The sequence below is a fragment of the Suncus etruscus genome, chromosome 14, assembly GCF_024139225.1.
Source record: "Suncus etruscus isolate mSunEtr1 chromosome 14, mSunEtr1.pri.cur, whole genome shotgun sequence".
In the NCBI taxonomy this organism is placed as follows: domain Eukaryota; kingdom Metazoa; phylum Chordata; class Mammalia; order Eulipotyphla; family Soricidae; genus Suncus; species Suncus etruscus.
This window is the reverse complement of record NC_064861.1, coordinates 55,187,959-55,260,047: the sequence shown is the minus strand read 5'-3', so window position 1 is coordinate 55,260,047 and position 72,089 is coordinate 55,187,959.

Below are 72,089 nucleotides of genomic sequence, written 5' to 3'. Positions count from 1 at the left end.
CAAAGTGTCCACTTCAACAGAATTCTGACCCCAGTTTTTTTTTTAAAAGAAAACCTCTTTATGTTCAGTTTGTGATTTCACACTGCCTATGAATTTTAAGCACCTTTTTCCATTTGGCTTGAAAGTCCCTTACCCTTACATATATCTTCACTGATCTTATTTTGGTTTCAGAAAGTTTCCCCCTGTTTTTGTTTTCAACATTCAGAGATTGTTTCTATCTCAAATTTCAGCTTTAAAATTATACTTTTGGGGCTGGAGCGGTGGCACAAGTGGTAAGGTGTCTGCCTTGAGTGAGCCAAACTAGTACATATCACAGTTTGATCCCCTGGCATTCTATATAGTCCCCAAGTAGGAGCGATTTCTGAGCACATGGCCAGGAGTGGCCCCTGAGCATCACCAGGTGTGACCCACATACCAAAAAAAAAAAAAGCATTCTCCAAAACGTAAAAATAATAAAAATAAAATTGTACTTCTGTTCATTTTTGACCTTACTTTATCCTATAAAGCCCTCACTATTTCCATCATCTCTATTCTTTTGTTCTAAGTAAATATGTCAAAAATGTAAAGTATAAAAATAATGAGGAAAACAGAAGAAAATTACTTTTTTTCTGTTGAATTATTTTTATTGATACTTGGTTTGGCAGACTGTGTTTCTGCTATCATGACTTTTTTATTTTACATGTATTTTAGTTCCAACACTAAAAGGGAGAAAACTAAAGTAATCAATTTAATACCTCTATAAAGTTTTCTGAATCAAGTTGAATCTACAGTTTTGTTTCTCTCTCTATATATATAATTATATATTATATATATAATTTAAAATTCTGTTCTTATTTTTATAAATCTTTACTGTTCCAATATCACATAAATATGCATATATGTTCATGCCACCTCTGGCAGTACTCAGGATAACTCCTGCCAGAGTCTGGGAATCATTTGGAGGTGTCAGGGATCAAGTTTGGATTATCTGTGTTCAAGGCTATAACCACTGTATTATCTGCCCAGTCCTCTATTTGTTTGCTAGTTATTTGGCTTGTTTTTGTTTCTGTCACCATGGTTGAAAATGTTACAATACTGTCAATAAAAAAGGGTTTCATAAAGAAGACTTTCCAACACCACCTCAACCCTATCAGATTATCAATTCTCTTCACTGCTGTCTTAGTCATTTCTCCTCATCACTAACCCTGCTTCAAATAGTGTCCCTTACCTCATATACACATATTTTACTATATGGTAAACCCAGGTCTATAGACCAATTTTTGAATTTTATTATTCTCTAGTATGTTTTATTTTCTATAAAAGAGATTGTTTTGTATATCTCTCCTGACTTACTTCACTCATTATGATAAGCTCTGGTTCCATTCATGTAGCAATGCATTTCATTTTATGAGTAGTATTCCAATAGGTTGCTTTTATATTTTGGCAATTGTTAAAAGTGCTGCAATGAATTTATAAACTCAAATGCTTTTTTTGGAATAGAACATTTGGGCTATTAGAATAGATGTCAAGAAGTGGAACATCTGGAAGGGGGTTATATAGGAAATCATTCTTAGTTTCTTTATGTGTCCATATTGTTTTTTAAATAGATTGGACCAGTTGACTTTCATAATAGAAGTGAATATCCTATTTAGCTATATGCATGCCAATGTTCTTTTTTATGTGTGCCATTCTAACTGAAGCAAACTGGTATATCTTCCTGTTTTGAGTTGCATTTTCTTGATATTAAATTATGAAGAAAATTCTTTTCATACTGAATATTGGTGTCTTAGATGAAGTTTCTGTTCATCATCTCCCATAATTTTAGTTGTTTATGGGTCACATTAGGTGATGCTCAGGGGTTGCACCTGATTCTGCACTCAGGAATCATACTTGGAAGAGTTGGTGAATTAGGGATCTCTTTTAAATCTGCAATGAGCAAGGTAAGTGCCTTCCCCTCTGTATTCTCTCTGTGGCCCATTCACCATGTTTGATGAGTGGACATTTTATTTTACTAATCAATACTTAATTTTTTATATATCTTGAAAATTAAACATTTTTCTTAGAATAGTTGGTAAAATATTGTCTCTGATTCTGTACAGTATCTTTCTATTTCTGATCTTCATTTCATCTTATTATTTATATATAAAATTTTTATTTAAAATGTATTTCATAGTTGACATAGTTGATTGTAATACATGTTTCCAGATAAGTAAAAGTAACTTTATTGAAAAATAAAGAAGATAATTTAAAAAGATAGAAAAAAAGTACAGTAGCAAGCACATTTGTGAAAATTATTGTATCTTCCAGAAAGTCATTAATACAATGACTCTTGTTAGCTGTCTACTCTGTTAAATTGGTGTGTTTCTAAAAGAATAACAGCATTAAATCTATGAATTTGTTCAGAACTTCGTAGCACTATTACTGATACTATGAATTTTAGAGGCATTTCTTGTGGTATCAGTCCAACAACGTGAAGTGTTGTCAGATTGGTGCAACTTAAGAAAATTCAGAGGGTCAGTGATCAGGCAGGGCCATCATGAAAATGGTGATTAGAATGATGGAGGCAAAGGGTGTTTGGTATTGTCCCACACTCTCCACCAGAGATGATCAGCTTTCTGCCAAGTGCAACAGTGTACCCATGATCTCTCATGGCTTGGTTTATATTTTGTTCAAGAAAAGGGTGAGTCTATGGAGCCAGACCATATAGTAATTGAATTTACATTCATGGTGCAGTTGCCAGGGTCCTTAGAAGGAATATGGGAGGGACTTCATGCACTCGCTAACCAAAAACCTTGGTTACATCAGTCCCAGAAATAGCATACCTGAAGTTTGGTCAGATTGGTGTCTCCAAAGAGAAGTGTAGAGGGTCAGTGATGATGCAAGACCATTGGGAAAATGATGATTGTGAGTGATAGAGGCAGCAGACATGGCTTCAGCAGGGTGGAGGCTTGTCCTGTCCTCTCCTCCTGAGACAGCCAGATTTCTGCTGTATGGACCAGTGAACCTGTGATCTTTCATAACCCTGTTGATAGCTCATTTGAGAAAAGACTTAGTCTATGGAGCTGGCCTGAACTTCATTTCTTTTATAATGAAGAAGCTTCTTAATTTGATGTTAATTTGAAGGTAAACCATATGTTGCCCTTTGCTTCTGTTTGCATAGTCAATGGCACTTAATTTTTGAAGATGCCTTTAGATCCAACACCATGAGGGGTTCTGCCTATATTTTCCCAATGCACAATATGAACTCAGATATGATATTAAGATCTTGAATTCATTTTGAATTGACTGAGTTTATTTTTTCATATGTGACTGATAAGTGTTTCTACACCTTTTACTAATGAGGTATTTCTCTAATTCAAACTCCTAACTCCTTTGTCACAAACTATATACTTTAAAATTTATCTCAATTCAGAGGCCTCTGTATTCTAATTTATTGGTATGTAAATCTGCCCTCATTCTGATACCACATTGTCATTTTTACCTTGGCTATATAACATTATTTTTTGGGGGAAAATATTTTTCCCAATAATTTTTAAGTGTTTGAATTTACTCAAATGTAAAATTTATCAACATATTGTTTGTCTTTAAAAATATCCTCTGTATTTTTATGGGAACTACATTGAATATCTATATTACTTTGGGTAAAATTGCCATTTTTAGTTAAACCAATTAAAGTTTAAGTGAAACCATTTTAACCATTTTCTCTTAAACCATGATGAGCATATCCCAGAATTAATTTTGCTTGGTTATGGTGTCTTGTTTTGTTCATTTTGGCAATATTTTATTTAGTGTATTTGTACCTATACTTGTCAGGGATATAACAAAATATAATAGGCATATAACAAAATAATATCAGTCACCACAAAATAAAAAATTGACCCTAGTGACCTAATTTGCCTGCAAAGGATTTATTGCTTTAGAAGTTCCTAAGCCTTCTTATGCATATTTATACTTTGATAATGGTTTAAACTTTTGGAGAATTCTACATTAGTTTTGCAACAAAGATGTCATACAGATAAATCAAAGTGTTACGTTATCTCGAAGAGTTGAGACAATAGAAAAGAAGGCCAGGAGAACCAATCCCTGGTAGGAAATATAGCCACAAATAATGGAGTTGTGCAGTTGGGGCAGACAAAGATGACTATAACAATGATAGTTGGAATTGAATGCTTGTTAAAAAAAAATGAGTGTTGGATGTTGATAAAGTGATGTGCAAGGAATTCCTTCATTTTAGCAATGGTGTAAACTACAGTGTGTAAAAGAGGAAAAACGGAGAGACAGACAGAGACAGTGAAAGAGAGAGAGAGAGGGAGGGAGGGAGAGAGAGAGGAAGAGAGAGGGGGAGAAAGAGGGAGAGAGAGGGGGAGAGAGGGAGAGAGAGGGAGAGAGAGGGGGGAGAGAGAGAGGGGAGAGAGAAAGAGGAGAGAGAGAGAGAGAGAGAGAGAGAGAGAGAGAGAGAGAGAGAGAGAGAGAGAGAGCAAAATGAATGCCAGAGGCAGCCAGTGGAGAGGGTTTGAGGAAAATCGAGGACATTGGTGGGGAAAACAGTCATGCATGAAGGGTAGTATACATTGTAAGACTGAAAGAAAATCATAAACAACTTTAGAGTAGTCAGATTTAAATTTTAAAATTTTAAACCAAAAATTAAAAAATAATTAAAGAAACAACAAAGGACATAAAGTCCGTACCAATAGTCATGAATGATTCCTGTGGTGTATAGTCAGCAGCAAGCCCTGAGTATTATCTAACATACCCCCCCCAAAGAAAAACAAATAAATGAATGAATGAAGAAATGAAACAGAATTAAAAAGGAGCATGGTACCAGTTCAATAAAACAACGAATAGGGAGTTTGCCTAGCAATCGGCCAACTGAGTGTCATACCCAGCAATTCATATCATCCCCTGACCCCACCAGAGTGAGATTCCAGATCACAGAGTCTGAATTAAACCCTGAGCATCATAGGGTGTAGTCCAAAAGCGTCTCTCAAATAAATTTTAAAAAAGCAAAAAAGAGGTGGCGTTAGAGGTAAGGTGTCTGCCTTGCAAGTGCTAGCCAAGGAAGGATCGCAGTTCGATCCCCCCGTGTCCCATATGGTCCCCCCAAGCCAGGGGCAATTTCTGAGTGCTTAGCCAGGAGGAACCCCTGAGCATCAAATGGGTGTGGCCGAAAAACAAAAACAAACAAACAAACAAAAAGCTAAAAAGAAAAAAAAAAGAAGAATGTTCTAATTTTTTAGTATAAGGGGGTATCTGGTTTCATTTGTAAAATCATAAAAGGTAACAGCCCCCTAAATTAGCCACCAATTTGTAGCTTCTAGGAATGTTCCATTTTCCCATGGTGGGGTGAAAATTTCTAACACAGTCAACATTTTGTGGTGGATCGAAGTTCAAATATTTTAGAGAGATGGCCTTCCATCCAACGCCTTTGAGCAAAAAAAAAAAAAGCCCACGGAAAAGAAGAGGCCACTGAACTCACTAAGTGAGTGTGTCTGAACACTATCCCCTAAGGAGTGCCTCCCCTGCCACGTGATCAAGCACTCCTTTTTTGACCTTCTCAAGGACAAGGGCTTCTCAAGCCCCTGAGTTGCACCTACCAACTTGGTCTTTTGCCTGCGTTGGAAACATCTGTGTTGGTTGTCTCTCCTTATCTTCGCTTTGTTATTTCCAGATTTACCTCCTTTTCTTAATCTAGCCTTCTGCTACCTGCTCAGTGGTCTCCACCATGGGGTGGTTGGCCCTCTGGGCCCCTCTGGTGGGAAGCAATCCAGTCCTGGTCCTTGCCTTGTCTCGACCAGTCCTCACATCTTGAAAGATCGGAAATTAGAAGACAACATCTCCAGACCTCAAGTTCTGGGGTTCCTTTAGGGCAATTACCTATCGCCAAATCCTGGTGCCCTTCCCCTCCATAAAAGAGGGTTATCAGCTATGATAAAACAAGAATTCTGAGGTTTCCCATCATGCGATCTTTTTCAGAATCCAGCAAGAGTCAGTCAGCCTACACCTTCCCCTATCAAGGTGCCACCTGAAGGCACAAAACAGCCCCTCCCCAGCATAAGATGGGCTTGACATCACCTATGGTTACCCCCACAACTTTGAGGGTTTCCATTCTGGGATCTTCCTCAGGATCCAACAAGAGTCGGTCAACCTACTTCTTCCCCTGTCAAGGTGCCACTTGCAGGCACAACACAGCAAACTTGAAAGGAAGGCTACTGTGGAGGGAGATTGGCATGGGCTCGGGCCCAGTCACAGCTAACAACAGCTTTAAGAAGCACATACAGTTCTCAGACCTGTGCAAACGATTCAGGGCTTTTGAGTATAGATAAAAGAACATCTGTCTAAAGTCCCACAGTCCCCCCAACTGAAACACCACTTGTGAGAACCCAGGAGGCACTGGACCATCTGTGCCAAACTTTGGAGGCCTAGGGGCAGGGGGCAGGGACACCACCATCCCGAAAGTGCTTCCTCAGTCAGAGGCTGGTGTGGAAAATGTCAATAGAACATCAAGGGGACAAACCTTAGGAGGATACGGCACATATAAACCTCAGATTTGGTGACCTTAATTTAGGGAAAGAGATCACCGGAGTTGCCAGTACCCAACAATCTTGGGCCAAGAAACACCCAAAGCCATGTCTGCCTCTGAGCAGGAGAGAGTTTCAACTATGGCTGGTAGGGCACCCCACATGGACATCTTAAAGACAGAAAAACTGCTTGAACCACCACTAGGACATTGAACACCATGTGTAATAAGCTGAGCCCACCACTATATCTCAATATAGTGCTCAATATAGATGCTCAAATGACAGCAGAGCCTCTCTGACTTGAAAGATTCAAGTGACCCTGGACCATCTGTGTTGCCTCTTTGATCTCCTGGACCTCGATACAACGACCACAGTGTGCCGGAGTCCTCCTCTGTACACCAAAGGCCCGGCCATGTCCACACTTTTTCTCACCATATAATAACACTTCCATGTTTGCTTCAGGATCCTGTACCCCCAATCCAGGAATTTCCACAGGCTCCTTTGTCATGAAATTCAGCACCCAGCAGCAACAACACTCCCAATGTCACCTTAGAGCAGGGGTCTCAAACTCAATTTACCTGGGGGCCGCAGGAAGCAAAGTCGGGGTGAGGCAGGGCCGGATAAGGGATTTCACAAAATAAAGTCCTCAAACGTCATTATTAACAGTTTTAATTATTTCTTCTGAACATAAATAGAACATTGAATGAAAATCATGAACAGTTCTTCTGAACATGGCATCTGTTGCCTATTCCTTGCTGCCAGAGACTTGACAGTGCTTCTTCTCACAAATCTGAACTACATTTGACTTTAGAGAGGAAGCAGTAGAGACCCTCAGTATGGCTTGAAGATGATCATCATTAAGTCTAGACCTGTACTTTGACTTATTGAAGTTCAATGTGGTGAATAACTTTTCACACAAATATGTTGTCTACAGATAAGAATTACAGATTATGTATCAGCTTTAAAATTTGAAGAACTATAGAGTAATACAAAGCAAAGACTATTCGAAGGCTATAATTTGACAACATAAAATTTTGTCATATCTCTTCTGCTATTTTATCTCTGGCCATCATTTCTACTCATTTTGTTGTTTTTTTTAGTTGCACTGTGAGATGAAATGTCATTGATTTGATGATACACATTTTTCCGTTGCTAAGTGAAGAGTTCTTTTAAATACATATATTGACCACATCCAGTTCTTTCCATTTCTTTGATGGAATTGTTGTTTCATGTTAAATTTACAACTCAGTAGTAGTTTATAGCATGGAAAGCTACATAACTAATATTCAAGTAATATTTTATTTATAGTAGATTCTATCTCGTCACTCAAATATAACTTCTAGAAATTTTATAGACATCTCATACTACTAATAATGATTATATAAAAATGTATATTAATATATAAAAATATAAAGAGAATGAAAGGGAACTTGAATTTCTGATGAGAGATGAGTTTTAGCAAAACCTTTATTTTAATCTTGAGAAGAAAACCTTAAGATTTTGACAATTCATGAATTTTTGAGATCATAAGAAATCTTTGAAAATACATAAGACATTTTTGAGAACTCTTAAGTGTCTGTTAAAATACACTAAGGTTCTGATAATCTGTCATGTAGCAAATACTATTAAAGCTAATAATTTAATTTTAATTTAATAAATTCAATTTAATCATAAATCTAATTTTCTAATTTAATTAACCAATAACAATTAATAACTAATTGATTACTCTTAGTTAATAATTTTATAATTTCATTTAACTAATAGTTTAATGAGTGAATAGAAATCTATTATACTATAAATAAAATATTACTTATATAAGTCATATAAGTTTACATATAGTGGCTACTACCTAGTAGCAAAGTAGTTGGAGAATATATATAATGTAATTTTATGTTTTATAATTCTACAGTCTAGATATTTTTTATTACTTAAAGTGATGAGTATCGATCAATAAAACAGAACAAGCAAATCTGAACTAGATTTAGTCACATAATATATTGATTTTTGACCAAGATACAAAGATAATATAATAAGGAATGATAAACCATTAATTTTTGCTGAACATATATATAGTCATATGTAAATACAAGAGTTTTGATTACTCATCCATGCTATAAACTTCTAGGAAATTATATACTAGAAAATGAGTTGCTTAGGCAAAGATTTCTGTAATAGGAAATAAACAAAAATAAAATAAAAAAGTTACAAGAAATAAAGCTTCAAAATAAAGATCTTTGGCTCCTTAAAAATATTAAATCAAAAGACCAAACTACAACACATTATACACAAAATGGACCTGTTAAACTGGCAATCTAGGGAGACTAAAGGTGGAGGCAAGGGAAGCATGGTGGGAACAGGTCTAGAGAGAGGTCGACACTAGTGATGGGAGTCTCCCTAATTCACTGTCACTATATACCTTAAATATAACTATTAGACTTGTCATTCACATTGGTTTTAATAAAATAAAAAAAGACATGAAGGTCAAACCTCAGTACAGGATAACATATTTTTCAAACACATATTGATAATTCAACTAAAATTCAGGAGGCACAAATAATTCTTTCATGTAGCAAGACAAAATTGACATTTAAAATTGGCAAAAATTTGATGAGCACAAGAAATATGTGATAATGGAAAGTATAATAAATGATGTCCAATATTATTACTGCCAAAGAAAATATAAAATAACAAAGTACCTGTAAAAGTTAATTTTAAAACAATAGCCATACTAAAAGCTAACAGTATGCAGAAAAACTGTTAATCAACATATTACCAGTGAACATGTGAAATAAATATTTTGCACTTTAAAGTTAATATATTCTACCATAAAATTTAAACTTTTCCCAAGATAAAGGCCTATGCCACTACAAAGACTTATATTCAAATCTAATTGTCACTTTATAAAATATAGTACATATTATATTTAGTTGGTCAATACCTACATATAAGAACATATTTAGATATGTTACTTATGCATAAATATATCATCTCTCTTGAATTCTGACATGTCTTTATGTATTGATCCATTTTCCTTCCCTATAATCAGAGAAAGTAGAAGGTGTAAATATACTTATAGCAAGAAATGCCCTCAGAAAAAGAATATAGCTTTTCCTCCATTTGCCTTTTATTAACTTCTAAAAGATTATTGACTAAATAAAGAACATCCACTTTCAACAAGAATGACATTCATATCGGTGCTAAACAATTTTGAGAACTAGAAAATTTTAACATTATTAACTACATGTTGAGGCATAATTGGTACAAAACAATCGTGTAGATATCAGGTTATTTCAAGTTTTATGTTCAATGATTACTTTTTTCTTTATATTCTTTTAAATTACTTTTTCTCTGCTATGTGAATTTCTAATAGTTTATTGGACTATTATATTAAGAAGAACTTCTACTTGATATTTATTAATAAAATTTTGAGATATAGATTTTAGAAATTTCCTGAGATGGTATATGTAGCTTGATATATTTTTAAGATCTAAATTAAGTTCATTATCTAAAATGTCATTGTATATATAATCTCATTTTTATTGACGTTTCTATCTATAATTAAATTTTCCTTCTACTATACCTTTCCTTAAACTGGTGTACTGATGCCAGCACTTTAATTTCACCATTTTGTTTATGTGTTTAATGCTACTACATACATTTTGGCAATTCAGCCCAATCTTTGTGCTTTTCAAATTCAATTATGTTGAAAGCTTTGTCTAGTTTGATAAGAAGCAACTGCTGAAAGCTGATGTCTTATAGAAAAATCTTACAAGGACAAAATAACGTTTAATGGAGAAAGAGGAAAATATATCTTTATTTAACAATCAAGTGACATTATTCAAATATTTCATCAATTATATAAAGGATAATATTTAACATTATATGTGACTTTAAATTCCACTGTTTAACAAATAGTACAGAGTGACCTTAGTTTTTTTTTTACTAAAAGATGTTGAAAATTAAACTTCTGCAAAGGAATGTTAACATTAAGTAGCCTTAAGAATGACTTTCACAATTAGACTATTTACTTTGTGTTCACAGAAATAATCAAGTCAATTATATCTTTACTATTTTCTTCTCAAAATTAGGACAACATTCATGGTGTAAAACCTTAAGAGAGTACAAATTTTCAAATGCTGAATGTTTCTCCCATCTATATACTGGGAGGTCTAAGGCCTGCTTAACTAACATTTCAAGTCAAGTAATATGTATAAAGCTTAATTCTATGGGAAACACCAAGGAACACCTACCAGATTTATTAATATGGTCAGAATACCAGAGGATATCATGCCTTGAGAAACCAACAGATTCCTGCTTACCTTTTACATCAGGAAGATTACAACGTGTATTTTCAAAAATAAGAAAATTCATGACACTATCATGAAAAATATACTTTGCAAATTTAGAGTAGTATGAAACTATGTTACAGTTGAGGAGCGATTTAGATTTAATTTAATAAATGTAGAATGGTATTTTATGTTGGGGAACTGGCATAAACAAAACATAGAAATATATTTACTATGGCTGAAAATATAACAAGAAAGTATGAGTGAGAAACTTTGGGCCTTGAAAGCTAGAAAGGTGAGGGAAGAAGGACTTGATTCCAGAGGCTTTTTTGGTGGTTTTTTTTGTTTGTTTGTTTGTTTTCATTTCAAGACATCCATCACCATTTAACATAGACTGATTCGGTAAGAATTAGTGAAGGAAAAGAGAATGGAAATGAGTGTAGAGAAAAACATAGATTGAAGTGACTTGGTCTACAAATTGGACTAAAATTCTCTTTCTATTCACAAACTCTAGCCCTTGCACATATTATTTCGGAAATGAAGATGCTGGTATTATTATATATTTTTGTTTGTTTTAAAGTGTTAATTGGTGAATCATTTTGTGACAAGTAATCAATGCTTTATTCCTTCCTCTGCTACTTTTACATCACACTTTACTGTGCTCAGAACATACTCCTGGTTTTCTTTTCAGGGATCCCTCCATAGAGGTAATTGGGGAACCATAAATTATGTTGGACATCTAGTTGGGTCAGATGCATGTAAGACAAACACTGTGAAAGAGTACTATCTCTCTGACTTGTACTCATGTTACACTTCTTATCATATATGATGAAGTCATAAGTTGTCAGATAATTTTTTATTGTTTAAATTTATCTTTCAGTAGTGTATATTTTATATTAATGTAGTCAAATGAAAAACATTTAGTGACCATCTCTTTAAGACTTGGGTACAAATAGCAATCTCTGTTTAAAATAGGCATTTTCCAGGCCCGGAGAGATAGCACAGTGGTGTTTGCCTTGCAAGCAGCCGATCCAGGACCAAAGGTGGTTGGTTCGAATCCCGGTGTCCCATATGGTCCCCCGTGCCTGCCAGGAGCTATTTCTGAGCAGACAGCCAGGAGTAATCCCTGAGCACCGCCGGGTGTGACCCAAAAACCAAAAAAAAAAAAAAATAGGCATTTTCCAATGTAACTGAAATAGTTACTTCTCATTTAGCTAAGTCAAATGGCACTATTACTTTTTGGTTTGAGTTCACTTTCAGCTGGGCTCAAGGCTAAATTCAGGCTCTAATTTAATAGTCAAAGTAAGATAAATTTAAGATGGTATTAATTTTTTAAAGAATTGCATATTTTCAAATATTGATATCAAGCTGTTATATTTTTTCTGTGTTCAATTTAGCACTAAAACTCAGAGAAAATACATTATGGGCTTGGCCATTTTCCTGGTCAGATCTTTATTTTGTGTCTATAAATTAAAAAAAAAAGGACAGTCTCAAAAATTCCATTGTAATCTAAAAGCAAAGATCTTTTACCCAAAATGTCCCCATTTTCTGTTGAAATTTGTTGAAAATGGAATTTTAAAAAAATAGAGAATTTTAATAAATTTATTGAGTTTAGGGAATTTTAAGAAAAATGTTTCTTAAGAAATATTAAAGATAAAAACTCTGAGATTTTATATTTTAATGCAAGCCATATTTTAATTAGTTCTCATAGGTCAGAAAGCAATCAATTATCACCTGCTTTTCTCTTTTAATTGGTAGCATATGTTTAAGAATGTTTTAAATATCAATGTTTACTTTCTATCACTAAAATCTGAACAACTAGAGATGAAAATGAATATTCCTTTACAATATATAATGAACTTGATATATCAAATTAAATTGCTAACTTTATTTGCTTTATTTGGCATCTCTCTAATATCCACAAGAAGCTCTCTATACCCTGAAGCATTTAACTTTTTATTAATTTGCTTAAGAATATTAGAATTTCTAAATATTTTAATAGGTATTAGAACTTCTGAAGAAAATTGCTGGATATTAGTTTAGATGTTATGTAGATCATTAACAATTTAAACTGAGCAAATATAAGAACAAAAATTTGACAATTTACAGAAGGGCTATTTATCTATTATCTATCTATCTATCATTTATCTATCTATCTACAGATTGGTATGTGTATGGGGGAAGTATACTTCCTATTCTGTGGTCTAGTTCTTAGTTCTTATTAAATCTATTAAAAAAAAGAACAGCAACAATGACAATGGGATATCAGGTAATTATTTTTAAAAGACATGTTAATGAAGCCACAGAGTTAGTACATAAGCCCAAGGTGCTTGCCTAGTATGTGGCTGACCTTCATTCAATCTCTAGCACTGCATGTAGCCCACTAATACTGCTAGGAGTTATCACTAAGCAGAATTGGGATGATCCTTTAAGCACCATTGTTGCTGCACCAACTTACTCTCTCCCAAATGTGATAAAACATTTGTAAAGAATTTGCAAACTTACTATCTAAATTTGATAGAAATATGAGGTAAAGAAGAGTAAAGCCACTTATTTTATACTTCAAAGCTAATAATTAGGAGTCAGATTAGGAATTCACATATACTTGCTGCACTCTGCCAACATTTTTTCAAGTCAGTCCAGTGCAAAAAACCAGACAGTAAGTTATCAAGTGATAGAATAAATCACTGAGACCTTCTTTTTCTTCTTCTTCTTTCCTTCCTTCTTTTTAAATATTTTTTAGGGAGTTATGCCCAGGAATGTTCAGAGGTATTCCTGGATCTGCATTTAAGAATTATTTCAGTTTAAGATTGGGTACCATATGGGGCATTGCCGGGAGCAACCGTGAGCACCAACAGATGAAGGCCACCAAACAAGCAAACAAGGAAAGCAAATCTAAGATCAACATAAAAGACCCTCATGTGTGAACAATTGTCTCTATCAAGTTTGGCTTGGCTGTCAACAATCTTATTCATGCATAAATGTTTATGTTACAATCAAGACTATCCAGCCAAGTGAAACTAGGTGTGGTCTTATCCCATGGAATGCAGAGCATTGTTCTCCCAATATCGGTTTATTCATTTTAGATCTAGCTTGAATATTTAACTTAGTTTTTTAATTCTAATTCATTTTAGGCATCTGTTGACTTAATGCTAAATTCTAAGTGTGTATTGGAGAAACATGGGAGAAAGTTGTGTTTCTAAAAATCATCTGGAAAAACAAATATTTTCTCACTGTTTATTTTCAGTCCCTCTTCCAATTCAATAATATTTGCTTTCTTACCGTAATAAGATAAGCTGGGAATAATGAGAATGCAAGCAGTTCTTACCTTGAGAAATGCTTTAGGGAATACCAGTCTAATATGAAATCAAGAATTCTGAAATATATTAAATAATTCTGTTCTTGATGAAACCATCAATAGCCTAGATATTTTTAAATAATTGCTTATATTCACTCAATAAAGATAATGTCTCATAACTTTGAGAAATAAACTGCATTTAAAATTTCTGCTAAGTAACTCTGAATTAAAATTATCATTTAAAATTTAAAATATATTATTAGAGGTACATATAATATTTACTTTACATGCAAATTTAGATGAGGTAACTTATATAAATAAAAATATCTAATAGTTTCACTAAGTATTAAGTATCACTCAGTGATAAAATATTATCACCTAGAACACGCATACATTTATAAAAAGGCAAGTTATTAGGAATTTAAGATTTTATTTCAGAAAGAAACCTTAAGTTTAAGGCCAGAGAGGGTGCTGACCTAGGGAACACATTAGATATTCCAAAGAAGTCTTTACAGAATAAAGTTTAATAGTTGAATAAAATATACCCATAATTCTGAACAGCTGTTCCCATAATTCAATTAGTGACTAGCTTAGTAATTTTAGTTATTTACTCATAGTTCCATGATTTTATAGAAAGGAAAACGTAGATGCCTTTATTTTATTTACTTAAATTTTTTTGTTTTGTTTTTTTTTGGTCACACCCAGCAGCACTCAGAGGTTACTTTTTGCCCTACATTCAGGAATTGCTCCTGGCAGATTCAGGGGACCATATGGGATGCCGGGATTTAAACCACTGTCCTTCTACATGCAAGGTAAACACCCAATCTCTATGCTATCTCTCTGGCCCCGCATAGGTGCCCTTAAATGTGATCACTAATAGTTCTATAATTTCTAAGGAGGTAGATGAAAGATTTATTAATTACTAGAAAAAGAAATATTTAATAAGTAGATATTCAACTAGGAGATAATATCTTGGAGAGTATACATGAATGATCACATTTATAACTTCCTTAAAATTTCTTAAAATTTAAAAAATATAATTAAAAATTCTTAATTAGCAATATATGGTAGCAATATCTATAAATGATTTTGTATTTTTAATACTAGAATATTCTTTTGGTGTATGGTGAAAAGTATACGACTCAAGGTCTCACTTTAAAATGCCAGGCCCTAAGATATTTTAAAAAATTATTTTGTTTTCATGGTACTAATTTAAGGTACCAGTTCTCTTTAGCACCTATTATGCCTCAGGCATCAAGTTCAGACTAGGATATTAAAAGAAAACATAGCTCAGACATTTTTTAAACTCAGAATTTAGTAGATAAGGCAAAGGATTTCCTAATTCCTCACTTAACCTATTCATATTGACAAAAATCCTGGAAAACTATCCTGGAAAACTCAGCATGAATGTGACCTTACCTAATAAGCCATTGAAACTTTATACTGTCACCTGGAATAAACAAGCAGCTGCTTTATACCACCATTTGGTATACCTCTTTGAAGGCTTCACAAAGCATAGTAACCTATTTGATTTCTTTACATTTATAAACAAAATATGAACTTATGTCTTTTCTGTGCAACTAAAATTAACTGAAGGAATTTTTAATAGAAAGAACTGGAATTTTAAATTCTAAATATTCTTGTCTAGTTTGATAAAAACTATTAAATTGCTCTGATACACTGCAGTGTCAGAATTCATGAAATTATTCAAGAAAGATGTATTTATCAACTTTGTATAGAGTTCTATAAATAAAACAATAAATTGGATTGGGTACTGTTTTCAGAAAACATATTAAAATCAACAAACAACTTCTTGAAAGATTACCTGAATTATACTCAGTTCCATAAATTCATAGAATCCAAAAAGTATTGTCTTCTAATTTTCATTTAGTACCCATTCTATGGTCCCAGGAATTGTCTAATTTTTGCCGAATAACACTATAAGAAAAATTGAGACACACTCTCAAGAAACTGAAGAGAGAGACTAGCAATAGTGTTCTATTTGTTAATCAGAAGAGCCATTTTCAACCCAGGTCAGTGCACCCTAAGAAGAGAAGAGCAACTCCGCCATTACATATCTGCTAATCAATAAAACACAGTATAACACATTAAAAACACTAGCACAATGTCATAAGGGTCATAAAGGAAAATCAATGCAGAACTCACCACCTGTAGTGAATGAAGGTGGTAGTTCTGAAGATCCAACTAGTATTAGTCACTGATATTGCCTCTCTGATAAACACTTCAGAGAAGAAATATTGAGGATGTTCAAGGAACTCAAAGAAACCATGAAACAAATATCTACTAAGATTCAAGAAGTTAAGAAAGTAGAAATGATAAAATTTTAAACAGAAATGACTGAACAAAAATTAAACAAGTGAAATAAAAAACACCGGAAGTCCTTACAAGCAGATTAACAGCTGCTAAGAAGAGAATTAGTGAGCTGGAAGATGAGCACATAACACTTTTAGATAACAGCAAAACATGGAAAAGAGTTTTAAAATAAATGAAGAGAAGCTGGAAAAAATCCTAAGAAATCTTCAAAATAAACGAACATATAAAAAAAGGACTTTGGGATAAATTCAAGAGAAACAACATAAGATGAATTGGGGGGTCCCAGAAATCCAGGAAGAAACCCCCAATGAAGCAGAAACAGTAAAATGCATCATTGCTGGGAAGGTCCCAATGCTGATAAATCCATGAACCTACATCTTGGACACTAAAGAGTGCCGTCTAGGGGCCGGAGAGATAGCATGGAGGTAAGGTGTTTGCCTTTCATGCAGAAGGTCATCGGTTCGAATCCCGGCGTCCCATATGGTCCCCTGTGCCTGCCAGGAGCAATTTCTGAGCATGGAGCCAGGAGTAACCCCTGAGCACTGCCGGGTGTGACCCAAAAACCACAAAAAAAAAAAAAAAGAGTGCCGTCTAAAAAACACAAATAAAAAACCAAACTTCTACAAAAAGGTGGCACTAAATCCTATGGGATCCTATGGGAATAATCTCTTTCAATAGCTACATAATGGTAATTGGAAAATTCAATAATCTGTCACTTTTTGATATATCAACCAGGCTAAGACTCAACAAAGGATATACTGGATTCGAAGAAATAAAAAGAGAGGCCGTTAGTGTGTATATATGTTTGTGTATATATGTATATATACATATAGTTATATAAATAGATATGGCTTTTCATCCCTCATAAGTCAAATACACGTTCTCCTCTAAGGCACATGGGACATTCCCTAAGACAGAACACATGCTGAACCATTAAAAATACTTTTATAAAATCGAGAGGATATAAGTAAAATAAGCTCTCTTCTGAAATGATGTACTGAAAATAATAGTGAATTACAAATAGAAATAGAGAAATAACTTTAATAATAGTAAAATAAATAAAAAGTGGATCAGAAAGTAAATCAAAAGATTCCTGAAAACAATTGAGAATGAAGACACAAATTATCAGAATTTGTAGAATACAAAAAATCAGTTTTAAGAAGAAAATTTATTCTTTGAAAACATTCATAATGAATGGAAAAAGAGCCTACATAAATAACTTGATGACACAGCTTAAGAAATTGAAACATTGTAGGGAGCCAGATTCTTCCTCACAGTCTTAGCATAAGCACAGCCATCTTGTAGCAAACTGCCATTTTCTAACATTTTCTTTAATTGAGCTATACATTGTGTACGTGCCAACTGGCCAAAGTTGAGGCAGATCAAAAGAACCATAAGATCACACTCTTCTGGCTCAGGAAACTCAGACCTATAGATAGAGGCATTTGGGTGTGATACTAGGATATTCTCAGGAAACTTGTATTAAATTAACAGGCACATGCCCAAAGCCTTTGAACTGAATGATGACAAATGTATGCTTGAAAAATGTTTGCATTGTGCCCTCCTCCCTTTGTGTAAAAAACTATATAAGTCATGGCATTTCAAAAATAAATCAACGCCATAATCAGAATCCTTGGTGGTCCCCTTTTCCCCACCCATTCCCTTTTCAGGTGCAGACCCTTTCCACGACCACGAATAAACTGAAGCTACTGGCCGGCACAGAAAATGGCCACAAAATCAGCTGAAGTCAGGCAAGAGGGAGAAAATAATAAAACATAAAGCAAAAGTTAATGAAACAGAAAATCCCGAACTCCAAAACATAAATGAAAGCATAGGTTGTTTCTTTGAAAAAGTGTACATTAGCCCATTATCAGCCTTCGCAAAAAGAGAAAGAGACCCAATAAACCAAATAAAAAGGAGCCAGTGCAATAGCTTTGCCTTTGCCCTGCACGAGGTTGACACAAGACAGACCTAGGATCGATCCCTGACGTCCCACATAGTCCCCCAAGCCAGGAGCTATTTCTGAACGCATAACCAGGAGTAACCCCTGAACATCACCGAGTATAGCCCATCGCCCCCCCCCAAATCAAATAAGAAATGAAAGGGGATGTCCAAAGATATTCCATAGAAATTCAAAAGGTAATCAGAAATTATTTTGTAATTTTTTTTTTCTTGAAAACAAGAGAACCTGGATAAAATGAATAAATTTCTGGACTCCTATAACTTCCCAAGGTTGAACCAAAATAAAGTGAAATACCTGAGAAAATTGTAATGGTAATCAAAAAACTTCTCTAAAACAAAAGCCAGAACCAGATAGGATTCATTAGTAAATTCTTTCAAACCTTTAATGATAACATACTGCCAATACTTGTCAGGCTTTTCCAGGAAATTGAAAAAGAGATAGAGCAAAAAGCTCCCAATCAGTTTATATAAATTTAAAATTACTCTGATACCAAAAGAAGACAGAGGCACCACAAATAGAGAGAAATACAGGTAAATATTCCTAATAAAAACAAATGCACATCCTTAATGAAATACTAGCAAATATAATGCAAAAATTCATCAAAAAGGTCATATACCATGAACAAGTAATATTAATCCCAGAATACAAGGATAGTTTAATATACTCAAGTCAATCAACCTAATACACCATATCAATAAAAGAAAATCATCTCACCAGAGATGATACAGAGAAAGCATTTGATAAAATCTAGCCCCCATTCATGATAAAAAAAAAATCTCAATATGATGAGAATTGAAGGAACTTTCTCTAATATAGCCAAAGCCTTGTAATACAAACCTTTGGCAAACAGTATACTCAATTGGGGAAAAAACTAAAGTCTTTTCTTTTAAATCTGCACAAGTTTGCACATACTTGCCACTCTTATTTACTATAGTACTGTGAGTACTTACCATAGCAATCTAGCAAAAAGAGATATCAAATGCATCCATAAAGGAAAGAAAAAAGTCAAGCTTTCATTATTGATGGATGGCATGATATTATATTTAGAAAAATTTAAAGACTAAAAAAAAGCTTAAAAAACAAAAGATTTGCAACATGGAACTAAAGATGATTTCAAGTGTAGCAAATTTATAGTAGAAGTTGCAGATTAAATTCATATTCAAAAATTTATGGATTTTATATACAAAATAATGAAAGATAAATTTAAAAAATTCTATTCACAATTGTGTCTAAGAAAATCAATACTTTGGAATCAGTTTAATTAAGGAGTGAAAGAGCTATATAAATAAAACTACAACACACTGGTTCAAAAAATATAAAAGGAACATATATGGAAATACATAGCCTGATGATAGATTGGAAGGACTAACAACACTACAATGGCAATACTTCCAAAAGTATTGTACAGATTTAATGCAATTTTTATTAGGTTACCCATGTCATTTAAAAAAAAAAGGATCAAATATTTCTGAAATTCATATGGAAAAATAAACCTCTATAAATAGCTAAAGCAATCCTTGAAAAAAAAGCAAATGGAGGCATAAATTTCTTCAAATTCAAAATGTACTACAAAGCAGTAGTCACTAAAACAGCATGGTTTTAGAATAAACAAAGACCCTCAGATCAATGCAATATACTTGCATATCTTGAGAATAAAGACCCTCAAATCAATGAAATATACTTGCATATCTTGAGAATGACTCTCAGGTATATGATCAATTAATACTTGAGAAATGAATAATAAATAAGACGTGGAACAAGAGAAACCTCTTAAACAAGTGGTATTGGGAAAACTCTTCATCATGAAAAAATGAGTACTCAAACCTCTCTTAAAAATAAACAATCGGGACTACATTAAAAAATGAAGTTTCTGTACCTCCAAGGAAATGGTAACTAGGATAAAAATGCCTGCACACAAAATGGAGAAACTGTTCATCTAATTCTAATTTGATAAGTTATTATTATCTCAGATATATAAGGCACTGGTAGAGCTTAACAAGATAAAATATCTAAACCCCTCCAAAAATCAACAGAAACTTTCTCAAAGAAGAAATAAAGATAACCAAAAAAGGTACATGGAAAAAATGCTCTAAGTAATCAGGGAGATCAGATCAAAATAATGAATTTTCATCACACCATAGAGATGGTGCACACCTGAAAAAAGCAACCAGTGCTGTTGCAAATGCAGGAGAAAGGGTCTTTTATTCAATGCTGCTGGGAGCATTCACTGGTTCAGTCCTTTTGGAAAACACTTTAGATATTTTTTATAAAACTTGAAATTGAGCTTCTATATGACACAGCCATAACATGCTTAGGAATATATTGTAGGGGCCCAAAAACACAATGCAGAAAATACCTCTGAACTATATTTTTGTAACACTACTTACAATAGCAAGATTCTGGAAACAACTCAAGTGCCTGGGAACAAATAAGTGGATAAAGAAACTGTAGTACATCTACACAATGGTATACTATATAGCTGTGAGGAAAAATAAAACCATGGAATTAGCTTATACATGGGTGTGTATGGAGTATAGTATTCTGAGTAAAGTGAGTCAAAGGGAGAGGGATAGACATAAAATGATTGTGATCATTTGTGGGATATAAAAATAGATAGTATGATATTAATATACAGAGACAACAGGGCCAGGAGAACCCAGTCCATGGTAGGGGAGCTTTCTACAAATAGCCAAGAGAATGCAGTTACAGCAGAGAAGGTACCAATATAATGACATATAATATAATAACATATAATGTAAATGATCAATATAATATTGAAAATGATCACTATGGACAAAAATTGAGTGCTGACAGGAGGCAAAGGGATATTCATGATACCCCTTCAGTAACAATAGTGAAAACCACAGTATGTGTATGAAGGTAGAAGGGGTCTGAAACTCAATATACCTGGGGGCCCAGGAGACAAAGTCGAGGTGATCCTTGAGTGCAAAGTCAGTAGTAAGCCTTGAACATTGGGGGTGTGTGTGTGACCCAAACAACTAAAACAAAACAAAACAAAACAAAATTCCTCTAGGGCAGGGCCACAAAATGTTGTACGCAAGTTTGAGACCCCTGATAATAGGGTGTGTGTGTGTGTGTGTGTGTTTGTGTGTGTGTGTGTGTGTGTGTGAAAGAGACAGACAGACAGAGAGAGAGAGAATGTTTTTCACAGAGGCAGGCACAGGAAAGGAAAGATAGGAGAGAAAGAAATCTAGGGCCATTGGTGGCAGAAAATATGCACTGGTGAAGGGTGTTGTACATTGTATGAGTGAAATTTAATCATGAACTTCATATATCATAATGATTCAATTAAAGAAATTATTTATTAAAAATATAAACAAATTTTCTTAAAAACTTGGAAAATGGATCATGCATATATATTATTTTTTAAAAATAAAATGTTTCAGGAATGCACAAAACACACCCAATACAATTTCCCCTAGTATTATTGTGACTTACTCATGTGTATCGAACAAAGACTAGATTGAAATGGAAGCCAAATTGAAGCTGGTTTGAAAATTTTTATAGTTATTGTCAAGACTACATTTCCCTAAATAAAAACATAAAATTAAATTAAAATAGACTAATGTATTCTTTCGCAGGAAATCTGACACAATGATTCTCATGGTAGGGGTGTAAAGCAGAAGGCTGTAGACAAAAGTTGGTAGAAATAAATTATACCTTCCTTTACAATATATATTTTTCTGTTTGGTAGCCAAACCTTGGGCTTCTTTAGAAGTATTCATTTACTTACCAATACTTTTTACATGATGGTTATCTCATTTGGGTGTCTAAATGAAGATGAAATAACTCATTCTCATAGAGAATAACTACTGCCTTTCAATCTTCTATTGTGCTGTAGCAGAACTCGTTCAATATTATGCTTGGCATTTAAAGTATTTAGGATGATTGAAAATGTCAGAAAGGATAAAAGCTTAGTGAACTAATTCAGAGGAAAAATCATATTTATTGGAGCCAATTTTTGTAGCTTGACATTTTATGATTTACTTCTAAGCTGCTAAAAGAGCTTTATGAAACCTTTTCCTCTTGGTCTATCCTGATTTTTTTTTCTTGTATTCTGCCTAATCCTGCCTAAAATTTGTGCAATTAATATCGATGTAGGGCATCAAATCTACTGACATGATCACCAGGAATTTCTACCTGATTAGGAAGTTTTATACTTAACATGTCTGTTAGCTTCATGAGTAAATATACCAGGGAGATTCTGGAAACCAGAGATACAAGTAAATTTCTTGGATGTAATCTAATTTATACAGGAGATGGATGGTTTTCTCTCTGTAGGATACCTTCCAATCCTGAGAATGCTATTTCTGAAGATTTTTACCTGAGTATTTTATATAAAGAAAAAACAATCAGGTAAATGTTTACTTTTTGGATTCTCATTAAAAACATTAAATAAAGTTAAATAATTTCCATATTATTGTTTATGTCACACATTAAAGGAGTTTTACTGAAAGAAATTAGAACTGGTTTTGATGATTAAATAAAATTCTTCTGAATGAAAAAGAATTCTCTGAATTTGGCCCATACCTAGCTGTACTCACACCTTATCCCTGCTTCTGTTTCTCAAGGAACCAATTAAAGTTCTAGTAAATAAATTGAAGTCACCTAAATGTAAGGCAAACACCTTAACTTAGCCCTATATCTCTACCCTAAAACAATTATATTATTTATCGATTAATTAATATCTATTAACTATTACTAGTGAATTACTGGTTATAATTTTTATTTACAAATTGTTATATTATTATGTATTACATATATATAATTTTTGGGTGGAGCAATAATAAAGTGCTTGTTTTGATCTTGGCCAACCTGGATTCAATTCCTAGCATCCCATATGGTTCTCTGACTGCCAGAAGTGATTCCTAAGCAAAGAGCCAGAAATAACCCTTCAGTACCACTAGGTATAGCCCCCAAATAAAGTATATAATATATATATAATATATATAATATATATATGTATAGATATAGATAGATTGATAGATAGATATAGATATAGATATATTTTGGCAACAAAATCTACAATAATGTGAATAATGTTGTACGGACATAATATCATTGCATCACACTCTCCAACACATTATCATCCCTTTAATCACTATCTCTTAGTCCCTTGCACCCTGCCTTAGTAAATTCAATTCTGTAGGAAGAATCTATATGCTATCACTGGCTATTGTTTACTCCCTCCTCCAGATGCAATGAAGATTATTCAGTTTTTATCCTAAACTGGTTTTTTATTCTATAAAAGAAACTGGTGAGTTTTCCCCAAAAATAATATGTATAAAATCATCTCATAATCGTTGCAGTTTTTATGATACTTTATAGATTGTAAAGAGTTCTGCCTAGCTGCTCTTTGTTATATCTCTCAGAACATGTATGCTTTAGGAGCCAGGGTGATAGTGCAATGGTAGGGCATTTGCCTTGCATGGGGCTGATCCAGGAAGGACCTTGGTTCCATCCTTGGCATCCCTTATGATCTTCCAAGCCAGGAGAGATTTCTGAGCACATAGCCATGAGTAATCCCTGAATATCAGTAGGTGTGGCTCAAACACCAAAATAAAAAAAAAAAGTATGCTTTCAAAATGAATGAAGATCTTAAAATTTTGACCAGATCAGAATACTACTAATATAAAAAACAATTATTTGAATGATATACATAACCGGTCTCTCAGATATATAAATAGATATGCAACCTCATTATTACTTTGTTTCATATATCTACTAGAGTAAAGCAAGAAATAAACATGATTTATTTTTGACACAGCCTCAACAGAAAGTGCAAATGAGTGTGCCTCTAAACTCCTATTTTGTGCCTTGAAAATCATTTAATTCTTTTTATAACAAGTGAGTTTCTGAATGAATCTGATAACCCAGCTCGACCTTACCCACTAGCTCATTATCCAAACCCCCGTCACACACAGAAAGAGTTGAAAGTCAGAACTAAATCAACAATTCATCAGTCCACCAGGTCTTAGGACTTGAGTCTTGGGAACATTCGCCAAACCACTGCAAGCCCTTGTCTCCCTAGACTGGAAAGAGTCCTAGATCTAGTTACACAGCCTCTGGCACTACCGTTTGAGCCCTGCAAATCCCTGCAAATCCACACCCCAGCAAAAAAACTTTTCCCCCCAAGTCTTCAACCTGGGATCTCAAACTCGCGGCCCTCCGTACAACATTTTGTGACCCTGCCCTAGAGAAATCTTTTTTTGTTTTGTTTTGTTTTAGTTGTTTGTGTCACACTCCCCAATGTTTAAGGCTTACTACTGACTTTGCACTCAAGGATCACCCCGACTTTGCCTCCTGCGGTCCCCAGGTAAATTGCATTTGAGACCCCTCTGCTGGTCCTACCAGAAATCCTTTCAAGGCATCTGTGGCTGCCAGAAATCTGTGTCGTGTCTTAATTATGTGCATAAGAAGCCCTGATCATTAGCCTTTTGTAAACTACAGACTCTCAAATGAAATGAAAAAAAAAAAAAAATCAGTAGTTACAGGCACCAAGTCTGACACTTGGTTTTCCAAAATGATGGAAACTGACCCAAACCGTTCACATGTATATGAGATATAATGTACTATTTAGCCACATTCCTAGCCTGTGCTTGTCTTTTTTTTATAATAATTTTTATTTTGACCAAAGTGGATTACAAATCTTTCACAGTAATATTTTAGGAACATAGTGATATTGAATCAGGGGATTCCCAACACCAATGTTGTCCTTCCTCCACACCTGTTCTCAGCATGCATTCCGTATCCCCGTCCTTTACCCCAGGCTGCTAGTATAAGTTGTCCCCTCTATGTCTAGCTTGTTGTAGATTGGGTATTGATTCTGTTTTCGTTGGCTTTAGATTTGGTGTTTAATTCTGATCATTTTTTATTTCTACTTAGTAATCATACCACTGTTTGGTCTTGGTACCCTTCATTATTTCCTCCTCAATTTGTAAGGCGAAACAAGATGATTCAAGTTATGTAGTTTTGTTTGAAGGAAAGAAAAAATAAAATGGGGCAAAATATCAAACAAGAAAAAAATGGGCGGAGTCCTTCTAGAGGCTATAATTATCATTTTAAGAGAAGACAGGGAAAAAAGGGAGAAAAACATAACATAACATAACAACAATACAAAAAGAAAAATCAAACAAAAAATTCTAAAAACACCACAGCAATAAAGACAACCACCACACAACAACCATAGTTCTGAAATAAAAACAAAACAAAGCTCAAAAAATGGGAAAACAAACAAGCAAACAATAACAATAACAAAACCAAAAAACATATTTTGTCCTGCTTCTTTTATTTTTTTCTGCGTAGGCACAGTAAATATTGGGGAGATCAGAAAAGGAATTCCCTTGGCCTAAGATACAGGGTTTCTCCGCCCTTGAAGTATACTATCATCGGAATAACTACAGACTCCCTAAACATTCATTTATTTTTCCCTAGGTCCTTTTGTGGTGTATGGAAAACTTATGCTCCATCATGGATGATAAAATCAGACCTCTGTATCTAGAGATCTTGGTATCTTGTGCTAGTTTTTTTTAAACTGGTGGAAATAATTATTTTTATAAGTTCAAAAGAAAATTAATTATGTTTAAATATTAAATTAGTGACATTTATTGACACAATATTACTGAATTCTTTATGGTGGTATAACCTCAAACATCTCAAAATTAATGTAGTTTTAAATTTATATGGTAATCTCTGATCAAGAAGATCCAGAATATGCAATTAACTAAACAAAGCAAATCACAACTAAAGGGAAACACCTGTTTTTTTTCATTTCTGATTTTCTTTTTTTTTTTTTTTTTTTTTTTTTTGGGCCACACCCTGTGACGCTCAGGGGTTACTCCTGGCTATGAGCTCAGAAGTTGCTCCTGGCTTCTTGGGGGACCATATGGGACGCCGGGGGATCGAACCGAGGTCCATCCTAGGCTAGCGCAGGCAAGGCAGGCACCTTACCTCCAGCGCCACCGCCCGGCCCACATTTCTGATTTTCATAACTCAAACCTTTCATTTTTAAAAACTGAAATATAAGAGGGGAAGTGATTTCCCAATATCTAAGTACCTACAGCAAGATTTTTAAATCAGTTAACTTATAACTGGTTTCAAAAGATTATCATTTTTCCCTCCCCTGTCCTCTCCTCTCTTCCCTCCCTTCCTCTTCCCTCCCCTCCCTTCTCCTCCCTTCTCCTCCCTTTTCTTCCCCCTTCTCTCTCATCTCTTCTCCCCTCTCCTTCCTCTCATTTCTATCCCTCCCCTTCTCTCCCTTCCCGTCCCTCACCTTTCCTCCCATATTTTCTCCTCCCTTCCCCTTCCCTTCCCTCCGCGTCCCTTCCCTTCCCTTTCTTCCCCCTCTTTCCCCTTCCCTCCACTCCCCTTCCCCTCCACTTCCTTCCACTTCCCTTTCTTCCCCTTCTCTCCCCTTCCTCCCCTCCCCTTTCTCCCCTTCCCTTTTTCCCTCCCCTCCCCTCCCCTTCCTCCTCTTCCTTTCCTCCCGTTCCCTTCTCTTCCCACCCATCCCCTTACCTACCCTTTCTTTCCTGTCCTTCCTTCCTTCTCTCCTTCCCTCTCTCCCTTTCTTCTCTCCTTCCCTCCCTTTCCTTCCCTTTATTTCCATTCCCTTCCCTTCTTCCCTTCCCTTCCCTTCCCTTCCCTTTCCTTTCCTTTCCTTTCCTTTCCTTTCCTTTCCTTTCCTTTCCTTTCCTTTCCTTTCCTTTCCTTTTCCTTTCCTTTCCTTTCCTTTCCTTTCCTTTCCTTTCCTTTCCTTTCCTTTCCTTTCCTTTCCTTTCTTTCCTTTCCTTTCCTTGCCCCTTCACTTCTTTTCTCTCCTTCCCTCCACTTCCTTTTTCTTCCCCTCCCCTTCCCTTCCCTCCACTTTCTTTCCTTCCCTTCCTCCTCTTTCCTTCCATTCTCTCTTCCTCCCTCCCTCTCTTCTTCTCTCCCTTCTTCCTTCATTCCTTCCTTCCTCCCTCCCTCCCTCTCGCCCTCCTTCCTTCCTTCCTTCCTTCCTTCCTTCCTTCCTTCCTACATACTTATATACCTACCTACCTACCTACATACATACATGCATATATACATACATACATACATACCTATCTATCTATCTATCTATCTATCTATCTATCTATCTATCTATCTATCTATCTATCTATCTACACTGGAGTGTTTAGTGCTCACCCAGGCTCTGTGCTTGGGTGACAATATATAGTACAGAGAATTGAACTAGAGTAGTAGAGTAGGTTGCATTCAAGGCAAGTACCTAAACTATCTTTACAGCATGCCTTTTAGCTTCACATTTTTTTAAAACTTAACAGAGATAAGTGTTCCTAAGTGAACACAGACACAAAATTTTCTGTGACTGGATTGGTTACCAACATTATTCATTGAGAGAAAGAAGTTTTCTCTTATAGGATATCCAGGAAATCATCTTTTCCAGCTTTAATTTAAAGATCAGAAAAGTATTAAGTTAATAAAGGATATATTTGTAACTGAAAGTCACAAACCTGAAGCCATATCGGTTGTTAAATACTCCATCCTGAAGTATTTTACTTTTATAAATCCAATTACACCTTTATACATAGGATCATGTAAACACAATTTTTGCTTAATTTGTTTCTACATTATGGGAGGCCGAATGGAAAAATAGGATTATGGCCCTTGCGCTTATTTTTCAGAAGATGGAAGTACTGTTTTACTAATCGTTGAAGTTAAATAGTTCCTAAAAGTAAAGTTTGGGTCTGGGTACTGTAATTTCTTTGAGGATTTGAAACATTTATTCCTCTGCTTCTTCAATTGATCTTGCTTTATGCTATGGTTGCAAATTTCTTACAGTACTTAAGAAATTTCTAAAATGTTAAAAATACTTTATAGTGCTTCTTTTGTAATAGCAGCTCCATACTAGTTTAAGTGATCAAATTAAGATGTTTTCTCATCTGTGTGGTAGAATTAAAAATGAATAAATCTAAGAATCTTATCTTCAATTCATATCTTCATAATTCAAAATGTTATTTTAAAGTATATATCATTTCCTTAAGGTTTTTGGATGTTTAAAAATAATTTCAGTGTCCCATGGAAGATTATGAATCAGAATTATGCAGTTAAGAAAATATCACTGTTTATAATTAGTTCTTATAATCAGTACAGCTCTTTCCTTATGTAAAAACACAGTTACTTTCAGAATCAAATTTAGAAGTGCCCCCAAAATGTGTGAACACTGACCCAATTTTTACCAAATATATTATTTACAAAATGTTCAATGAGTCCTTTGGAGCTATAAAAATCAATTAGATCAATAATATGAATTTTAAACATCTTAATATGTATTTATATCTGAATCACAAGTTATTGAGAAACTCTGTACATTTTAATCAATAATATCCCCCTTTAAAAACTAAATATTATAAATAAATTCATATATTTCTACAACTATTTGTCTCCAAAGTCAATCATAATAACATTATGAATTCTGTTTTCTGTCAACTTTGAGGTACTTTCTACTTTCTCTCTAAAACACTTATTTTTAATATAATTTTTCAGCAAATATTGATAATAGATGTTTCTTGAGGTTGGCAAAAACCTAACTGGATTCCCATTAGCTAGAGTGGTCAAGGTTTATTCCAGAAAGACATCTATTTTATTTGTTACAGTAAGCTACATGGGAGTGCCAAGAATTTATTCACTAGCAACTTGATTATAGAAAGCTTTGGTATGCAATGTAGACTGTTAAAACGTTAATGCATTCACTTATACAGTCTTTTAAAAGACTTAAACAGGAACTTTAAAAATATATTCTTTGGGTTTCTTGTCTTCAAATGCCATTGGATTGCTATTGAAAATTAATATAAATTGAAAATGAATGAGAACTGATTGTCTAGTGATGTCAGACCACAAGCCAAGGAATATAAATGACTTAGGTTGTAAATTACTGAAAGAATGTTTCCGTTAAACGGAAGACATCTCATATGGGTACCATATTTAATTGATTTAGCATGTGTAATAAAAAAATAAATAGTGCTTGGCACAGCAAGAATAAAAATGGAGACTATTAAAGCCATACTTTGGGGGCCAGAGTGATACAAAGCCAGTAGAGTTTTTGCTTGAAGGCATATGGTCCCATGATCTACCTAGTGAAAAGCCAAGAGTAAACTTTATGCACAGGTGGATGTGAGTCCCCTCAACCCAACCTAAAATAAATAAAGTGATACTTTGTCCACAGAAATTAGAACTTTGTGTCATAGTTTTAAAAAGTATGTCTATGCATGTTCTTTAAGGTTTATATAAAACAATATTAAAGACCAAATCACTTTGAATTCCTAGACCGCAAAGTCAAGGCAAAGTTATTTGTTTGAGGCTGTCATCCCCATAAGAACACAGCATTTCAGATGCCAACATGCAGTTGAGTTAATGTTTGGAAACAAATGAAATAACAGAATGGTCAGCTAGCAACAAGAGCTTACTAAACCTTCTGCCAATGTCTTAATGATTTCACTGAAGATACAATAATTTTCACAAAAGTTCTTGTTGCTGTATTTCTTCTTTTTAAAATTTTTTCTTTCTTTCTTTTCCTCTTTTTATTTATATTATTTAAATATAATTCTACTCTCATTTATCTCATTTATATTATGATGAATTATGTTAGTTATATGATACATGCTCTTTAAATAAAGTAAATAATTTTAAAAATTTATATTTATTCAAATTAGTTAAGTAGACAATATAAAATTGCAAGACAAATAAAATTTCAGTATAAAACCAATTAAAATATATTTGCAAAATTAATATTAAAGCTGGGAAATATGAGTGATAATCCCTAACCTGCATTTTTCAAGAAGTCAAAAACCAGAGTAAGAAACTCTGTAGGATGCCACTACATTTAAAGAAAGAAAGAAGATACCACAAGGACACTCACAGCAGGTATTTGACCACAGACCACAGAACTGTCTGGTTGAGTCCAGACTAGCTGAAAGATCTGCTTAGCCCAAGTACTCCTAGATTTTTGTCTTACAAAATAACTGGGTAAAATAAAATGGTTGTTTTAATTTACCACATTCAGGACTATTTCACTACACAGTTATAGATAATTGAACTACTATTTTTCTAAGTGTGCCCTTGGGTTTCTGAAGAGAGTTATTTCTGTTTTAACAGGATTTAAATAAACCAACTAATTTTATTATTTCTTAAGCCTTAAGTATATTATGCTGGAGGCAATCAAAATATATAACAAATATGGTAGGTTTTAGGGATATAGTAGCTAAGAATAAGATCTATGTATTGGGCCAGTCCAAGACAGCACTTTTCTTCTTCTTAATACCATGGTAACATTCACCTCTTTAGTTAGTGAATTAAATTTAAAATAATTTGCAGTAGTTTGCCTAACAAACAAATGTGTTTACTTAGATAGAAATGTGCTTTCTTTCTATACCAGTATGCAGTTCAGGAGGTCCAGGATCCTCTCTGAGAGATTCTCAGTGGTGCAGAGGTTCCTCCAGGCTATATCTAAAGGTGTTCAGGGGCCAGTAGTTCTAGGGATGGAAGAAAAGCAACTTTACACCCGCACTATTTCTTAGGTTTTTAGAATGTATTTTATCATAGAATTGATGGCTTTAAGCCCAAAAGAATTAATGTTACCTAAATTTCACTCTATAAATGACAAGAGAAGAATATTTCTTCTTCCCTTTGCTGATGTCTTTCTAAGATTTTTGGTTGTGGTTTCATAACACCTATCTTTACTTTGACCATTCCTATAATTACTTGTATGTTTCCTCATATTCTTGCTTTTATAACTCTCCTGTCATCTTTTCTTTTTGAAAGGAACATTGATCACTGATGTTTAGTTCTGCCTATGGAATCTAGGATATTTTCATCGTGTAAAAATACTTAAACCCAGTAAACACTGGTAAAAGAATATTAGATAATAATAAGATAATAATAGTGAGACTTGATGTGCTAGAATTAAATCTCTAAAACTTAGATATCTATGATTCTGTAAACAAATATTATCTTACTAAAATAAATTAAAAATTTTTTGTCAGTTATTGGATATGAAACAACTGTATGGCAATTAGGGCATTTGCTTAGTGCAAATTCCACAAAGATTTGAGCCCCAGAATCTCATATGGTATCCTAAGCCCTACCCAGAGTGATCAAGAGCACAAAGCTAAGACTAGGTTCTGAGCACCTCTTTTTGGGGCCCAAAAATGTACTAAAAGTTCTTGTCAATTACAACTATTAAGAAATTCTAATATTTTTGTTTGGTTTTGTTTTGGGGTCATGCCCTGTGATTTCAGGGCTTATTCCTAGCTTTGCACCCCAAAATCACTCCAGGGACTATACAGGATACCAGGAATCAAACCTGAATCAGACACATGCTAGGCAACACCCTACCCGCTGTGCTCTTTTTTCCCAAGAAATTCTAATCTATATAAAATAACATTCAGATTTATAACATTATTTATGTATTAAGCTATGTTAATGTTTCAAAGAACTAATATTCAACCCACTACAAATTATCTATTTTATTTAAGTATTATATAGATCAAATAAGAATCACAAAGTGCTTCACATATAGTAAATGCAATGTGTAATGAGATTTATTTTCTTTATTATCAATTGGCTTCTTCATGATTGCTGAGTCTACACATAATTCACATGTGTTTCTTTAAATAAAGTAGACAAATAAATACTCTTATGTTACATATAATGGACATTTTTTGAAGTAAAAAATATACCTGTGGGGCCAGAGCAATATCATAGTGAGAAAGGTGGCTGCCTTGCATGTAGCCAATCTGAGCTCAAATCATAGCTCCCCTTATGGTTCCTATACCCACTATGAGAGACACTGAGTGTAGATCCATAAATTAGCCTGAGTATCACAGGATGTGATCTAATCACAATAAATAAATAAATAAATATTCCTTAAACTATGTGAAGGTATCGTTATGTGTGTAAGATGTGCTCCACATGGGAGACTATTTTCTATTCTGGGCATATATAATACATTAATTCTTCTAAATTGAGCAGGATTTAATTTTAATATGGTGAAAAAATAGATTGGTGCTTATTATACCTTCCCATCAACTACTCAGGTCTACATGTTTTTAACAACTAGAAAGTCTCGATAAGTCCAAAAAACATTTTCCGATGTATTTTTCAATTCATTTTCACTTGTATCATTCCTAGAAAAAAAAATAGAACATCTTCTCACTCTCACAATATGCTAAAGAAAACAAACAAGTTTCATGCTGACCTTATGTTCTTCATTACAAATGTATTTTGGCATGCCTACATACTATAAAAATATATTTCTATTTTTATCAATAGTAGCTTATAGCTTTCAAAGCCTTCTCAACTACTAAGTGTTTTTTTATAGAAGTTGTTACATTAGTAGATGATTTTAGTTTAAAGAGAAAAAGTTTGTATTACGTTTGAATTTATCAGGGACTAAAACTTTAGAAAATCACCAAAGTTGTAGGTGAAAATAGTCTTTGTGAAATCACACTTTTAACACAGTAAAAGGACTAAAATTATTTACAAAAATAGTAACAAAAATAATAGAGAGATAGTATATGGGCCAAGGAACTAGCCTTGCACATGGTGTACCTAAATTTTATCCCTGGAACTACATATGGTTATACAAGCTCCATCACATGTGATCCGTAAGTACAGAGCCATTAGTAAGATCTGAGAACCTCTGGGCATGACCAAGCTATCCCAAAGAATTCAGCAAAATATATGATCTATAAAAATAAAATTTATCAGAAAATGCACATAAGAATTCATATTTTAAGAGTTAAATCCATTTGATACTTCCCTAATACAGTATTTAAAACTAGCTAAATAATTGAGACATATAATATTGCTTTATTGAGAGGACACATTAATTTCCATTCTGAAACACTTAAATATATTGATCTTATGATTTTATTAATTTTAATATGAAAGCAGTATATCATGCAAGTTAGCAAATAATATGATCAATGTACTTTCAACAAAGCAATTTGCTTGAAAATCATTGTCAACCTTAAAATAATGAAGAGAATTTATGTAGCATTTAAATTATTCTTGGACAAAACATAAAATTTGTTAGACAGGTTTGCAGGTCATTAAGTCAGACAATATTTGGATAGTGATTTTATAATTTTTGGTTTATTTTTGTTCTTGTTTAGTTTTGGGGGACACAATTGGTAGGCTTGGGCCTTACTCCTGGTTCTGTGGTCAAGAATTACTCCTGGCAGAGGTTGGGGACCATGTATGGTACAAAGGATCCAACCCGATTCAGCTGCATGCAAACAAGCATCTTCTCCAATGTCCTACCTCTGCTCCCAGAGGTTTTTAATAATGACAAATTTGCTTATTCTAAATTATGTAACTTTTATTTTAAAAGATTCAGAACTATGACAAGATGAAAGTGAATAATAGAAACTTTTAGAGTATGTGTCATGAAGTATATTTAGATGAATAAAAGAAAAATATAACAAACTATATTTCTCTTCAGTATCCCTAATTAGTATTTATTAAAGAAAGAGAAATTGTGATGTATATAAAAGTATTATGAAGTGGAATATTTTTGCTATTTTTCCTTGAAAGTGATAAAGTAAGCTAAATCAGGGATATACCTGGGATTAGATTAACTTCCTTAAGAAGTCTGATGGGGATAAAAGATGTTCAATTCTCACACCCATACATTTTCTTGTTTTGTTTTGTTTGTTAGTTTTTTACTTTATTTTCCTTCTCTTTTTTCTTCCACTTTTCTCTATCTTTTTCACTTTTGTGGTTACTATTTAGAAAATTACTTTTATATTTATTTGCCGGGTCCATTTTTTTTGTTCTTTCTTTCTTTTTCCTCTCTTTCTTTCTTTCTTTCTTTCTTTCTTTGTTTCTTTCTCTCTCTTCTTTCTTTCTTCTTTCTTTCTTTCTTTCTTTCTTTCTTTCTTTCTTCTTTCTTTCTTTCTTTCTTTCTTTTCTTTTTTCTTTCTCTCCTTTCTTTCTTTTCTTTCTTTCTTTCTTTCTTTCTTTCTTTCTTTCTTTCTTTCTTTCTTTCTTTCTCTCTCTCTCTCTCTCTCTCTTCTCTTCTCTTCTTTCTTTCTTTTTTCTTTCTCTTCTCTCTCTCTCTTCTCTTTCTTTCTTTCTTTCTTTCTTTCTTTTCTTCTTTCTTTCTTTCTTTCTTCTTTCTTTCTTTCTTTCTCTTTCTTTCTTTCTTTCTTTCTTTCTTTCTTTCTTTCTTTCTTTCTTCTTCTCCGGGTCCATTTTTTTCTTTGTTCTTTCTTTTTTCCTCACTCTTCTTCTTTCTTTCTTTCTTTCTTTCTTTCTTTTCTTTCTTTCTTCTTTCTTTCTTTCTTTCTTTCTTTCTTTCTTTCTTTTTTCTTTCTTCTTTCTTTCTTTCTTTCTTTCTTCTTTCTTTCTTTCTTCTTTCTTTCTTTCTTTTTTTTTCTTTTCTTTCTTTCTTTCTTTCTTTTCTTTCTCTCCCTTCCTCCTTCCTTCCTTCCTCCTTCCTTCCTCCTTCCTTCCTTCCTCCTTCCTTCCTTCCTTCCTTCCTTCCTCCTTCCTTCCTTCCTCCTTCCTTCCTTCCTCCTTCCTTCCTTCCTTCCTCCTTCCTTCCTTCCTCCTTCCTTCCTCCTTCCTTCCTTCCTTCCTTCCTTCCTCCTTTCTTCCTTCCTTCCTTCCTTCCTTCCTTCCTTCCTCCTTCCTTCCTTCCTCCTTCCTCCTTTCTTCCTTCCTTCCTTCCTTCCTTCCTTCCTTCCTTCCTTCCTTCCTTCCTTCCTTCCTTCCTTCCTTCCTTCCTTCCTTCCTTCCTTCCTTCACTTCTTCACTGCATAGATTTAAGTATGGGCATCACTTCCTGGCTCCAGAATACTAGGATTCCACAAAGCTATTTTTAATATGGGCTTTTTAAAATGGGCTTCACATTCCTTATATTATCTTTCCATCACTGATAACATCAAATGTCCTATGGTCTCCTGAGTCAGGTGGCCCAAATAGCATATCAAAGCTGCTTGTACTACAGCTGAAATCTGATAAAAAGCTCTTTCCATTTATAAATGTCACTTAGGATAGAAGTCTTCTGTGAATAAAATAAAAGCCTGTATGAAATATATACATCAAAATTGAAAATGATCAAACCAACATTTTTCCATTTTATTTGTAAAGGACTCAAGATGCATTTTGCATTTTGCATCAGAGAAGATAGCCTAGTTTTCCCTAGACTACAAGACATTCGAAAAGTATACTCATGTGGTCTGCTCTGGAATTTGTATAGATTTCATCTCTCATTTTCTGAAATGCATATATTTGGTCAAACCTTCCAAGTTCCACACATGTATACATTTTGCATGGTTTATTCATCTGTCACACTAAAGAAATAAATAAAAATACTGTGCACAAATGCAAAATATATAAGACACCCATATCATGCAATACCTCTTGAACTGTAGCATGTGAGACATATTATTCTAATCCTGTGTTTGAGTCTTTATATATGAATTAAGAACTATTTTTGAGTGATTTTTTTTGATCCACATCTTGTGATGCTCAAGTAATATTCAGTAATAATAGCCAGCTCAATACTCCTAATCACTGCTATCTAGGTTCTATTATTTCAGGATTCATATAGTCCTTGTTGGTATATTGAAACCAATTTCTACAATAACATGCTATCACATTAGATCTGATAACCAGAAAATGGTAATCAATTATTTCTTAGTAATTCTAATTTCTCACCAAAAAATTCCTTATCAATTAAATGTATAGAAATCCTAAAGAAGACTCAGCCACTAATATAAGTAGTCTGATCATAGATAGTCCTTCAAATATTTTAAAGTTAATGCAAGTGGTCATCCTTATTTGGTATAATATAATAATATCCAACATTATTAGAAGTTTTAGAAATATGTGCCTGTCTTAAAATGTCAAGTGTGATTATTTTATCACTGTATCCATTCAGTATTAAATTTAGAAATCTGTTCAGCATCCTTATTTTTTATTTGTATATTCACCATTTTATGCTCTCATGATGCTTACTTACAAAAATTGGCATCTCTTTATAATTTGGAATGTCCTTAGATATCCTCTAATACTGCACTTTTTAATACGTCTCTGACCTATGACCATCACAACTGTCTGAGTATTCCTGTCCTACTAACCCAGTTTTATATTTCATGTTTCATTTATACAATTTTAGCCTTGCCCATCATGTTAATTCCTGGAGCTACAAAGTGGAATTCTCTAGCCCTCAGTTGAAAATCCTGCCCTAAACCAATGAGTATCAAGAGTTCAGTCCTCAGGTTTATTCAAAAAAACATGGAGGGTTTTACCTACATGTTCTTCTATATGCTTTATGGATACAAGACTGATATCAAGGTCTTTTGTGTATGGTGTTAGATGGAGGACCAAGTTCACTTTTTTGCATGTGGCTCATCAGGTGTCCCAACACTACTTGTTGAAGAGGCTTTCCTTGCTCCATTTCTCATACCTTCCCCTTTATCAAAGTATAGTTGATTGTATGTATGGAAAACATTCTCTGAATACTCAAGTCTAATCCATTGATCTGAAATTCTGTCTTTTGTTTAGTACCATGCTATTTAATGACTATTTCTTTGTGATACAATTTAAAGTTCAGGAAGGTAACACCATATATCTTCTTTTTTCTAAGGGTTGCTTTAGCTATTCTTGGGTGTTTATTGTTCCAAATGAATTTAAGGAGTGTTTGATACACTTCTTGAATTGCTCTTTTTAGTGTCAAAGCTGCTGCAGATCAACAGTCTTTTTTTTTTCTTAACTCAGCCATGCTCTTGTCACTCACCTTGAAAAAATAAACTTGCTATTTTTAGTAGGAGATCATTGATCCAAGTTATTGTTTAAAAACTATTTATTTTTCAAAATAAGCAACAACAATTTGTTTTGGACCACACCTGACTCTGCTCAGGAATTATTCCTGACTCTGCACTCAGGATTTACTTCTGATGGGCTCAGGGTACCATATGGAATTCCAAGGATCAAACCCACATCAACCAACTGCAATACAAGTATCCTACATGCTGCACTCTCTCTACATCCATAAACAATTTCTTGGCTCCAGTTTTATTTTGTCAAAAAGAAACCATATCATGAGAGCTTAAGAATATTTTTATTCTTGTATGCTTATAAATAATCAGTAAAATGCTTTATACAAATTTTAGGCAGTTTGAATTGGATCAAAGACAATTTTCTATAGAATATAAGGTATGATTTCTGTTACCCAACAATGAAACTATGTTAAGATTTTTACAAAATTTAAGGCAATCATTAGGTATTGAGTACCATTTCCACAGTTAGTGATTTAAGGTAACTTTCCTGTCACAGAGTCACAGAACTTGAGATGAGATTCAGCTGCAATTGATTCCTTAAAGGAAGTGCTTAATGGAGAAATATCTGTGATCTTGCATTTTTTGGCACACTGTTTTTACTCTGTTTTTTTTTTTTTAATTCTTCTGATAGTCCCATGCAGGATATATTTAGTCAGATTCTACAGGCTTGGTGAATAGTGGTTGAGCCTCCGTATTTTTTATTTGTTTTTTGTTTTATTCTACTTTTCTTTTTTATTAAATTATTTATTTAAGCAACATGATTACAAATATGTTTTAAGTTAGGTTTCAGTCATAAAAAATGTATACTTCTCTTCACCAGTTCATACTCAATTCAATTCAATTCAAAATTTTTTTTAAATTTTTATTGGGACGAATCTGAATTACAAATCTTTCATAGTTATATTTAAGGCAGTGACAGTGAATTAGGGCAATTCTCACAACTAGTGTTGACCACCCTCAACCACTGTTCCCAAAATGGATCCCATATGCCCACTCTTAGCTCCTTGGACTGCTAGTGTAATAGGTCCCTTTTGTAAATAGGTTTTGTAGTTTGAGTCTCTTGATTCTATTGTCTTTGACTTTGGTGGGTATTTAGGTTTAAACACTTCTTTGAAGAATGTCATGAATATCTTTAGAGGAATTGCATTAATTGAGATCCCATATGATACAGCTATACCACTCCCAACTGTATACCTCAGGAACACAAAAATACAATATACTTTGCTCTGCAGCTATAGACTTTTATTTAAAAAAACATATTTGTGATCATGGTGCTTAAATAAATATAGTATTAAAAATAAAGAACTCAACTGGTTTCATTGAATGGAGAGCTAACTAGATGCAAAAGAATGTGAAAGTAGAAATGTGGAAACTTCAAACAGGAATATCAGGACTAAAAAAACTTGGTAGTTTAAATGAAAACTCACTGGAAAGCCTCAGCAGTAGAGTAACAGCTGCTGAGGACAGAATCAGTTGTCTGGAAGATGAGAACACAATACCTCCATTTAACAGAAGTTGGAAAAGAGCCTTAACATAAATAATTTGAAGATGGTAAAAAGTTCTGAAAATAATTGAAGAGACAACAATAGACCTTTGGGATGAATTCAACAGAAACAACATAAGAGTCATTGGGATCCTAGAGGGCCAGGAATAAAACCCCTGTGAAGAAGCAATAGTCAACTACATAATTGCTGAGTTCCCAGAGATGAAGAAAGCTTCGCATTTACATACTGGATATATGAAGAGTACAAAATAAAGAAATCCAAATAAAAGTACCTCAAAGTACATATTAGTTATAATAATGAAAACCATATATATAGAATATTAAAGGCAGAGGTAGAATATAGTGAAAAATTTTAATAAAAGGAACACCTCACAATTAACACTACACCCAGCCAGACTTTCATCAGGCTTGATGGAAATATACATAGCTCCGTGGATAAATAATGGATCAGGAACTTTACAGACTAAAATCAACCTTAAAAGAAGAACATAAAACAATATATATATATATACACCATATATATAAAACCATATTTATATATATGGTTTTTCATCTCCCAAATGCTGAGTAAATATTCTTTTCTAATGGACACGGTACATTCTTCAACATAGGCCACATTCTGGGCCGTAAAACATACCACCACAAACTCAAGGGGAGAGAAATTGTTTCAAGTATCTTCTCCCACCACAGTGCACTGAAAATAAAGATGAATCACAATTTATTTTTTTCAAGAACTCCAGTCAAGACTTTGATTGTCTGTCTCTCATAATTTCCTCAAAAGTACATTCACATCAGCATTCCCAAAGCTAATCCCTACAGCATCTCCAAAGTTCCCCAGAGGTGTGACTGGCTAGTTGGAAAGCATGCCGAATGTGAGCACCTTCCAGATGGAAAACTATGTCCTTGAAGTCTGTCACGTAATGAAGATTAGATAGTCAATCTGCAGAATAGAGCCGCATCCGTTTATTTTGCTGAAGCTCAACCCCTGGAAATGCAAGTTTTGGCTGTGTAAGGAAAATAAACATAGACAATGGCATTTTCACTTTCCTAAGCAGTTTATCCAGATCAATATGGGAAAGATTGGTGCTGTGCTGTGGCTGATCTGTGCCTTAATTAAGGTTTTTGCTCTCTAAGGTTGACATGCCAGCCACCTTCAGGAGTGTTAGAGTATTGAGTTTCTCTTTTAAAAATTTAGAGGAAAGACAATATCAGCATGACAAACACACATTAGAATGATTTTTTTAAATCCATAAACAAGTTTTTGTTTTTCTAAAGTGGATATAAAGTGTCAGTTAGAAAATCCCTGTCCTTTTGTTTCCTTATGAATAAAGTCACAATGTCACAGCAGAGCAAATAGATGAATTTTGTCTTCCTGTATTCATTTCCTATTACCCACAATTAGAAAATGCACATGCCAGAATCCATCTATGCCAAGCAGCTATTTTTCTAAAACTCAATATATTATTTCAAACTTTGCATCTTTGGGCATGCTGGTCATTATACCTATGATACTTTTCCTGTATTTTTCTACTGTCTTCAATTGAGTCAAATGGGTCATCTCCTCCATGAATCTTTCCTTTAATTTGGTCTGTCTTACAGGATCAAAGTAGTAGTTTCCTTTTATCATTTTCACATAAAAATCAATAGAAATATTGTTTTAAATGTTTTATCTTCTTAACTGTACAAATTGTTGGTTTAAAGAACTTTTCTCCCATATTCTTAGAATCCCCAACTCTTAAAAAAATTAAAAAATATTTTTACTTTATTTTGGTGTAGATATTGGAGTTGATGTCTCCAATTTTATTTTATTTTATTTTATCTTTATCTTTCTTTTTGCACTCTGGCATGGCTTGATTTCAGGACCAAGACTATTGTGTGGTGCTTGTCTTTATTGCTGTAGTGCTCACCGGATATTTTATTTGATATTTATTTCTTATTGTTGTGGTGTTTAAGTTACATTTTTCCTGTCCTCTCTCAAACTGAGGTTGAAAGCCTCTAGAAGGACTCCGTTCATTTTCAGCTTATTTAAATTTTTACCCCATTCTATTGCTTTCCTTTCCTTCAAACAAAACCACATAACTCAAACTATCTAGCTTTGCCTCTCAAATAGAGGGGGAAACAAGGGAGGGTACCAGGACCAAACAGATATATAGTCACTAGTAGTAAGCCAGACACAGAGGGGACCACTTATTCTAGCAGCCCGGGAAGTGATGGTGGGGGATATGGGTTACAGGAAGGGAACGGGGGTGGAGGGAGGGCAAATTTGATGATGGGAATTCCCCAGATTCAATGTTAATATGTACCTAAAATACTACTGTGAAAGATATGTAAGCCAATATGGTCAAAATAAAAATTTAAAAAAAAATTTTAAGCAAATATGTGCTAAATGAATGTTTGTAGAATATTTAAATGTATATAGCTATCTAAATATATACTATTTGAGCTACTAACAATTATTTATTACTAGTTTTAGGTTTGTACCCCGCTGTGCTCAGGGTTTACTCCTGTTCTAGGCTCAGAGATAAATTTTAGCAATGTTCAGGGACCACATACAGTGGTTTGGATAATACCAGAGTCAGTCTCAATGGAAGTAACTGCCTGACCCATTGTACTACCTTGCCAGCCAATGATACATACTTTAAAATTAAGATGATTCTTCTAAAGACAACATTTTATAAGTAGAATCTCTTGAAAATGCATAATTATCAAATGTAATTCTTTAATGGGTAAATTAAGTGATCTGTTTGAGAAAGGTATTTCCTAGAATTATATCCCTTGGTACTAGTCTTTTGAAATAAATATATAAAAGCATTTCTTTTAGACAGAACAGCATTGCTAGGAATAAGAGAAACCAGTATTTCTAGAATCATCTTGTAGGGTTTTCATAATTATCAGTACTTGAAATTTTATCTCAGCCTTTACAAAGATTGCATTAGCATAAAATGTGTTCTTTTGATTTAATATATTCTTTGAAGGGGAAAATATTCACCAGAACTAAGAGTTGGGATGGGAAATTATTACCTGCCAGGTGACAAATAGTACTTTAGACTGATGAGAAATGTATTTTTTAAAAATGCAAATTACTGAATTTGAGTTGACACTCAACCCTTTTGGAAAGAAATTGCAAAATTTAAATTGAATATCCACTATTAAAGTAATAGTGCTATTTGAATCGTAACAAATTGCAAATCTAAAATTAAGGTGTTCTTTTTTCTCCCCAGAATGTTACCTTTATTATTATTATGTGTCAAACCATGTCTGCACCATGATTCAGCAGGATTAGCATTCCTTAAACTAGAAAAAATGATGATTATACTTACTACTTATGAATACTTCCTTAAAGCTCTGGGCTAAAGATCTAGTTAAAAAAATAGTTTCTCTGATTATAATGAGGCGTTTAGTTAACTACAATCTAACAGATCCTTGTCTTGGAAGATTCTTCTCTGCTTCTACTCAAAGTGCTACAAAGAAATGACTGATATTTGCATTGCTGTTGTTGTTTTATCTTCATAATATTACAGAATTTCAATTCAAATTCAACCTAATGATACTTATTCTTGAGGATATTAAATTCTTAAAAAGATAGACATTCACAAAATTGAGTACCAAGAATCATTCTCCAAATATTTACATCACTTATTCTCATGGTTCTTCAAAGACACACACACTCTAAACAAGAAGAAAGGTTGATATTATCAGAAATGGTCACTAAGCAGTGACTCCTAACTTATTTCAGAAATAGTCAATGCTTAAATAAATAGATTGGAAGGAGTATTTTAGGGCTACCTCTAACTAAAATGAATGTTAAAAGAATGCAATGAGCATCATTAAGTGGATCAATAGTAGAGAATGTTTCTTCACCTTAAAATATTCCAAAGGACAGTCATGGGCCACTTACTTGGAGATTTTTAAATTTATGAGATCTTAAAAAATTCAGCCTCTGTCTCCCCTCCTATCTCCCATGTACATAATATCCATCACTTGCTCTATTTCTACTGACTTTTCTTTTGGATAACTAAGAATTAATTCAGCCCAGGTTCTACACAAAATGAAACTATCTTCCTTAACAAGGGATGAATGAACTAGCTGTTTCTCTGTGGTCTTCTTTCAGGCTAAATGTCATCCCCCTCAGAGAGGTTGTATGTTTTTCGCTCTAAAATATCTTCCCACTGATAGTCTTTAATTCATCCCAATCCTGTTCTTTAGGACAAGAAACTGTATAGCATTTAAACATTTAATATTGCATATTTTGTTTTGGGGCCACATCCTGTGATGCTCAGGGATTACTCCTTGCTCCTAGCAGGTTCAGGGAACATATGAGATGAAACAGATAGAACTCAAGTTGGCCACGTGCAAGACAAACACCCTTCATTCTGTGCTATCACTCCAGCCCCTAAACATTTAATATTGCTATAAAAACATCAAAAAAGAGCAATGTCAATTACAATTTATGTTTTCTAAGTCTGAACTAAATACAAATTGTTTTGTATATTCAATGTACACGACCAGAGAGACAGTAGAGTGGGTGAAGTCTTTCCTTGTATATGGCTGATCCAAGTTCCATCCTTAACACTTCATAAAGTCTTCTAAGCACTATGAGCAGTAGTCCATGAGTACAAAGCCATGGATACTGATGGGATTATGGCCTAAAATCCAATATGAAAAACAAAGAGCAATCCAACCTCTCCTAACTACATATAATTAACAGTGACTTATAACAACAAATGAGTGTCCTAATTTCTATATATTTGGCATTTGGGGCATAGACCTGGCGATTTTGTTTCGGGATCTCTCAAAGGCATAACCGGATGTTTGCTGAGACTGAAGTCAGCACGTTGCTTTCCTGGGCTAGGAGAAACAATTTCCCACATGGCTCACTCAATGGAAAGCCAGTTGGTGTGCCCTTGTGATCAGAGTTTCAATTCCTTTTGAGTCACAGCTTCTTGTTCCTCTTGATGCCGTGGATGCTGCGTTTCTCAAGAGACCAAGAAGTTTCAATGACAGAGGCTCCAAAGCTTTTTAAGAGTGTATTTGTAATGAAAATACCAGCATCCCTTTATATTGTGTTGGTCACCACGCTAGCCCCACTGAGAGTGTGAGGATATCATACAAAGCCTGTGTTCCAGAAAAAAAGAATAACTGCAGATCCTTAAGACTTTAATACAGGGATCTCAAACTCGCGGCCTGCGGGGCCGTTTGCGGCCCTCTGTACAACATTTTGTGGCCCGCGGCCGGCCTTCAAATATCACAGTATTCGCGATTATTCACTTACCGAATAATCGCAATAAAAATCGCATTAGTAAGAAAAAAATCGCATTAAACATTCGCATACCCCGAGCAGTTCTGTTCGGGATATGCAAATGTTTAATGCGATTTTTTTCTTACTAATGCAATTTTTATTGCGAATATTTGGTAAGCGAAATCCCTTATGCGGCCCTGCCTCACCCCTACTTTGCCTCCTGCGGCCCCCAGGTAAATTGAATTTAAGACCCCTGTTCTAAATGATCAATACTACATTCCTAAAAAAAATTCTGATTCATCTTTAAGATCAGATTTTGTATCACACAAAAGTCCACCAGTGATTTATCATTTTGTATATGATTATGAAAACTTCCTCCCATTCTCCTTTAATCTCCAGGTCAATAGGTCTGGAATAAACTGGTGGCAAAAGTATTTGCTGTGGCTCTCACAAAATGGTTCAAAGGACTGGAACATATGTTTTTCATGTAGGAGACTTAAGCTTGATCCCCAACAAATACACAATATGCTAAACAATGTCAGAAGTTTTCCTTGAACACTGAGCTGGGTGTTCTCTTCAACACTGCATCGCTAGCATAAGGCTACAAGTTTGGTTGAAATACTACTCATATACCCTGAGTACAGCCTTGTTGGTTCTAGTGTTTGGGAATGCTGTCAGAAGTTGCAACAAAGTGTACCACAACCAAAGAGTCTAGCCCCTTGTAAGCACATGGGCGTGAACAATAAACAAAAAATAAAAAAATACTAAACAGAATCTTAAGTACTAGTGTTTTATTTCTGGGGATTGTCAGGCGATTAATGTACAAAATATTTGGTGCCTGTCTTTGTTCCTATTTCTACATACACAGATACACACAAGTAGAGTGGGTAAGGAAGTGGCATTACATGCAGTATAGTGATATTTAATACAATATTCAGCACCAAATATAGTTATTTGCACTCCAAATCTCCACTAGTAGTGATCCCTGAGCACATCTAGGAGTATCTCAAAAGTCCACCCTAAAAAAAACCCAGAAATATCATCTTTCTTTTTGTTCTTTAAGCCTCACCAGCAGTGTTCAGGGTTTGTTCCTAAACTTGTGCTCATAGGTTACTCTTGAAGATGTTCAGGAAAACAATAGTATGGGGTGCTGGGGATGAATCTGGGTTGGCCATATGCAAAACAAGAGTCCCACCCACACTGTACTATCTATCTCTTTAACTCTCTAAATCTTTTTTGAGATATGAGTTTTCAAAGGTAGATTTTTAAATTCGCTTTAGCTAAGTGAAAAAAATGGGTTAAAATTACTAAATTTCTCAAATATAAAAAACATGACTTCCACCTAATTATTAATCTACAGAAATTTTTCCTTTAACAAACTGATTCCTTTACATCTACCTTTCACTGAACTCTAGCATGTATTAAATAATCACTCATAAGTTCCTTCATGCAAACTCTCTTATTCTCTGTCACTTTTCTCAAAGAGTGAGACAGCTTATTTTAGTCAGGTTTAAAATTCACTTAAGATTCATGTATTCTCAGTCTTAGACAAAACACTAACCTTTTGGTGTTTGGCCTTAACTTTGTCAAACATAACTTCCTGCCTTAAAAAAAAAGTTTTAAATGTTAATTAAAAACACTCAAAGTGTCTTAGTCAAAAAATAGTCCTGAACTTAGACCTGTTCTCGCCTACAAAATGATGAGCTACAGTAAGAAGCATATGGATTAAATGTCTCTGCAATTTTAATGTGAATTTAAAAATTAGTCAGTATTTGGAAAACATGTCTGAATTTTGATGAATTAACTAGTAACAATGTTAGAGCTTAATCTAACTTAATCTAATACAAATTGCAGTCAGTTCTCAGTTCTCCTTTCAAAATTGGGGGCATACACCCAGATTAGAGTCATTATTTTCTAAATTTACAACCAAGAATTCGAAGCTTAACGTTAGCCAAAAGAAACTTATGTGAGCTGTGACAATGACAACCTCAATGCCATTTACAGTCTGAATTGATTCAATAATCTGACATAAATTGAAACAACATCTAAGTTATTAAATTTGGGAGATTTCAGAGATGAAGATGAATAAACCTCTGATCATATAAAAATAAATCCATAAATCATTATAATTTTTACTAATGCAAGATCTATACTTCACATTCTTCCAAAAGGGATTAGAACACATTCATAATAAATGTATATGCAATCAGACTGAAATAATTGCAAGAACACCTATTTTTCCAATATTTTAAGAGGATCTTAAAAACTGACTAAACATTGAAGAAACTATTACTATATGCATAACAATTTGCTTTGTGCCTTATATATGAATATGGGGGAGTATGTCTACTTTTATTGGGGGGTAGGGAATACCTAGCAGTGCCCAGGGATCACTGTTGCATCTATGCTCAGGTCTGATCTGCGGTGGTGCTCAAGGGACCATATGAGGTACTAATAATTCAAATGAGCGTCAATCACATGAAAAACAAGGATTGAAATCCTTTTACTATCTCTCTGGCCTGCAAGCCATATTTTATAAAGTATAAAGCAAGTGGGATAAACAGATAGTAGAGATAGCGATTTCTTGTACTGCATGTAACTACTTTATATAATAAAATGCCATGGGACATAATAGAGTTTTAAATAACAATAGTTACCCTGGCTGAGAAAGAAGAGAAAATAAAACAAACGTGTTGCCCCAAAGCTCAGTATAATTTGATGCCATGGCCATTTTTCATCTGAAACAAATCATTAGACTTCTGCAGTGAAAGGTAACTCCTTTGTGAATAAATATAATTTTTCCAAAGGATGCTCCAGAGAGATTAGAGATCAATATGAATTCATGTTTGTCTTATACTGGAAAATACTGGGCTTACAGTATCTCAGATGCCAACAGTTCTCAGATGCCAAGACAGAATCAAGGGTCAGGTCCTTATATATCCACCTACCACTAGTTGTTCTTTTTATTTACATGTACATTTCAAAATATTCATTTTTTTTGACAGGTGCACTAAAGGACACTAAATTATTTACACTGTCCTCTAATGCAAAATGTGAACATTAGCAACTGAGCCAAAATCCTTTTGCAAGAAATCTCACTTTAAAACACTAAAACAGAAAAGAATCAGTGATTCTCAACAGTGAAATACAAACTAATCGCATGCATGGTATTATTTCTGTCATATGCAATAGCTGGATAAGAAATAAATACATAACTACTTCTCTCGATGGACTATCTTAAATATCTATATCTCCTACCCACACATCTTACATATGCTTTCTTTTTCCTTTCTTTATACTTTTTTATAAGGTTAGGTTATTTTACTCTTTAAATGGGTTGCAATTTTTTGTACAGGCCATTTCTGTCAGTAGGTAAAATCCTTCTAAAATATTGGCTCAACCTACTTTTGAGTCCTTCACTTGAGACTTACTCAAAGCTTCATTTTTGAACCTCTATTTTTCAACTCACATCTTTACTCAACTCTTCCTATCTTCATTACTATGTATTGACAATTTTTAGCCTAATCTTGAAATTCAGATAAAAAATACCTTATATGGTATTATGCTTGGGGTTGGAGTGGGTTTGTGAGACTTGTTTTCTTTTGGAAGAAAAAACCCCAGTAAGGGCCCCACCCAATAAGGTGGGTACTAATCCCTTGCTTTGTGATTGGGCACAAGAGAGCCATTACCAAAAAACTGCTGCCTTGCTCCCTGTCTGCTTTCTGCCCAGGGACAGCTAAGAAGAAGCAATCCAACACAATCTCCAGGGAACCCGGTAAGGGCCCCATCCAATTAAGCTGGGAGCCAGTAAAGCAGGGCTGCGGAGGCACAGCTGCTTTGCTTCGCTTCGCGGCCGCATGCATCTTCTAACCCACGAACCCAACACAGCATATAGTAAAAAGCACTATACAAGTGTTGCAATGAAGAAACAATGCATGACAACACCACGCATAGAGAATGAAAATGACCTAAAAAGCCGCTCAGATAAGGAGTTTGATAATATGGGGGATGCTCAAAGAACTCAAAGCAAGCATTGATCGATCTGAACTGACCATAATGACAGAACTTTCAACTGAAATAAGAGGTCTGAAAAAGTCAGTAGATGAAATGAACACCTCAATGAAAAGCCTCTCCAAAGGAGTAACAGCAGCTAAGGACAAGATCAGTGAGCCAGAGGATGAGATGCAGAGCAACTCCATACAGTAGAAAGAGATTGAAGAGAACCTTAAAGCAAATGATCAGACATTGAATAAACTATTCAAAAAATGTGAACAGTTGAAAATAGAAGTCTTTGGTAAACTCAACAGAAACAACATAGGAATTATTGGAGTCCCAGAGACTCAGGAAGAGAATATTAAAAGTTGGAGGAAGTGTGAGAAGAGAAAGAAGAAGAAGAAGAAGAAGAAGAAGAAGAAGAAGAAGAAGAAGAAGAAGAAGAAGAAGAAGAAGAAGAAGAAGAAGAAGAAGAAGAAGAAGAAGAAGAAGAAGAAGAAGAGAAGGATGAAGAAAAAAAGAAGAAGAAGAAGAAGAAGGAGAGAAAAAAGAAGAGAAAGCAGTGGAAGAAGGGGGAAGAAGCAGAAGCAGAGGAAGAAGGGGAAGAGAGCAGAAGCAGAGGAAGAAGGGAAGAAGCAGAAGCAGAGGAAGAAGGGGAAGAAGCAGAAGCAGAGGAAGAAGAAGAAGAAAAGAAGAAGAAGAAGAAGAAGAAGAAGAAGAAGAAAAGAAAAGAAAAAGAGAGAAGAGGAAGATAAAAGTGAGAGAGGAAGATTGAAGAAGAAAAGGAGGAAGAAGTGGAAGAGGAAGAAGAAAAAGAAGAGGAAGAAGGAAAAGAGAAGAAATAGAAGACAAGAAAAGAGAAAGAAGAAAATAAAGAAAAAGAGAAAAAAGAGGAAGAAGTAGAGGAGGAAGAAGAGGAGCAAGAGAAAGAAGAAAAAGAAGAGGGGAAAAAGGACTGAAGATTTATTTTTAATTTATTTTCTTATAATACTGTCTTTGTTTAAGCACAGTGATGATAAACATGTCTGTAGTTGGGTTTCAGTTAAAATAAATAATTTAAAAAGAGATTGCATGGACATATGGTTAATTTCTGTAAGATATATCTGTAAAAGAAAAATTAATAAAACACCGTATAACCTTAAAAAAGAATAAAAAGTTGACCTATAATAGTCAGCTCATCATAACACCATAGAACCCAGGTTGGGCTTGAATTATTTTATTTAACCTCTTAAATACACCTGTGTCTATCATTGGTTATTATTAATGGTTTATCAACTGACACTCCAAGCTTTGGTTCATCTGAAAAAAAAAACAAGGGAATTTGAACTTAATTTATATGTTTTCTGCATATAATAAATGGCATAATAAATGATAGTTAATGAATTATAAAAAGAAGGTTCTATCACATGGATGGTGCTTCAATACATGCTATTGTTTTTTAACTATATATCATGGTGATAATATTAGCTAAAACTTAATAACCTTTGTGGATCAGTCTTCTAAATAATATTAACCATATAACAATTACCATACAGGTAAATTATGCCATTGACCAAGTAGGTAATATAAAGTATTGGCAGAGGCAGGATCAAAAGAAAGGTAATATGGCTCAAGGGATCCTTTTGCTTTCTAATGACACTGAGCTATTCCTCACGTTTGAAAAGTTAGTAAACAGAGGCAGTGTGTAAATCCAAAAATGTATGTAACAGGTTCTGGAATTTGGCAGAAATAACCAGAAACATGGAGCCTTGTTAAATTAGAATTATTTTTAAGTGGTAGCAATTGCAAACCAGCAGTGATGCTTATCATTAAAGTATTGGATTTTATGGGGACTGTGCACTGTACTGTGTCACATTGATTTAAATGAGATAGATTAGTTCTCATCTCATCTCATTAAGTGCAAAGGACCCCCCTGATACTCGGTGTACCATATTGATTTTAGGCATATAGATTGAGCAAACTGAAGCTGATTGAAATTTATGGAAAGGAATTAGCAATAAAGTGATTTACTCAAATGTGTATTAAGAGTAACTAAAATTAATGAAGACTATTGATAGATATGATGATTAATAAAATGAATAGAAACAAATTGTATTTAATTGGTGTTTAACTTGACACTACTAAAACTGAATACAATCCCATGGAAAATAAATAGGATCATGTCTAAATTTATATCTACAAAAATATTCCATTTCTAAAATAAACTATTGTACCATTGAAATATGCCTAAAATTTTCTGAATTTTCATAAGCACTTATTACTTATAAATTTATTTATAAATTATGCAGGGACTATAAATTGGTAGAAAGTTTAAATCAATTTAAATATATTTAAAATACTTTAAGAAAAAAAGCACTATATGGCTTTGTGAGATAAAAAATATGTTAGCTGATTCAGTTATAAACATACTTTTGAAAGTATGCCAAATTCTAAGGCAAAGCCCTAAAGTAGGGCAAGCTTACAGTTATAATATCCTCAGATACATTTTATCTTTCTTCTCATTTCATCATTTTTACCACCAGAGATGAAATCTAACTCAGAAATCTAGAATTTTTCTCATTCTACAAAATCAAAATCTCTCCCCATAGACTTAATTAAATTAATGGATATTTTATCAAAGAAGGAAGCCTAAGATAATAATTATGTCTCATAGAGTCTGTAGCCTTATGGATTTGAAAGCATACATATAGACCTAGATCTCAAATATCATGTTTTGCATCTTAAGCCTGTTTAAAACAATCTGTGTGATGTTGGATAGTTCACATTTATTGTTTATAATCCTTGTTTATAATCTGCCAATTTTCAGGCCAATAATGATTCAATAAAATAATGTGTAATAAATATAACCTTATGTCTTACATGTAGGGGACAATTCTTTAATATTAGCATCAAATTTATCCTCTAGAGATCTGAACTAGAATCAAATTTGTTTTTATTATTTTTATTCCCAGTGCTTCTTGCGATAAAGTATTCAAATGATAATGTTGTTAAAAGTTGTTTTTTTGTTTTGTTTTGTTTTGTTTTAAGGAATTCATGCTCAGATGTGCTAGGAATTTACTTTTAACTCTATGCTCAGGGATCACTCCTGATGATATTTGGGGATTATATGGGGTTCCTGGAATAGAATGCATGTTGGCTTCTTGAAACACAAGTACCCTATTCACTATATTATCTTTCAGCTCCATTAAGAACATTTTACCATCAAACAATTCCTCCTGGCAAGAAGACCTTTTTGTTCTGCTTTGGCTCATAGATAGAATTAGTCAATCAGAACACAACTCCAAATGGTATAAATATGGTAGCAAGATGATGACATGATGAATATTTTTACTTTTCATTTTTTTATATTACCAATAGTCATAATATGTATTCCATTAAGAGAAAACTCTAAGATAGGAATCTGGGTTCATAGAGCTTATTTTTTCTTACAATTGATGACAAGAACTTTGTAAGTTTGCATAGAGTCAGACAAGGAGAGGTAATAATCTAATACACAGTATGATCATAAGCTGTGAATCATTCTAAGTAATTTGATTCATTCTTGTTCCTCTTAAGAGCCACAGAATAGCAATGGTAGTTTTATCTTAAATTTATCCATCAAATGCCTGGTTGAAACCAACACCTGGAATGTCTTGGTTTAGAAAACCCCAGGGGAGTTTAATAGCCTTCACTTTCAAGTTCTGCTGCTCAAGAACTGAATCTGTTCCCATGGCTTCACAAAGGCAGCAAAGTTGAGACCTGGTGGGTGCTTTATGTGAAATAACACCAAAGAGCACTCAGAACTTGTCACTTCAGCTGCAGCAAAAACAACAGGTTTATGGTTCTGACAGCTAAAACCAAAATTTTATCATGAAAATAAATTTATAGCTTTCTTCAAGAAAGCAAAATTCATGGCAGCTATGTGTTTACGTTACTGTAATAATATAAATAAAATATTGATAGTAATTATAACTAATCTGTGACTGGTCATATAATGTTTTAAGCAGCTGAGCTGTTAAGTTCCCAGTTTTCTGAGGTTAAAAATTACTTCTCCCATTATTACCAAGACAGCATTTATCTTTAGTAAGAATATTTGGTACAACTTTACTTTATCCTATGACCCCATGTAAAGTATGATCCAGTGGATATACTTTATCTTCAATTACATATTTAAAGTATCTCATATCTTTCCCCATTATCATTCTTGGTCACAACCTGGCTTACCTGTTTTTTTCCCATCGCACTTTAATCAAGTCACTCAAATCAGCCACAGCACCATTTTTCAGGAAAATTTCAAATCAAGTCATGTTACTCTTCAGCCCAAAACATTATAAAGACCCTGACCAAGGCCTGCAAAGATGGTAGAACAGGCTGACTAGTTGCCTTGCATGTGATTGACCTAGGTTCCTTTTCCTGCACCCCACATGGTCCCTTGAGTGAAACTGAGTGCAGAGTCGGGAATAAGTCCTGAACACAGCTGGATAAAACCCACAGATCCAAACAAGTAAAAAAATAATCAAAAAATTAAAAGACGCATGCCATTGCAGTAATTTTATATGCTCAAAATGATTTTTCAGTTTCACCCACCAGTTCTTTTTTTCTCCCTCTTTCCTATCAACTGGATTCCATGCTGTTTCAAACACCCTGTTCATAAGTCAGTTTCAGAAGTATTTCAGTAGATTTCTTAGCTTCAACACTGTTTGATCCACTCACAGCTTAATTTCTCACTTTATTTACTTATCTGCCTTAATGCTTCCTTGAAAGAACACCTATATAAAGTACAGTCTGTAAAGCAAATCAGACACCCATTAATTATTACAATAACAATCTCACTAAAACAGAAAATTTATATAATCTCCTGTGTCTCTAAGTATTTTTTTCAATACCGTATATTATAGTCACCACAAATATGGCTTAGTTCCTAGGTTATCCTTGAGTACGGTATATGTAATTAGCATACAAATCTCCAACTGTTTTTGAAGATATAGTTATTTAACATCTTTAAGAAGGTAGTTTTTGTTTCTCGGTGTTCCATGTTCAAAAGATAAGCTAAGCTGCTCTTTGTGACTGTTTTGTTCCTCAATGCCTTGTGATTGCCACTGGGCTGTCCATCAATATCCAGTACCCTCAGTGTCAGCTGGTTTGCTGCTAATACTCTCCTTCTGCTAATACTTCTCCTTGCTGGTACTCACTATGTTTTGTTCTTGTGATTTTCCTTAATTCTCTAACCATGTGCAGATAGGTAACAACTGCTTCTTTTCATTCTATCAGCCTGGACAAAGGCAAGGGGTCAAAGAGAGGATGCAAAAGTCCAAGTGCCAGCACAGGGGCTAAACACAAGTTATCTGATTTGTGTTCACCTTAAAACAATGTTTTTTATTAAGTTACTACGAGATACAGGGTTTAAAAAAGTGTTTATAGTTGCGTATTAGTCACACCATGTCCTAACATCTACTCCTTCATCAGTCTTCATTTAAGACCACTACTTTCCTTAGTTACTCTTCCCTTTATACCCCAACACCAGCCTGTGACACATCTCTTTCTTTCTTTTTACTATTTTTTCTCACTTTCCCTTTTTCTATTGCCGAAGAGGTATCATGGATATCACTTTACTTTATTTATTTCAGTTCCCAATTCTTGTTCAGAGTGATCATTTTCACTTGTTAAATGTTTGCATTCCTTTTTGTAAACAATTTCTATTTTCTGTATGAGGAGTGGATACTCCTCATGTAGTTCAGACTGAAAATGGCAAACTAAAAATGACCAACTGTATTAATTATAATCACGGGATGACACCCTTCCAATCCATTGTAATATTACCTATCAAAATACTATATTTTATTAAAATCTTTCAAAATGTATTAATCACTTCACTCCTACTCAAAATCAAATTGCAGAGATCTGGAACTTTGCTTTTTTATCACATTGTGGTAAATCCTAAAATATACTCTCTATGAAAGTAGATATATCACATGTAGATATTGAATGAATAAATCAAAGTCCCAACAGTAGGCATTTTGTTATAATTTATGCAAACAAATACTGAAAGCCAAACTAGATAAATGTCTTGCCTTGTCTAACTAATGTTTCATATCTTAAAAAGTAGAAAGAAAAAGTAGCAAAGAATTAGACCTAATATTTTTAATTCATATATTAATATTTCCTCAAAGTAGTTGTTTTAGTAAAAGTTTAGCCAAAAGTCCTCACTCTCTTTCTCTCATACTCTCTCCTGCACCACTAGTAATCTCAGAGTTTATAAAAGATACTATACTTCCAAATCCAAATGTCTGTAGATTTACAGATAGAAATATTTCTTTTCAGAAAGACATGATTCATCAGAGAATACAATAACTGAATTCTTATTAGGCAGGGAGTTTTAAGTTTCTCAGCTAGGAAAAAAATTTTCCAAGTAGATGTATACCATAGTGAGCACGGCTTAAACTTAATTTAACTTTTATTACCCATTGGAACCTATCTCAGGAGACTTTTTCAGTCTCATTCTCATCTGCTTATGAAGGCATTGTTGTGCCACTTCTGGTAGATTATACAGGATTCTGAATCTTTAATGGCTTTTATAAAGGAAATATCTTACTTGGCTCTCTTTACAATATAAACCATTTTTTTTACAATACCATTAAAACCAATTACAAGTAGTGCTGCACTGTGTCTCACTTCTGTCTGAATCCCTTGAACTTGAAAGACCCAAATGTCACCTGCCTCTCGAGTTCAGAATACGCCTCAGTGGACCAATAATAATGGTGCTGCCTTTTTATCATATAGGTAAATCGAGGGCTGTGATCCTTGCCTATCCATCTTGCCTGCACTCTGTCCTGTACCTGAAATACCCCACACCACCTCCTGCCTCTCAAATACAAATAAACATGGATGTTTTACTCCTTTAGCCTCACTGTTGCTGGTTTTGATATCTTGCCTCAAGTATATTAATAATTACCCTCTATGTAAATATGATTATTAGACATTCACCTACATTCACACTGAAATGTCATTTTAGGGCATAGAGATTATTATATTAACAGATTACAATAAGTAATAGTGTGCTGAATATAAAGAAACAGTTCTGATTTCAGTCAATTGGGAATCAAACCTCAAATCCAGCATACACAAATCTTTAAAAAAATTAAAAAAACATTCACCTGCTCTGAATGACATAGACACCAGTCAAATCAAAATATCCAGTTCAAATAAGTCCTCAGGCGTCAACAGAATTAAACTTTCAGAGAACTGTATCAGTGACACTGAGAGAAAATACTGACCATTACCAAGACTGAAGTGACAAAAGAAGATAAAAATTAAAAAGAATGTAAGATTTTTGATAGATAATAGCAATCTTTAAACCAAAGGAATACCAGAAAGAGGGGAAAAAAGGAAAAGCAGAATAGTGGCTGGCAAAAGATATAATCACTAAGAACTTTATCTCTGGTGAAAAGTAATTGCATAAATTTAGGATGCCCAAATAGTACCAAACAAAATAGACACAAAGAATTTCAAGACACACACAAATCAAAATGGTAAAATCAAAAGTTAAAGGAAGACTATTTAAATCAGCAAGAGAAAAAAGAAACCCAGGAAAAAGGTAAACAACCTAATAGTTACAATAAAACTTTTATATGATTTCTCACAAATCAGGAAAGAGTAGAATGACATAATCAAATAATTGAATGAAAAATTTTTTCCAGACTAATTTACTACCCTGCAAAGCTAGCTATCTTTCAGACTTGAGGGAAGTATAAGAACAATTTTAGGCAAATAAGAAATGTAAGCATTTGCAACAATCTAAGGAATCTTGAAAGAATTACCAAAAGGCAGCCTATAATAAAATTCTTACATGAAAAACTAGATTCCACATACTAACACAAATATTGCAACACAGTCCATATTTCATTAATCTTTATCAATGTCAATGAGCTAAACTCCGATTGATTCCCAAAAAATAAAAAGTAGCTGGATGGATTGGGAAAGAAACTTTAGCCATCTATTTCCTATAGGAACACACCTAAACTCACAGGATACAGATTCAGAGTGAAGGATAAAAAACAATAATAATAGAATAAAAAAAAAGCTAGGACAGTCATACTTATATAAGACCAAATGTCATTCAATGTAAAAGAGACAATTGGGATTATAATGGATAGTAGTAATTGGTTAAAAGAACAATAAATAAATACTGTTATCAACATTTATGCACTAAATGAAGGCCAGCAAATATCATATAGCATCTGCTAATAAATATAAACATTGGTGGAAACACAATAGTAGTAGAATATTTCAACACTCTACTTTCACCTCTAAACGGTTCAATCAGACAGATTATCAACAAAAATAAAAAAACCCTAAATAAGGAGCTAAACAATTAGTATTGTTAAATGTATACAGGACTCTTCATTCCCCCAAATGAGATTACAAATTATTTTCTAGTGATCATGGAATTTTTTGAGAAAAGATCACATATTAAGGCATAAAATTTTAAGTATAGTAATTGTATAAAGTAACTTTTCTGACTATAATGCCATAAATGAAAAAATTAATCACAGAAATAAGTTGGAGAAACCTTTCAATTCATAGAAGCTAAATAAAACACTGCTAAACAGCAACTGGTTTAAAGATGAAATCAAAAAGAAATAAAGAGATTCCTTGAAACTAATGACACTGTAGATACAAGCTATCAGCATATGAAGGATACTCAAAAATTTACTAAGTGGGGAATACCTAGCAATGCAGGACTACATTAAGAAATAAGAAAAAGCCCAAAACAACCTAAACACACATCTTAGAAATATGAAGGAGGAAGAGAAAATAATTTAATTACCAAAAGGTAATTAAAGGATATAAATAGTAAAAACAAGAGCAGAGAACAAACAGAAATAAAGCAAGCAATTCAAAGAATCAATGAAACCAAGAGTCGCTTCTTCAAAACATTAAACATGATAGTGCTGGAGTGGTGACGTGGAATTACTGTAAGGCGCTAGCCTAGGACTGACCATGGTTAGATTCCACCAACGTTCTATAACGTTCTATATGGTCCCTCAAGCCAGGAGAGATTTCTGAGTACATAGCCAGGAGTAACCTCTGGGCATCACTGGTGTGGCCCCTCAAGAAAACAAACAAACAAAAAATTAAACAAAAAATTAAACATGATAGATAAATCTTTAAACTCATGAGAGGAAAAATGAGAAAAATTTCAAATAAATCAGTTCAGAAATAGAAGATGAGAAATTAGAGTGTACCCTTCAGCAATTCAAAATATAACAGGAGGTTACTATGAACAACTTTATGCTCACAAGCTGGAGAAGAAATAGATATATACTTAGAGACATGTAACCTCCAAAGTTGAACAAGGAGGAAGTAGAAAGTCTAAACAGGGCAATCACAATATAGGAATTGACAGAGTAATTAATAACTTTATGAAGACCTTCCCCAGTCCTAGTCTGGATAGATTTACTGGTAAATTCTATAAAACTTTCAGAAGATTTACTACCTTTACTCCTTAAGCTCATCCAAAAAAATTGGATAGAAAATTTTCCTACTTTCTTCAATGAAGTTAACATTGCACATATATGCAAAGCAGACAAAATTCACAAATAAAGTTAGATCACTATTGTAGATGAACACTGTGACAAAACTCTTTTATAAAATTCAACAACATATCAAAAAAGTATATATGAATTAGAACCAGGGATACAAGAATGGCTCAACATAAATCACAACATAATCCACCACAATAATAAAAGGAAAGTTAAGAACATATTATAATATAAGTCTAGGTAGAGAAAGCTTTTGGCAAGATTTATCATCCATTCATAATAAAAAGAAACCTCAAAACATTGGAAGATGGAACTTTCCTCACAATAGTAATAGCCTTTTTTCTTTATAAATGTCTTTATATAATTTGATTACAAACATAATTGTAGTTCCGTTTCAGTCATATAAAGAACACCCTCCTTTACCAATGAGACATTCCCATCATCAATGCCCCAAATCTCAGGCTTTCTACTTCCCTCATTCATTCACATTGTTATGTTAGTTGTCAGTGTAGTTATTTCTCTAACTGCACTCACCACTCTTTGTTGTGAGCTTCACAAACTCAAAGCCAGTATTATTTCTAATGGTAAAAACTAAAAGCATTTGACCTGAGATCAGACACAATGCAAGGAATGTACTGTCTGTCTCAATTTTTATTTTGTGTATTATTAAAAGTTTATAACAACCAAGCAAAAAAAAATCAAAGAGATGCAAATTGGAAAATAAGTCAAAATATCACTATTTGTAGATGATATTATAAGATATATATAAAAGAACCTATAGAGTCCATTAAAAGCTCCTAGAAACAATACTCCAATAAAGCAAAGCAGTTCGCTTCAAAGTCAATAAAAATAGGTTACATTGTTACATATAAAAAAGATTCAGAAGAAAAATAGATTAAGGAGTCTTCCATTTAAAATAATATCCAAAACCATAAAGTATTTAGGAATAAACTTAACAAAAGGCATAGAAGACTGAGGAAATGGAAAAATATTCCATACTCATATATTGAAAGAATAAATATTGTTCAAATGACTATCATATCTGTGTTAATAAATAGATTCAATGTAATCCCCAGATAAATTAAATTCTTCAAGGATCTAGAAAAGTTAATAATAAGGTTTGCATTGAATCAAAAGAGACCACAAATAGATAGACATACTGAAAAATAAAAATGTGAAGGTATCTCATTACCTTACTTGTGACTTTATTATAAATCTATTGTGATCAAAATTACCTGGCACTGAAATAAAGTTAGGCTCCCTGAACAATGTTCAAAATTGAATACCAAAGGACAGAAACCTATATATATATAGGTATATATATATGTATATATAGGTATATATATACATATATATATGAGAAAATGAAATGGAGCAAAAATAGCCTTTTCAACAAATGGTGCTGGGAAAACTGAATAATTATATGTAAGAAATTAAAGCTTGATCCAGAGCTTACACCTTACACAAATGTCAATTCAAAGTGATCAAAAACATTGAGATACAACTGGAAAATACAAAGTACATTGAAGAAAATATTGTCAAAACACTCCAAGATCTGAACCTCCAAGTCTTTGATGATTCCACTGGCATTGGCAATAAAATAAATACTGGAACTATATTAAATTAAAAAGTTTCTGCATGGCAAAAGAAAATGGCTGAAACAAAAAGTCAGTTAACTAAATGGGAAAATGTTTTTGCATTTAAAAATTCACATAAAGGCTTGATATTCAGGATAACAAAGTTCTAACAAAGATCAACAAAATAAATCACCAATCCCTATAAAATGGGAGAAAATGAACAGACACTTCTCAGAGTAAGACAGTAGATTATCAATGGGCATAGAAGTGTCCATCACTTCTCATTAGTGAGATCAAATGAAGATAAGAATAAAATATTGTACTACATTATTGATATAGGCACATATAAATATTATGAACAATTCGTGCTGGTGGGGATGTTGTGAAAAAGGAACTCCTCTACTACAGATGGGAATGATGTCTGGTTCAACCACTGCAGTGAATGTTATGGAGAGTCCTCAGTCAACTTAAAATTGAGTATCCATATGACAGTAATTCTACTTTGGAGTATCTACACCTAGAACCAAAACATTCATTCAAAAGGATGTATACATACTACCATTCCATGTTGCACTTAGTGCAATAGCTAAGGTAATTAATTAATCTGTTATTAATCTTTCTAAGTTATTTAATTAATTTATTTAATTAAGTGAATGTATTATGAAGATGTGATACATATACATGATGAAATATACAGTTGCAAGGAATAATGAAATCATGAAATTTGCTTCAACCTGGTGAAAATTGAATGATACTATGTTGAATGAAGCCAGAAAATAAAAATCAAACAATAGATTTCATTTATCAGTAGCTTATTCTATATATAAATGAGGAAATGCTATGTAGTAATAGAGGTTGGTGCCTAGTTCACTCATAACCACAGCACTTAGGGTTTAGAAAGATAGAAAAAAAGGTAATCAAAGTAAAAATAAAGATGAAAGGGGGAATTAATAGGGAAACGGGGTAGGTGCTTCAGATATATTGGTGATATGGGAAGAGGTGTAGGTGTATATTTAAGCAGATTCAACAACACTGAAACCAAGAGCTATAAGCTGCAATCACTGAACTTCATAATGTGTCTGCTCTGGTAGTAGGCTGGAGTTACTGAAGAATGGTGGTTGGTTGGTAGAGAATGATGAAGTATGGGAGCACTGGTGATGGGATTGATGTTGAAACACAGTATGTCTAAAACTCAACTAACAATTACTGTGTGAATCATGGTTCTTTAATTCAATAAAAGTTTTTAAGTAAACAAATAAATACAGAGAGTATTTGTTCCATAGTTTGTGTTTAATGAGAATACAATAAACTGTCTCACATAATGTTCTCAGAACTGGTCTGAAAAATCTTGTCATTAAACATTTGAAATATTATTGGGGTCTGGGCCGGGCCGTAGCACTAGAGGTAAGGTGCCTGCCTTGCCTGCGCTAGCCTAGGATGGACCGAGGTTCTATCCCCCGGCGTCCCATATGGTCCCCCAAGCCAGGAGTGACTTCTGAGCGCATAGCAAGGAGTAACCCCTGAGCGTCACTGGGTGTGGCCCAAAAAACAAAATCCAAAAAAAAAAATATTATTGGGGTCAAAGAGATAGTACAGTGGATAGGGCACTTGTCTTACATATGATAAACCTAGGTTTTCTATGGCACCTTTTGTGGTTCCAAAGATCCTCTTACAAGAAGAGAACCCTGAGCACAGACTCAAGAGTAAAGCTTCAGAACCAATGACTCTGACCCAAACCACCAAATCTCTCTTGGATTATAATTATTAATTTTCAGTGTAATGCTGTATTTTGTAATTTTATATATTTTTATATAATATCTTTTATATTTTTATTAAAATTTAAATAAAATTCTTAAAATTTATTTTATTTTAAAATTAAAATATATTTATATTTTATAAAAATTTATATTTTTATAAAAATGTATTTTTATAAAATTATATTTTTATAATTTTATATAATTTATATATTTTTTATAATTTTATATAATTTATATATATTATAATTTTATGTAATTTTTTATAATTTTATAAAAAAAGACACATGAAAAAAATGCTCCACATCACTAATCATCAGGGAGATGCAAATCAAAACAACGATGAGATACCACCTCACACCACAGAGAATGGCACACATCACAAAGAATGAGAATAAACAGTGTTGGCGGGGATGGGGAGAGAAAGGAACTCTTATCCACTGCTGGTGGGAATGCCGTCTAGTTCAACCTTTATGGAAAGCGATATGGAGATTCCTCCAAAAACTGGAAATTGAGCTCCCATATGATCCAGCTATACCACTCCTAGGAATATACCCTAGGAACACAAAAATACAATACAAAAACCACTTCCTTACACCTATATTCATTGCAGCACTATTTACCATAGCAAGACTATATGGAAACAATCAAGATGCCCTTCAACAGACGATTGGCTAAAGAAACTGTGGTACATATACACAATGGAATATTATGCAGCTGTCAGGAGAGATGAAGTCATGAAATTTTCCTATACATGGATGTACACGGAATCTATAATGCTTAGTGAAATAAGTCAGAGAGAGAGAGAAAAACACAGAACGTTCTCACTCATCTATGGGTTTTAAGAAAAATGAAAGACATTCTTGCGATTATAATTTTCAGACACAAAAGAGAAAAGAGCTGGAAGTTCCAGCTCACCTCAGGAAGCTCACCACAAAGAGTGATGAGTTTAGTTAGAGAAATAACTACATTTTGGAACTGTCCTAATAATGAGAATGTATGAGGGAAATGGAAAGCCTGTCTAGAGTACAGGCGAGGGTTGAGTGGGGAGGAGGGAGATTTGGGACATTGGTGATGGGAATGTTGCACTGGTGATGGGTAGTGTTCTTTACATGACTGAAACCCAAACACAATCATGTATGTAATCAAGGTGTTTAAATAAAAATAATTTTATTTTATAAAAATATAAACTATTTTTATATTCTAATTAAAATTCAATTATTTTATTATTTATTATATGCCTATATAATCATATAAATAGTACAGTATTTAATAATATAATATATTATATATTTAATATATAAATGTATTTGATACATATTCTTTAAATATAATAATTAACAATATATTGTACAAATATTATAATATTAATTATTATGTTTATTAATTTTGTGTTTAAATATAATATGAATATAATAAATATATAAATATAAGTATGATTTTTATGGTTTTATTTTATAGAATCAAATGCTATTTGACTGTTGCTTAGAATAACACTATGGTGGTAGATATATAGTTTAAAAATATTTTGATGGTCATTTACATAGTTTTAGCTGTCATAATCATTGTGATTAAAAGTTATAAAAACAAATATCTGTCACTTCCTCTTATATCCATTTTAGGAAACTTTTTGGAATCAGAAACTAAGTTTTTATAAAGCTAATACTTTTTGTTGTTACCACTTGATTTGAGAGCTCTATTTGAATTTGCATACATCTCATTCTTGTGTATACTTTTATTGAGTACATTATTTTTTTCCCCCTTGAGTTAGGTTTAGAGTTAGGGTAAGGTTTGTGTTATGGTAAGGATTAGGGTTAGTGTTAGGTTTAGGCTTTAGGGTTTGGGTTAAGTTATGAGGTATAACTTAACTTGAGCTCCCATATGATCCAGCAATACCATTCCTAGGGATATACCCCAGGAACAGAATAATACAATACTAAATTGCCTTTTGCACCCTTATGTTTATTGAAGCACTACTTACAATAGCCAGAATCTGGAAATAACCAAGGTGCCCAAGAACAGATGAGTGGCTAAAGAAACTGAGGTACATTTATGCAACAGAATACTATGCAGCTCTTAGGAAAAATGAAATCATAAAATTTTCCTATACATGGATAGACAGAGACTATTGTGCTGAGTAAAATGAGCCAGAGGGAGAGGGATAGACAGAACAGTTTCACTCATCTGTGGAATATAAGAAAATTAAAGACAGTATGGCAATAATATTCAGAGACAATAGAATTGTATGCTAGGGGGATCATCTCATGACATGCAGCTTGCCACAGTATATTCTTTGACAGGCTCATTTGTGCTACGTTTGCTCATGGAGTCACTTTTAACTAAAAGCATGTCATTTTGTGATCATTTGTTTTTAAGGGGTTTCTTCTGTTCCAAAGCCTACTCAGCCCATGTGAGGGGAAAAATTTCAGGGAACTAGAATCACAGTTAGAAGTTAGGAGATAAATAATTCTAGTTCCAGCTCCTGGTTGGAATAGCAGTCATTCTAATTGTACTATTTACAACTCTGCATATATCAAAAAGATTTCCATCTTGATCGATTTCATTTTTACACTCTCTCCTAGGTGATTATTTTTTTTAATTTTAAATATCACAAGTTTATTTTTATTTTTAATATAATTTTTATTTTAATCATAGTGGCTTACATATCATTCACAGTAATATTTTATGTACATATTAACATAAAATCAGGGGAATTCCCATCACCAAATTGTCCTCCCTCCACCTCCATTCCCATCCTGCCTCCCATATTCTCCTCCCTCACCCCCAGGGCTGTGAGAATGAGTGGTCCCCTCTGTGCCTAGCTTACTACTTAGTGATCTTACACCTGTTTGGTCTTGGTACCTCCCTTATTTCCCCCTCTAAATGGAAGGCGGGACTAGATAGTTCAAGTTATGTGGTTTTGTTTGAAGAAGAGAAAAGCAATAAATTGGGGTAAAAATCAAATATGCCAAAAATGGGCGGAATCCTAGAGGTTCTCATCCTTGGTTTGAGAGACGAAGAGGAAAAAAAAGGTGAAACACCACAACAGTACAAAAGAGAAGTGTCAAATGAAATATCCAGTGAGCACTCCAACAATAAAGATAAGCACCACATAAAAGCCATGGTCTTGAGATGAAAACATGGCAGAGTGCAAAAAGGAAGAAGAGAAAAGAAGAAAAATAAATAAATAAATATGGAGACAGCAACTTCAACAACCACACCAAATCAAAGAAATCGACAAAACCTAGATAAATAAATATAAAAATATAAAATAAAATAAAAATGTTTTGTGATTTTTGCCTTTTTCTCTCCTGCACAGGCACAGTAAATATTGGAGTCATTCGAAAAGGAATTCCCTTGGCCTAACAGATACAGGGTTTCTCCATCCTTGAAGTATATTGTCATGAGATTAACTATAGACTCCTTTCAGGTTCATTTACTCTCCCCTTGGTGTATGGAAGACTTCTGCTCCTTCCTGGGTGATAAAAATCAGACCACTGTATCTAGAGATCTCTGTATCTTCACAGGTCAAGGAGTGGAACTTATGATCAAGTCTTTCTTTGTGGTTCTAGAAGATCTGTTCCCTCAGTGTCATTTTAATCCATCTTCTGTGGTTGATGGTCTTGGTCTTTGCAATGATCCTAGGATGGAGCCTGGGATAGCCTCTTTTGTTATGTTTCCAGAAGATCCATTCCGTTGCAATGTCTCAGACAGACTTCTGGAACTAGAGATCATGGTTATTATGCAGATTGTACATCAAACTCTAGACTAGGGCTTCTTTTTTCTTTTTCTTTTTTTTTTTTTTTTTTGGTCCCAGGATGCATACAGTCTGGTCATGGTTCTATCAGACAGTCACATCTGTAAATCATGATCTTGGCTTTTTGGACAGACCAAAAGGTGACAAGTCTTCTGATTTTGTCTTATCGTTAGCTGGTGATGTAGGATAACCTGCTCTTAGGTCAAGTTGTTTCCAATTTCCTCGTTGTCAGGATATCATATTAGAGCTGGCACTTGTTGGTGTCCGAGCAGTATTAAGCATGTCCAGAATGGGATTTGTTTCCTATAGCTGTTGTGAAGAACTGTGTCATTTCTATGTCTGGGATCCAGGGTTCAAGGCTGGACGGTTGGTGTCTAATAATCTGGGGTCTAAGTTGGGTCCACACGACATACTTTCAAGGTGGAAGATGCCCCTGTATTGTAAACAAGTATGAGTTCTTATCCTAGTAGATAAGAGCTCATTTTTATACGTAAGATTCCCCCCCCCCCCCCGTTTTAGTGTGCCTTTGCAGGGAGAAACGGTGCTATATTATATTGCCCATACATTTGGGGGTGGAAAGAAAAGAAAACAGAAACAGGTCACACCCCCAAAAAAGTTAAAAATAGAAATAAATAAATATATATATATATATGTGCTCACATATATATAAAGAAAAAGGATTTTAAAAATGAAATAAAAAAGTAATTAAAGGAACAAAGTGATACAAGAGACTACCTTATATTTGGGGCAAAGCAGGTAAAGAAGTAGTGTAATACAGGACTTATACTTATGATAGAAGTATAGGTTTCCCCATTGTCTTTTGAGATTTTCTTGTGGTGTGTGGGTTCCCGGGTGCCTTTTCATCACACACCCTGACCTTCTTGAGATTGGCAAAAAATTTGCGGCAGGGAGGTCTTGGGAAGAGTTCTTGCATTGGGGATCCTTTTAGAGCTAAGTCCGTTTCAAGTAACAGTCCACCTTAGAGGAGTTGGTAAGGAGGGCCACGCAGCATGAGTCAACAGGTGAGTTGGTTGCCTTTTCTTGCCGTGGACGAGGTGTGGGTTGACTGCGTGTCCCTTTGCTTGGGTGCTGGGTACTGGTTCGTTGGGGTGGGAGGTCAGTCTTGAGGATGAAGAGTTTTAATAAGGTGGGAAATCTGGATGAGATTGAGGGGTGAAGGAATAGTCGGGGAAAAGGGGAAAGTATATGGAAGGGGCAGGAAAGAAGAAAAGAGATAATAAATTAAAAAGAAAAAGAAAGTAGTGAGAAGAGGAGAAAAGAGCAAGGGAATGCTCATTTGCTTGAATGTGTTCGATGAGTAGGGCCTTTTTTTTTTTTTTTTTCGTTTTTTTTTTTTGGGCCACACCTGTTTGACGCTCAGATGAGTAGGGCCTGTAGAATAAGTCTGTAGGTCACAGTTGCTGCTTCGGTGGTCTGGCTGGTCACGTGCTTCAAGTCCTAAAAAAAGGTATAATCTAGAGATAAAGTGTATGTTAAAGAGTTTTATTGGGACATTCTAGTAACATAAGCTGTGTATGGATCTCGTGTGACTGAGCCCCAAGATGCCATTTTAGTTTGTCCACCCTTTTTATCCAAGAATGCCTGTGGACAGAAAAGCTGAGAGGTTATTTTAAATATAGTAAGGTTAAGGCATTAAAAACATATTGTTGTGAAATGCTTCCGTTGGAGTCAGTAATTTCCCAAGGTATTCTTTACCTGTAATCCTGTATAAAATCCCTAAGGGATTATTGTGGGCCTTTGTAGTAGAAGGTTGATTACATACCTGTTCTCTCTGTGCTGCTGTTTCTGCTATTGCTGGTTTCTTTGTGGTATAATGTGCAGTCAAGAGTTTTCCTAGGTGCTTCTTACCACTACATCTTAACATACTATATATAGTCTCTAATTCTTGTCTCCTAGTCATTTTCTTGGGGAACCAAACCTTACCACTTCTTTTTATCTTTTCTCCTACATTAGACACACTTGCCGTGTGCCATGGCAATCAGACTAATTAAGCTTTCTTTCTCCTCAGTGTGATTTATCTAGAAGGAGTCTCTTTGGCTACATCTTTCAAGCAAAGCTGACTAGTCTCACATTCTAAAACCCTGGGCCTTTTTCCACTACTGCATGTGGATGACATAACACTCTGCTGTCCCAGTAAGGTATTTGGTGGAACAACTGAAGCTTTCCAAATTGCAGGGATTCAAATACAGTGGACAAATTTAAAAATATGAGAAACAGAAAATGGGGAAAATTCAGACAGATAAATGTGTGGGGATGACTTACAAACTAATCAAAATAATGCTACAAAGGTTTAAGAGTGTTATTTCTAAGTCCCACGAATTATCTAAGAACCAAAAGAAAATGATCTTGGCATCTCCTTGTACCTGCCACAATATGAGGCATTGAATGGATCATAGGAGAATCAAGAGATGGGCTGAAAATTTATTATAAATTACACTAGAAGCATATTATTGAAGTATGTAAGCTCTTCAGAGAGTTCTTCCTACTGTTATTTTAAAAGGGATTGAAATTCTTATTTTAAACAAAACTAAGTATTAAAATTAATACAGAAATACTGATCAGAGTTAACATAGGTTCACTGTGAAAAATACTGTATGTGATATATATATATACATAATATATATTATCTCTGCTTTTTTCTAACTAATGTAATTGAACAATCTTTAAAGAATGCTACTATGTCTTTATAGTATTCCTTTTATTGAATATGAATTTGTTAATTTAATGAGATATTGTTGAACATCTAAGATTGTTCAGTTTTGTTTATTGACACAAAATACATTGTGATAAATACTCTTGTGAAATACATAGATTTACATAGCTCTGATTAGTTTTTTCAGAACACTTCCTTTATTTTGAGGTTTGACTGTGACAGTTACTTTTAATCTTGAATTATAAAACCAATATGCCATGATAATGTTGTTAAGAAAACAGCAATTATTCTAACACAGCAATTAATTTTGCATATTTTATAGACTATTGAAGTGCATTTTTATACATGGTAATACTAATAAGCTGTTTTAAATTAAAAAATATATTTACTCTTATGCAGCTTCAATGTTACCAGTGATATTTGATTTGTACTATTCTTAATTCATACATTATAATAAACCAAATGTTTAGGTCATGACCAATAATTGTTCCTATATTATTAGGAACTATCCAATCATTAAATTTTGTAAATAGCTACAGATGTGTAAATATTTATATATATCCACATGTCAATTTCTCCTAATGCTTTTTAAGGTTATTCATTGTTCTCTGTTCAAAGGTTATCCATCATAAAAATTCTAAACAATCATACTAACGTAAGACATGAAAAGATGCTAATAGACCTTCGGACTTTCACTGTCATATACAACCTTTGTGGGCATCATGCTGAAATTCTTTCTAAAGACAGGTGACAGTGGCACTATATTCCATCAACATGACCTGAGTAGGTTGATTTAACTTTATATTGGATATTGGACTAACATTGTTCAGGAAAATCATTTGTCCTTCTCAGGGGAGGGACACAGGCCAGTGAATGCATTCATTTTTTATCCTTTCCCATACAATGGAATATCTCTGCTCAGTTGTTGATGCAAGTATTGGTTCTGTGCACTGGGAGAGCCAATAAAACAAAGTCTGTTGCCATTTATCTTGATTTTAAAGGGAGATGCTATTTCTAAAATAGACCTGAAATGTCACTTTTGCTAGGGTCTTTCTATTATAAAAATCGAATCCTTTTTTAACTATTTATTAAATGATAACAAATTCAACTAAAGTATACTGACCATTTGAATTCTTTAATATTCTTAGTGAGGTACATAAAATATCAGAATCAGGATAACTTGTACCTTTTGAGGTATTTGTCAAAATAACACTTTTAACCAAAAAGAAATGTATGCTTGTAATTTAAACTCCTATTTGTGCAGCTAGATGTGCAAAATTAGGATGCAAATCCATTTTAATTAATTCAATAGCTACTTCATACATAAAATGTTCTAGACATTATGACCCCTTTGAGAGAGGTCAGAAACAGATAAACTGGTATATTTGTCCAGTCATTTTACCCTTGAGATTTCTCTCTGCCTTATTGTTACTTATTTTGAAGGGCATGATAGATAAAATTCTGCAAAATTTCTTTTATTTTCCAACATAAACCAAGTATATATGCTTAAAATAATTGATAACATCTGAAACTAAAATATCATAATTTATCATTAATATAGGACAGGCACTAGATACCTGCTTTACAAGTATTTTAGAAATTCTAGCCACACAGATATTTAGAAAGCAGACCAATATCTACTTGCCTGAGTAAAAAGGGTTGTTTCAAACTTAAAATTATATCATGAATAATGATTTTGTTGGGGAGAGACCAGGTATAGAAAGGCCAGCCCTCTGCCTGTTTCACTAGTTTATCTCCCCCATTGTTTTACATTTGTTTCTTTAGTCCTAGTACCACTGTGTTTTGGTTGTTTTAATGCCTAAATTGACTGTTAGATCAAAAATTGCCTTATTACCTCTTAAATATAATCTTGTGTCTCTCCCCGCTGCAGTACAAAAATCAAACACTGCCATCACCCTAGCCTTATTAAAAGGCCTAGGTGTTATTGGTGTAAGCACAAATATTTATTCATTGGTTCATACTCTAGAATCTGCTAATGCCTTATAACTGTTGCTAAAAATGTTTACAAACTTAAAGAAGTTTACACTACTGTTGATTTCCTAGCAAAGAGTGCAGAATAACCTCCGTGGTTCAAAATTTAACATTTTTTTGAGGGAGGGGGGAATTTGTGTCATCCTTAGAGTAAAATGTTGCTTTTTAAAATAAATTCGGCTTAGCTAGAGATAGCATTCAACACATAGGGGATAATTTAGTAAATAGACAAAAAGATATAGAGCAGAGTGAGAGCTGGTACAAAAATTGGTTTTCTAACACTCCATGGATAACAACAGTGCTCCCAGCCTTTTTGGGGCCCTTCATTGGCTTTATGTTGCTAGTTTCCTTTGGTCCTTGGGCTTTTCGCAAACTCACCACCTTCATAAAGAATCAAGTGGATGAAGCAACCAGAAAGGACTCAAAGGTTCTATACCAACAACTATGCACCTCAGAAGACCAGCTGACACCTGACATCTCCCCTCCTGCCAACTCTCCGCCACTTAAGTTTGAAGTTATCGAGGAGCTGGCTCATAGACCTCAATCTGTGCCTTGCCAAGCTTTGGAAACGACTGAATCAAGGTAGCAGATGCGGTGACTGGAAGCCCCACACCTCTTCACCCAGTGTGGCCAGTCCACCGAGGCACGTCTGTCCCTTCTATATTGTATACTAAACAGGGGGAGATGTGGGAGATCGAGCACCCCACATATCAAAGGAACTCTGAATGAATTTTCCACCGCCTGTCTGATTCAAGCCACAAAAGTTTGCATAGCCCCGAACCAATAGAAAACTCTGCAAATAAATTTAGCTCAGCAAAAGAATCTGGCTTAACCAGATGCCTTAACCTTTTCATGGAACCTGTTTTTGTAACTGCTCTCAAGCATGTAGTTATAGATATGTTTTTGTAAAGTTTAAATTATGATCCTTATTGCTTGCACAAAAGATAGATCTAAATGGAAAATAGGCTAAACAAATAATTGTATTTGCGTAAATATCAATTAGCTATTTGTTTAAGAATTTGCTTCCCCTCCCCCCATCCTGCCAGGTTCCTCTTTATCCTTCCCGCCATCAAAATGTGTTTATGCTCCCATTGGTTAAAATTGTTGTACTTGTACAAATCTGATTGGTTTATGTTTCAATCCTATGTTACTAAAATAGGCCCTGGATTGAGCTATTATGAAAGGGGCCCTTGGGCTACTGTGAAGGTAAGAAGTGCTCAGGCCATGGGGGTATTGTTGGAAAGATGTGTGCAGAAATAATGTTAACCGTATATTAACTTCTGATCCTCAATAAAAATAAGCTATTATAAAAAAAAAGAAAGGCCAGCCCTCTTAAACTCAACAGGATGATTGGGAAATACATTGATAATAATATTATATAACTGAACTCTGATAAATTGCTTTAAAAGATATACAAATCTTAAGAACTGAATGTGTAGTTATCCAACAAAACTAAGGAGAATTTTCAAAACTGTGGGCCAATGAGTAAATATGCTCATAATAAATTATCAAATAATTGTGTTCAGGGAAAGTATAACAACTATTGAAGAAAAGGGAAGTGCTTCTGGAAGTAATTTTTAAAAATTAAAAAAGTTCAATCTGTGCAATGTGTTAATTATTTTGAAATTAAAAAACATGAAGAAAGAAAATGTAATTATAGCAGCAACCATCAGTTTAGGAGGTTACAGTTGTTTTTAAATGGTTGTTATTTTGTGTTAGACACTTTTTTAACTTCCTCCTAAGATTTGTTTCATTATGTTCACTTTAAATGTGTAGGCCCCAGTTTGACTATGTTTCAGCACCACAGAAACGGCACCCTATGGCTAATCTTTATTTCTAAAAGTCATGTCTTCCTTGGGGAACTAAAACTCTTTCTCCCCAAGCACTCAGAATAATAGACTGCAGTCTCTGAAGTGAATTAATCTTTATTTTGTTCTTCGTGTATGCAGCAATTAAATGTTAAAATGTAATGCATGTACATATTTTATTATTAATATTAAAATGTTCTAAATTTTGATCTTTAAAAGCAAAACTCTGAAAACAAGAAAAATACTACATTTTATATTTATCTTTTATAACATTCACTTAAAGTTTGCTTTTATAAATTTTCCTATCCCTGCCAAACTGTTGTTTGAAATAAGTATTATTTTAAGATTAAATTACAAAGCAATTTAAACAAGACCACAATAGCAAGTAATACTGAACTGAATTCTGTGTTTTACTGAAATCTTATTTTATTTTCACCATATCAAATAGTCCTAAAAAACATTATCATTTATATCTGGCAAATACATAGTATTTATTAGGCACTTACTTTTTCCTTAGTACCCTTTTAATAATGTGAGAAAGAAATGTATTTGAATAACACATTTACACTCATTATATTAAAATAACCTCTCAGAGTTCAGAATTATTAAACCTATTTTAAGAACTACAAACATATTTAGAGTTCTCAAAAAACAATTGTAATTTAATTTTAGGTTTCCCAGGACACATACAATATACAAATAACTATTTTATAAGATAAATAAAATCTAAAAACAATCATCCTATTTCAAAGACAAAGCATTAAAAATATTTGAGAAACTCAAGAATATGGCTAATGGCAGTGTGCATGCCTTTTGTGTAGTAAGTCCTAAATTCAACTGCTGGAACATCTCACATTTCCAAGTAATACCAGTCATTGCTGAATGAAATTCCTAAAACAAGTACAACTCTTAGCAGGACAATGATACTGTGCAACCTAAGGCCTTATTTAAAAAAGTGAATAACCCCTGGTTCCTCCACTAGTGGGACTCTCCTCAGATAATCAAATAAGAAAAAATTGAATTAAAATTCATCTAGTTGAG